The sequence below is a fragment of the Arachis hypogaea genome, chromosome 2 (genome assembly GCF_003086295.3).
Source record: "Arachis hypogaea cultivar Tifrunner chromosome 2, arahy.Tifrunner.gnm2.J5K5, whole genome shotgun sequence".
NCBI classification, from domain to species: domain Eukaryota; kingdom Viridiplantae; phylum Streptophyta; class Magnoliopsida; order Fabales; family Fabaceae; genus Arachis; species Arachis hypogaea.
Window position 1 is genome coordinate 74,961,032 of NC_092037.1, and position 72,089 is coordinate 75,033,120.

The 72,089-nt window shown below is 36.0% G+C and overlaps 2 protein-coding genes and 2 pseudogenes across 2 annotated transcripts; 2 read left to right on the forward strand and 2 right to left on the reverse strand.

Annotated features, from left to right (window-relative positions):
- Positions 1–11,020: 11,020 nt before the first annotated feature.
- On the reverse strand, positions 11,021–13,753 carry LOC112723755 (probable NOT transcription complex subunit VIP2; annotated as a pseudogene).
- A 1,463-nt stretch (positions 13,754–15,216) lies between these two features.
- Positions 15,217–16,434, reverse strand: LOC112723766 (probable L-type lectin-domain containing receptor kinase VII.2; the record flags this gene model as incomplete). The annotated part of the gene is made up of 1 exon (XM_029290046.1): positions 15,217–16,434. A coding segment is annotated over one exon (1,218 nt), but the record flags the coding sequence as incomplete, so codon positions are not given.
- A 24,662-nt stretch (positions 16,435–41,096) lies between these two features.
- LOC112723788 (probable L-type lectin-domain containing receptor kinase VII.2) lies at positions 41,097–42,314 on the forward strand (the record flags this gene model as incomplete). The annotated part of the gene is made up of 1 exon (XM_025775213.1): positions 41,097–42,314. A coding segment is annotated over one exon (1,218 nt), but the record flags the coding sequence as incomplete, so codon positions are not given.
- Positions 42,315–42,510: 196 nt separating this feature from the next.
- On the forward strand, positions 42,511–46,402 carry LOC140177128 (probable NOT transcription complex subunit VIP2; annotated as a pseudogene).
- Positions 46,403–72,089: the final 25,687 nt, after the last annotated feature.

Below are 72,089 nucleotides of genomic sequence, written 5' to 3' on the forward strand. Positions count from 1 at the left end.
GGGAAGAAATCCACTTGTGAACCGGGCCATGTAACTTTCACGTTTGAGCCAACGTTTGAGGTCAAACGTTGACTCAAACGTTGCCGTGTGAACAATTATGCAGAGGCCCAAAATGCTGTCATCTACATTTGGCTCAACGTTTGAGGTCAAACGTGAGCTCAAACGTGGATCTCCCCATGCCTTCTTTTTGGCCAACGTTTGGCCCAACGTTTGAGGTCAAACTTTGGCGCAAACGTGGCTCAATTAGCTCATCAATCAGGGGTGTTCTTCCATGCTCCTTTTTGCCAAAATGTAGCCAACATTTGACCTCACGTTTGAGGTCAAACGTTGGCTCAAACGTCGCTGCCCAGAAGCTCTATCTTTCTTCTTTTAGGCGCCAACGTTTCCCTCAACGTTTGAGGTCAAACATTGGCGCAAACGTTGCCTTCAAAGAGTTTCTTCTTCAACCAACGTTTGCCTCAACGTTTGAGGTCAAACATTGGCTCAAACGTTGGTTCTTCTTCCAGGGCATTCTTCATCTTCTTGCAACCTCCTTCCAAGCCTTGTTTCACCTATCATCAATCAATCAAAAACATCAAAGCTATGCTTCAAATCATGAGATTGTTTCTCTTCCATAATATATGACAAATATAGCACAAAATCTCATGAAAATGCATCATTTTATACATGATTGATTGAGTCAAAGATAACATGAATTTTAACCCAATTGGCTTACTTATGGCTTAAGAAAGTGCATAAAACTAAATGAAAACAAAGAAAAAGACTAGTAAAACTAAGCTAAGATGACTTGTCATCACAACACCAAACTTAAAACTTGCTTGTCCCCAAGCAAGAAAAGAATCATGCAATAGAGATTGACAATCCAATGTAAGAAGAATAGCAACTCAATTTTCATGGTAAGCTAGTTTTCAATGCATGCTACAATTACAGAAGAGATGTAAATGATTGATGCTTCCATCTAACTCAATTTATGAAATCTTTTTCTTATAATTCTTCCTTGAAACAAGCTTTTGAAAAAAAAAATTTTTTTGGCTTCTCCTTTTGGGTGCTTTGCCCCATGAGTTGATAACAAAGCTATGATTCTAAATGCTTTGTTTTCAAGTATTACCACTTGATACATAAGCACCACAAGCATTGAATTAGAGGACTTCATTAAGCTCATTTGTTTCTTTTCTTGACTCTCTAATCATTGATGCTCAGAACCTTGAGCTTTGAGGGAGTGCTTTTGCACTTGAGCCTAGCCTTGACTTCTAAGTGTTTTGTTTTCAAGCATTTGGCTTGATACATAAACACCACAAGCACTTAGCAAATAAATTGCCATTGGTACTCAGAGCCTTCAGCTTTCTCATTCCTTCCCTTTTTCTTTTCTTGCTTTAATTGTATTTGCTTCTTCAAGGTTTTCATGATTTCAAAAGATTTCACAAAATGTCCTAGATGAAAACTTCAATTAAATAAAATCCAATGCAATTGAGCAACAATCAATCATACTAGCTTTCCAATACTTGTATGCACATGCTAAACTCTTCTTAAATTCCTTGTTTGTTTATGATCATGATACTTTATTGCTTTTGAACTCACAGAATTTAAGTTGGTAGTTATAATGCCACAGCAACATATTGTAAATTAAATTCAAGCTATGCTTAGTCATACCACACATGCATAAAGAGAATATAAAGACAATCATGCAAATTAAAGTGCTGGAAATAAATGAGAGGAAAAGGAACTTTACAACCTTGCAATTAATCTTCTCTATTGTTGTCATTTTCCTCCCATTCTTTTCCTTCCCATACCAACTCAGAATGCTTGCTCATCCTCAAGCAACAATTAGAACAATGGCTATGGGGCTAAGATGGATCATGAATGTCTTACACAATGATATGTTAGTAGCACATGTGTTTTAAGCAAGCAAAATTAAAGATAACAATCAAGGCACAAGAGACAAATACATTTTGATTGCAAACATAAGAGGGTGTGCATGATACATTGCATAAAAAAATAAGTGGCACACCAAACTTAGTGTGACACTTTCACTTGGAATCAATGCAAGTATCCAGTAAAGATTTGAAGCAAATTGTGTTGCATAGCAACACCAAACTTAGAATGCAATCCTATGTCCACTTATTTGAATTAAAACCAAGCAAATGAAACTGTTATTTATTAAGTACAATCACCAAGCTAAGAATCTGTCATTAATAAAGCTCTCTTGGTAATGTATTAACAAACACAGTAAATAAGCAAACTAAAATGAAAGCATTAAAAACAAAGAATTAACTAAAGTAAACATAATAACAAAATATCAAACCAAAAGAAAATTAACACTGCAAAGACATTATGGTTATGCAGACAAGTGGTGTTGCTGAATGATTTGCATAGAAAAATAGGTGGCACACCAAACTTAGAATCTTGGTGTGTCACTTTCATTTTTTTGATTTGATGCAATCATCCAAAAAGATTGAAAACAATGTGTTGCATGGCAACACCAAACTTAGAATGTAACCATATGCCAATTTATTGAATTTAAACAAAGTAAAGAAAGAAAACAAAGCAGAGAAGAGAAACTATACCTACGGTTGGGTTACCTCCCAACAAGTGCTCTTTTAGTGTCATTAGCTTGACATGTTGTTCTTCACTTTCTTCCTCTTCTTCCAGTTTGTTAAAAGGAATGACCTCAAAGGAGGGAAAGATTCAGCTAGTGTCCCTTGTCTTGGCCTTTCCTCAGCAAGCTTCCTTTTGCAAATGGCTTGATTGATCTTGCTTGCTGGATTAGGGACAGAATTGGTGTTCTTGCTAGTTGCCTTCACTTCTTTAGATTCAAGACTTGGTTGCTGTGTGATTATTGGAGTGATTTCTTCATTAAGAGCCTCTTGCATTGGTGGTTCCATGAGCTTTTCCTCTTTGCACTTCTCCACTTCAATTGAATGTGACTTTTCTGGAATGACTTCCTCACTTTCTTGCTCCTCCACTCCTTTCTTTGCACTCAAAATTTGACTTAATAGTTCTTTTATGGAGGAGGTTTGTTGTTCTTTCCAAGATTTCTTCATCTCCTCTTCATATTTTTCAATCACAGATTCAAGGGAAGTTTGTGAGGGTTGTGAGTGTTCATGTTTCTTTGTCACCTCAAGTGGATTTTGTGAATATAAAATCCTTGTCTCATATTCCTCATCTTTCATTGCAATTTCACTTGACATAAGGACCTTTTGTTCTTGTTTTTCCACTTCCTCTTTCACAAATTGATTTTTACTGTTTGATGGTTCTAAGTGTTTCCTTATGTTCTCCAGGTGCTCATTTGTCCTCTGACGGAGGATTTCTTTCCTTTTCCAAGCTTGTTCTTGTCTTTCAAAAAATCCTCTGGACTTTTGAAGCAGATCCTCTGAATCACAATTTGAAGAATTATTGAACTCATCAAAGTATGGATTACTAAGATTTCTTTGATTTTGACTTTCCCAGCCACAATATGAGTAGTTGTTAGACTCATCAAAATCTGGATCATATTGTGTCTCTGGAAGGTCTCCCATTTTAACTGATTGTTCACATTCTTCTTGATATGTCCAGACACCATGAGGATAATGATATAAGTCATTCTGTGGTTCTGGACAGTATCTCATGTGCTAATGACAAGTCATCTTAGCTTAGTTTTACTAGTCTTTTTCTTTGTTTTCATTTAGTTTTATGCACTTTCTTAAGCCATAAGTAAACCAATTGGGTTGAAATTCATGTTATCTTTGACTCAATCAATCATGTATAAAATGATGCATTTTCATAAGATTTTGTGCTATATTTGTCATATATTATGGAAAAGAAACAATCTCATGATTTGAAGCATAGCTTTGATGTTTTTGATTGATTGATGATAGGTGAAACAAGGCTTGGAAGGAGGTTGCAAGAAGATGAAGAATGCCCTGGAAGAAGAACCAACGTTTGAGCCAACGTTTGACCTCAAACGTTGAGGCAAACGTTGGCTGAAGAAGAAACTCTTGGAAGGCAACGTTTGCGCCAACGTTTGACCTCAAACGTTGAGGCAAACGTTGGCGCCTAAAAGAAGAAAGATAGAGCTTCTGGGCAGCGACGTTTAAGCCAACGTTTGACCTCAAACGTGAGGTCAAACGTTGGCTACATTTTGGCAAAAAGGAGCATGGAAGAACACCCCTGACTGATGAGCTAATTGAGCCACGTTTGCGCCAACGTTTGACCTCAAACGTTGGGCCAAACGTTGGCCAAAAAGAAGGCATGGGGAGATCCACGTTTGAGCTCACGTTTGAGCTCACGTTTGACCTCAAACGTTGAGCCAAACATGGATGACAGCATTTTGGGCCTCTGCATAATTGTTCACACAGCAACGTTTGAGTCAACGTTTGACCTCAAACGTTGGCTCAAACGTGAAAGTTACATGGCCCGGTTCACAAGTGGATTTCTTCCCAACACCAAGAGCAATCAACGGAGGCCACTATCAACCCAATTTCATCAAGGCCAAGGCCCAATTCAAGGCTTGAAGATCATTAGAAGAAAGTGTATAAATAGATTAGAATTTAAGTTTGGAAGGGGAGCTTTTTGAATTGTGATGGTTGCTGAGGAGTTTTTGAGAGCTTACTTGACATTTTAGAGAGTTTCTGGGAGGAGAATTGAATTATCTTCCTCTGGGTTTTCTTGTTTACTTTCCTGCAAAGCTTTATTTGAGTCTTGGGTGTTGAGAATTGAGGAAATTCTGTCTCAATCTCACCTTGAGATCTCTCTCTGTTTTGAGCTACTGCATAATTGAGAAATTGATTTTTGAATCCCTTTATTACACTGCTTGATATTTACATTTCTTGCAATTGAATTTTGAATTTTGATCTAGGAAGACATTGAGATCTAGACTTGGTTATCTAGTCTCTTGGGTCCTGAGATCTGGAGTTTTCATTTTAATTTCTCTTCTACTCTTCTGTTTATTGCAATTTACTTTTCCTTGTCTAATTTCTGCAAATCCAATTCCCGATTCCCTTTATAATTCAAGCAATTTACATTTCTTGTCATTTAAGATTCTTGTCAATTTAAATTTCTTGCTCTTTATGTTTTTGTCATTTACTTTCTGCACTTTAATTTTCCTTGCACTTTACATTCTGCTGGTCACATTTCATCTGATTCACCAATGTTAGCTTAACTAAACTAATCACCCACTAAAGTTGCTTGATCCATCAATCCCTGTGGGATCGACCTCACTCTTGTGAGTTATTACTACTTGATGCGACCCGGTACACTTGCCGGTTGGATTTGTGTGTTGGAAATTCATTTTCCGCAAAAACACCATCAAGGTTTTGGCGCCGTTGCCGGGGATTGATTAGATCAACAATGATTAAGTGGGTGAGAAGTCTAGATCAAGCATTTTCTTTGTTTTTGCTCTCTGTTCTAAGTTGAAACCAAGGTGTTTGAGTTATTGCCTCACTAAGAAATTCTGTCTCTGTGACATGAATTTCAATTTCCATTGATGTTGCATTTTACAAAATACAAATGGAGTTCAACTCATCTTATGGTCAAACAAAATTTTACGGGATATTGCCCACCATCACCACCCTCTAATGGTGGCTGGGAATATCACCAAGAATTAACAGAGTCTGAGCACTCCAATTCATGGAGATTTGCTTCAGAGACACAAGATGAGCAAGAGAATCATATGGGATACTTCCCACCACCACAAAATGATTCAAGTCATTATTCTAATGGTGGCAGGGAGTATCACCAAGGAATGAAAAAGCATTCACCCTCACGTCCCAGTTTCTCATTTGAAAGTTCTTCATCACTAGATTATGCCTCAACACAAAGTTTTCTCCAAAATCCATACAAGTCATCCCATCAATCACACAACTCATTCCACACCCCTCAACACAGCTTCACCACAACATATCCACGTCACTAAAATTACTCTCAACCTTCATCTCTTGAACCACCAGATGAGGATTACCTTCAAGCCATTGAAATACATAGAAAACTCGTGGAAAGATACACACAACCCCAATCCTGGAAAGAAATCATCCTCAAGAAGATGAATGAGCCCTTAGAGCAAACAAGGAGGAACTTAGAACCATCAAACAGAGAGGATGAAGACCAATTTGTGGGTGAAGAAGTGGAAAAGCAAGATGAGAAAGCCTCTGTGTCAAGTGAAATTTCAGTGAAAAAGGAAGAGGTAGTGGAAGTATTTGGACATGAGCCAAGGATTTTACATTCACAAGAGCCACTTGAGGTGACAATGAAACACAAAGATTCCCTCCCAGAGGCATTAATGGAAAATCATGAAGAAGAAAGGGAGGAAGACACGCAAGAGAAGTCACACTCAACTGAAGCAGAGAAGTACATGAAGGAAAAGCTCATGGAACCACCAATGCAAGAGGCTCTTGATAAAGAAATCACTCCAACAATCACACAGCAACCAAAACTTGGATTCAAAGAAGTGAAGGCAATTAACAAAAACACCAAGAAGAGGATTGTGACCAAGATATCAAGGACAACATGCAAGAAAAGGTCAACTGCAAACAATCCTCCCCCTGTTCCAGCAAGCAAGATCAATCAAGAAAATTTCACAAGAAAGCTTGCTGAGAGGAGATCAAGACAGGAGAAAATAGTTGAAACTTCTCCCCCCTTGAGGTCATTCCTCTTAACCAACTGGAAGAAGAGGAAGAAAGTGAGGAACAACATGCCAAGCTAATGACACTAAAAGAGCGCTTGTTGGGAGGCAACCCAACCTTGGGTAACATTTTATTTCTTTGTCTAGTTCATTTTTCTTTGTCTGTTTAGTTTAAATTTCAAATAAATTGACACATGGTTGCATTCTAAGTTTGGTATTGCTATGTGACAAACCCCATTTGTAGGGTTTATCTTGTATTGAATTTAGGGGATTTTATCACCTTTTACCTACATTTATTCAATGAAATAGCATGGTTTTGTATATTCTCCTTTCTTAAGAGTGAAAACATGCTTTTTAGGACTTAAAATAGCTAAATCTAATTCTCCTTGATTCCATTAGATGCCTTGATATGTTTGTTAAGTGATTTCAGATTTAGGAGGCAAAGATTGGATCAAGGGAATGAAGAAAAAGCATGTAAAGTTGGAGAAGTCATGAAGAAATGATGGAACCAAAAAGCTGTCAAGCCTGACCTCTTCGCACTTAATTGACCATAACTTGAGCTACAGAGGTCCAAATGATGCGGTTCCAGTTGGGTTGGAAAGCTAACATCCAGGGCTTCAAAATGATCAAAATTTTGCCACATGTTGCTTCGCGTTCAGGGGCGCGCACGCGCACTTTGCGCGCGCGCCGATTCTATCCTTGCCCACTTTAATGAAATCGTCCCCAGCGGTTTTAGGAGCCTTGTGGGCCCAATCCAACTCATTTTTGATGCTATTTAAGTCATGTATTGAAGGGGAATCAAGAGACTTTAGATACTTTTGATCATTAGCTTAGTTTTAGGAGTTAGAGTTAGTTTTAGAGAGAGAAGCTCTCACTTCTCTCTAGGATTAGGAATTAGGGTTAGATTAGGATCTCATAATTCTAGGTTTAATTCAAGTCTCCTTCTACTTCTACCTTCAAGTGGTGATTGCTACACTTTGGTTCTTCTTTCTATCCCTATCCTCTTGTTGTAATTTCTCTTATTTTGTTTCTAGGTTTTGTAATTGAGATATTCTTGTTCTTTTGTTTTCTTTTAATAATGCAATTTGAGATAATTCATGTGATTGTGATGTTGTTGATTGTTGTTTTGTTAATTCTTTGTAATTATTGGTTGTTGATTCCTTTTATTCTTACAAATAAAAATGCTTTCTTTCATTACCCTCCAAGTGTTTGATGAAATGCTTGAGAGGATGTTAGAGTAGAATTCTATGTTCTTGGCTTGAGAAGGTAACTTAGGATTTCTTGAGTCACTAGTGTCCAATTGATTGCTAGTTGATAGCCATTAACTCTAGCCTTCATTAATCCAATTAGTGGAAAGCTAGGACTTATGGACTAGGATTGATATAACTCACTTGACTTTCCTTTGTTAATTGATTTAAGGATGACTAAGTGGGATTAATCCTTGCAACTACCATACTTGTGGCTAGTGATAATGATGAAGACCCTTGACAACCAAATCTTGCCAAGACCATTTTGTTAATAAAGTTTTTTTTACCATTTACTATTCATTTTTCTCATCTAAAACCCCAAAATAAATAAATCCATAACCAATAACAAGAACACTACCCTGCAAGTCCTTTGAGAGACGACCCGAGGTTTAAATACTTCGGTTTATAGATTTTAGGGGTTTGTACTTGTGACAAACAAATTTTTGTATGAGAGGATTATTGTTGGTTTAGAGACTATACTTCGACGAGATTTCATTTATGAAATTCTAAACCGTCAAAAATCCATTCGTCAAAATGGCGCCGTTGCCGGGGATTTGCAATGGTGTTATGTTATTGGTTATTGTACATATGTGAATATTGTAAATAGCTTGTCTTTTGCTAGTTTACTAGATTTTGTTAGTTTTCTTTTCTCTTTTCATAATGAATTCTCACTATGGCTATGAGTTTGGTTCTAATTGTGTTGTAGGAAATGTGGACTTTAATGGGACCATGTACCATGGATGGAACCATCAAAGATGGGAGGAGCCTCAAGGAATTGATCACTCCTATTGGCAACAACCTCCGGACACGTATAGGTATAATTTCCATCCTAATGCATGTCAATTTAACGGCTATGATGACTCTTCTTGTGACACTCAACAACCACCATCATATGCCTATGAATCTCATCCTCAACATGGACCTCAACCATACTCACAAGCCTTTCCATACCAAGCACCTTCCTATAATCCATATCCATCATATGACCAATCATCCATACCATATTTTTATGACCATTTTGAGCAAGAACCTATAGAACCACCACAACCTTATCATTATTCTAACCAAGAACCACCTCAATACTCACCATCTACATACCCTTACCAAGAAGAACCACCTTCCTACCATGAATCCTCTCTCCAAAATAATGAACCCCCCTATCCACCCCAAGCCCCAATAGACGATTCTCTCACTTTGTTACTTCAAGGACAAGAAGCCATGGAGCGGGATACACTTGAGTTTGTGACCAATTTGACCAAGGTGGTGCACACTTTAGCCCACCAATGTTTGAACACTCAAGGTACTTCCATGACCACATGTGAAAGGTCAAAAGAAGAGCAAAGTATGAAGGAGAAATCGGAAAATTCGGTGGAAAAGGAAGAGTCAAATTTTGTGCTAGAACAATTGGAGGAGCCTATGATCATTGAAGAAAAAGGAGAAGTGGTTGAAGATTTAGGAGATATTGAAAGTCCATGGGAATATAGCATCATGGAGAACTCCTCCAAGAAGCTTAATATTGATGTTGAAGAGGGTGCGCAACCTCCAAGACATGTCATAGTTGAAGACTTGGAAAAGGCCTATCAAAAGATGGATTCCATCATTGATGAATTTCTATCTACAATCGAATCCTCTCCCATTGGACATGAAGTTGAAGTTATAGAAGAGTGTGTACAACCTCCCAAGGAAAACGAAAATGGCATGGTGTATATCGAAATTGAAGAATATGAAGAGGTTGATCAAGAGATGGATTCATTCATCAATGAATTCCTATCCAAAATTGAATCACCTCCCATTGGGCAAAATGAAGTTCTTGAAGACAACACCAAGCCATGTGGAAACAGGGAAAAGGTTGAATTTGAAGAAGCTTGTGAAGAGGTGGAAGCAACCCAAGAAGAGCCTAAAGAAGTAGACCTTGCATTGTCTAAGTGTGGGGAAATCCCCCTTCCCAAGCCACCATCACCTAACATAACATTCAAGTGGGTAAAATTTCTATCCCTAAGATTCGCTTTCTCACTTGAATATGGTTTGATTGAAAATGATGGGCAACTTAGAGCTCTTTGTGGAGTTAAGAGTAAGAGGGAGTGGTGTAATGGTTGGAAAAAGAATGTTAGGCTCATTAAGGTTAAATCCTCAAGGCATAAATACTATGGTTGGAGGAATGCTAAATTGTATGGGTCTAGAAGGAGAATTTAGTGCATAAAGGAGAATTCTATATGCCTACCACCCAAGTTGAATCATGATGATCAACTAGAAGATGGGTGTGAAAATAAGATATTGGATCCCGGATCACAACATGAAGACCAATTTTGGGAGCTCATATCTTGGGGAGAACCTCACCCAAGTTTGGTGAAGATGGTTGGAAATTCTGTCAACCAATTGAGAAGCAAAGATCCTTGGAGATTCAAGGATGAGTACAAACATAAGCCACCATGAAAATAAGCTCCTCAAAATGTCCAACTTAAGGACTTAAACTAAAAGTGCTAGGTGGGAGACACCCCACCATGGTAAACTCTTTCCATACTCTTTTAGTTTTGTTAATAAGTGAATTGAGTTGCCATTGTAGGTAGATTCTCATTTTCATTTTTATCTTTTGTAAAAATATTCTGAGCTAGAGCCTCAATGATACTACCGAAAAATTTGGAACCTAAAAGACAATTTTTCATAACCATTTGTTAAAATACCAAGATAATTATGGATTAGATCACTTAAATAATCAAGCAACATTCTAATTGTTTTAATATGAAAGCTAAAAGAACTATATAATCTAAAATGAAATAAATATACTTTTACCAGTCCGATGAGTATGATGTAAACCCAACTACAATAGAATAGGGGAAAGGGAAAAATGATGCCATGCAATGGGAGTGTAAATTTGCAAAATTAAATAATCCTATAATCAACTCCTACCTTGTGCATACAAGTCATTGGCCAAAATCAAACTCTTAAATGAAACCCTGATTTGTAACAGATTAGTCTTTAGTCTGTCAAATTGAGATAATATCCTAACAAGTTAAGATTAATTAAATCATTATTTAGTTGGGTGTTAACTCTGACGCATAATTCCTAGGACCCATATCAAATATTGGCAAATGTGCTTTTCTTTTCTGTGCATTGGAGCTAGGGGGCAGAGAAAATATGTCAGATAACTAGGTTATCGAATACCTACGTATCATAATTCTTTTGTTCAAATTAGGATAGTTAAAGAAGAAATGCTTGGATCACTCAAGCGACATATAGTACGAGAAAGCCCAAACTAAAGGAATACTTATGCTAATGACATTCTGAGGAATTAAAATCCAGAATGAAAATTTACAGTTGAAACTCTACAATAAGGTTCTGATTCCTACTCGATGCTGTGGTAGAGGCGGTCTCTTTTCCAACATTTCATAATGTAGAACAAAGTTATCCTACAAGGATGTTTTTTTTTCATTAGAGGCCTAAAAATAGGATCAGGGATAAAAGGAAAACAATAAACATTGGACCACGAGAAATCATTTTAAGAACACTACGAATACTATTATGTATAAAGCTAACCTTGTGAACAGTTTCAAATGTGTTTGGATCGAAACAGTGATAAGATCCTCTCTCGTATGTGTTCGTTTTAACAAGCGGCTCCATGTTGGGAACTCTTATAAACCAGAAACGATTCTCTTTGTGATAATAACATCCTCTATTGTGCCTGAAACCAACAACCACCTACCTTGTTAGAAATTATTAATCAGAGAAAAACAATTTAGATTTTAATTCAGGATTTCCTGCCAATATAAGTTTTGCTATATGAATACTTAAAATCCGTGACTGATAAACAAAGAAAGGTTACCAAGTATTGGCTAATTTAACCATTAATTTCTCCTAAATTGTAACAATCCCAGTAGAATTTGGAAATAAGCCCTAACCACAGAAAAATAAAATATAAATAACAAAAAAAAAAGGATAAATTAGAGGGTATGTGCATACAGCTCATTTAATTTGCAGCATATAATTGTGCTTCGTCTTTGGGCATGTTGCAACCAAGGAAAAAAAAGTGGTTAATTATAACACTAAGCAAGCCAATTAGAAATCAAGTAAGATGTAATTGCAAACCTATAGAATATGTAAAACAATGTTTCCACCAAAAACTTTGAAAAGTAACCTTGCTGCATCATGCAATAAGCAGTAAGCCTAATGAAGGATTTGCAAATAAAGAAATTGATTCTATAGCATAATTAAAAAACCACACATGTAAGCAGGGGGCTGCTTTGCGTAATAAAATTGTGGCACATTAAACTCTAGATCACCCTTTGCAGGTTCATCGGACCATAGAGACCCAAATGTCTTGTGTAGATTTTCAGATGAATTCAAATTTAATCCAAGTGTAGTAAGATCAATTCCAAGTGCAAGAGATGTCAAGTCTGGATCACTCATCCTGATCACACTTAACAAGCCAAGCAAACCAAATGGATATGGTGTGGATTGTGTAGTTTGCATAGCTTTCATGCCCTGATCCCAAAACGACTGATTTACGGTTGACATTTGAAGGTAGAACTGCGACTGCTTCTAGTTCTATTGATACTGCTGGAGGATTTGGTCATACTGACCCATACTAGAGACTGTATTTGGAGAATTTAATGGCCTTAATCCGACCCAGGAGGTCCACTTGCCTAAAACAAATCCAAAAGTGGTTAGGATGTCTGAAATCTTACTTCATAATGAATATTAAACTCAAGCAAACTAGAGAAAGAACAAAGCTTATTCATTACAACAGTAATTAAGAGAGTTTGCAGACCTACAAATGATAAGTTGAATGCGTAGATGGAAAAATATCTGATCCATGTAGATGGAGAAGAACCTGGTTATTTATAGATGAAAATGAGACTCCACCACTACTCACCGAAGGAGCATGTTGTTGTACGATGTGATGAATATGTTCCCCCAAGCTAAAACCAGCAGGCCTCCCCATCTACATATTACAAGGATAGAATAATAAGTGAGGAATACATACATACATATATATAAAGATTTCTTAGTCTTTTAAACATACAACTCACCGAGAAATGTTAAGATTGCATCGTTGGTACAGCATTGTCATGAAGCTATTCTTTCTGGTGCATATCCATAGCATAATCAGCATTGCCACCTGTAAAAATAAATAATATAATATGGTTACTAAATTAAAGATCTGCGAACAAAGGTGACCAAAAATAAGGAGAATCACTAAGTTGTCATTTAATCAAACCTCCAACAGTGCGGCATCATGAATTCCTCTTAAGGAGAATCACTAAGTTGTCATTTACGAGACATCTTAGCATCCTCACTAGATCTATAACTGATCATTCAATCACTTGATGAGATACAAACCAGGAAACCATATGCTTATTTAACACCTTAGACGACTTACAATATCAGAATATAATAAACAAAGCAATAAAACCAAGCACCAAAGGAACTAAGGTAGATATGCACGTAAATCCATAAAACTTTCCACAAGAGAAAGTGTATAATTCAGTCTACAACTCAACTCTATAAGAAGAGACTCTTTATACAACAAATCACAAGGCAACTATACAAAAAAACTATTTGATAACATAAAACAGCCAAAATTGCTAGAAAGAAATGTATAACAGCCAATCAGATCACATATCTTTTCCAGTTACTACACCTTTAAATCCTGGCAAAGCTGGGAAATCTTCGTTTGCACCCAATTGTCCTTGAGGCCCTCCAGCAGACCTAGGTCGACTAGTCAGTTGAGGGAAGTCATTCATGTCAAAAGGAGAATTATCACTCGAGTTTACATCATTCAACATACCCATAACATGGCTTTGTAAAAGTGGACCACCAGCATTGGGATAAGAGTTCCCTAGCATTGAAATCACTTACGGAGATCCTGAATCAAGAAGCTCTTGTTACCACAAAGAAATACTTCAAAACCCATCGTAAGCTCAAATCAAGAAGCTCTTGTGACGACAGTGGCGGCGATGTTTTGGAGGACGGAGACGGCACAACAGACGGAGAGAATGGGGAACTCAATGAGGCAGTTATGCTCGGGTGGCGACGACGGCGACGACGGCGACGACGGAAACGGAACGGGGGAGGAGATACAGAAAATTAGGGTTCATTGTTTGGGAGCATGATTTGGGGAAGAAGCCAAGATTGGATTTTTAATATTTTATTAAATTATAAAATTATATATCTACTTTGGGCTATAATTTAATTACCAATAGTTTAACCATAATTAACATAGCAACCAATTAAAGAATGACATGTCACAAAAAATAATATACATGTTATTATAAGAAGGATAGAATAGAAATTCTACCTTATAATAAAAATAATACAAGCGACGTGGCCTTTTTTAATTCATTTTTTTAATAGCTTAAGCCAAAGAAAAGAAAATAAGTAATAATAATAATGATAACAATAATAATGATAATAGTATAATAATAGTAATAATAATAATATTAATAATAACAATAAAAATAAATTAATTTTTGTCTATTATAATATTTTTTGATAAATAATTTAAACTTAATAGAATAAGTCATAATTAAATTAAACTTTAATAATTATAAAATTTTATTTGATTAATTTTGTTAAAAATAATTTTCTTAAAAACAAAATTTTAATATAATATAATAACTCATAAATAATTAATTATTTAATTTTTAAAAATTTGAAGTGTTACAAATCCTACTTATTAAATTCTCAATATCTAATATTAATGTCTCATTATATTTTTAGTTACTTCCGTAATTGATTTTTTTAATAAATAAAATATCTAATACGTTATATTTTTAACTTATATCATGTGATTGATTTTTTTCTTAGTAGAATTTACTTAATATACTAAAATTGGGTTTTTTTCCAACTAATAAGGGTGACGTGTCGATCTCTTGTGAGTCCGTTTTCCCTCCAAAACGAATGAAATTTTTCATCTATTCTAAATTATTTTATAAAAAATACCTTTATTATAATTATATTATTATATTATAATTAATATTTAATGAATAATATATAATTATACTAATTTAGGAACATATCTTCATTATAATTATATCAAATCAATATTTAATGCACTATTAAACTACTTATCAATTATAATGCGTAATTACTGTACATAATAAAAAAATGAGTAAAAGACAAATAGGTCCCTGACCTTTTAAAACGGGGACATTTTCGTCCCTCAAGATTGAAAAATACATTTCGATCCCCCACGTTTTAAAACGGCGGACAATTATACCCTTCCGTCCGTTTTGGGCCAAAAACGAGAACGGAGCCAGCTGACATGGAGGGGCAGTGAATGACCTGGCCGTTACACTTGATGAGGTGGATTGGTATGAATTCTTAATAGACAAATTCGTCCCTTAAGGCCAAAACGACGCCGCAGTAAGCCCTATTTTATGAAAATGCAAGGTGGAAGCCATGGCCGCTGCTCGAGGCTCTCCCGGTTCTTAGTAGTTCCGGTGCCATGTAGCCAACCGTTCTGATCACTCGAGAGGTGTTAGGTATCTGCTCATGATGATGCATCCGGGCGAGTCTAAAATCCCCCAACCTTGCATTCATATCCTTCTCAAGTGATACATTGCTTGCTTTTATGTCCCTATGCAACACCTTAACTTCCCAACTCTCATGCAAATACAATACCCCCATAGCCACATCCTTCAGCATACCTCCAAACTCAATTATATTCTGTTCTGAAAATGCTTTAGTTGCAGCATAAATGTCTTCATAACTAATACGGTGTGGCCAATACTCTAATTCCCAATCTTCAATATCTCCCTCTTCCTCCATTCTTTTGCTTCTTTTTCTTTTGAGCAAAACAACAAACACCATGGCTGCACTACCAATAACAAAGATAAAAATTCCAAAACTGATCCCTAAAACAAAACCAAATGAAGGCAAATTCGTAGTCACCAAACCATCGCCGATCGAAAAATTTGAGTTGCTAAAGCTCCATGCCAAAATCTTGTGACTCTCAATAAGTTGCTCTGTTGCCCCACAGAATCCCACAAACATTTCATCCAAAAAGACATCAGAAAGATTCACAAGTTCACTAATCAAAGGCCTATTAGGCCTTCTTTTCCCTGCAATAGCCATTGCTACATTAACTCTAGAATCTGAATACTCAATCCACACTTGATAGTTCTCACCATTGTTAAGCTTCAATTCCTTAAACTTTTCATCATGTTTTCCACTGACCCAAATATCATCCTGTGAGGTCAAAGAAGTAAGAGAATTCACATCCAAACCCACATGGTTATCATTGATGTCATTGAATTCTTGGTTCTTGAACACATCAAACTCAATCCCAAAAACATAGTTTTTGGGGTTACCATTGTTGGTCAAGTTGAAGAGGCCAAGGTGCTGAGCTGAGCTAACCCCGTTTGCTCCTTCAAAAGGTGAGAACAAGAACACAAAACCATGGCCAGGGAGAAGGTGTTTGAATGGTGCAATGGAGAAGATGAAGGAGGTTGAGAACGGTAAAGGGTTGGAAGAAAAGGAAGATTTTGTTGGGATCTTGGAAGGGTAGAAAGCACGGCCAATAGAAAAAGAGGTATGGTTGGTAAGGGTGAGAATTGAAGAGTGAGAGTGATCATCAATAGTGGCATTTGCATAGAGTTAAGGGACTAATTTGAGTTAAGGGACTAATTTGTCCACTAAAAAATCGTCCCAATCCACCTCATCAAGTGTAACGGCCAGGTCATTTACTGCCCTTTCATGTCAGCTGGTTCCGTTGTCGTTTTTGGCCCAAAACGGACGGAAGGGTATAATTGTCCGCTGTTTTAAAACGTGGGGGATCGAAATGTATTTTCCAATCTTGAGGGACGAAAATGTCCCCGTTTTAAAAGGTCAGGGACCTATTTGTCTTTTACTCTAAAAAAATTGCCTTAATAATAAGTAATTTACATATTTATTTTTGTTTTACTAAGGTCTATAAATAGTATTTTCCTGTGGTACATGAATCTAAATTTGAAAGTCAGCTCATAATTTTATATTTAGTATTTTTTTACTACTTCATAGAATAAGAATGTATTCTTCATTTTTTATTAAAGTTGATTCTTTTAAGGTATAATTTATAATTTTTTATAATATTTTTTATATACTCATTCTATTATATTATTCTTTTAATAATTTATTAATTGTTGTTACTCTAAGTTATTCTTATCGTCTAATGTTCCAGTTCGATTGTCTTTTACCACAATCATTTACAATGCATCACATCCATAAAATACCTCATCGAGTTGTCTTTCACTTATTCAGGTTCCAACTACATGGATGTAAGCATTCAAAAAAGGGACAATAATCTCTACTTTATCGAAGGATGGTTGGATCTACTCACATATTATGACCAACCTAATGGAATGTGGTTAAAGCTAGCTTTCTTAAGAGGAGCTCGATTTTTTATTGAAGAATTGCATCCACAAAATTTTATAGGGCAAGTTCAAGTTTCATCCCTTCCATGCTTTTTACGTCTGCCCGAAAATCTTCAAAGTGGAGCACATAATGAGATTGAATTCTCTCAGTTTAAATTCAGTTTTGCTAAATTCATGACAAACTCGGATATGCAATTTCAATGATTGGTAATATATTTAAATTTTCTTATTTTAAGTTGTTCATTATTAGAATAATTTTATAACATATTGTGATTTTTTTCTGAAATTACCGGCTTTCTTTTGCATGCATGCAATGCCATTGAGAGGAATAAGGGTTAGTTTGGTTTCTCGGTATGGCAATTCTATACCTTGCCACATTGTATGGATAGCAGATGATGAAGCTTATTTAACAAGAGGATGGTTTGAATTTTCACGAATTCTAAATGTTGATATTTACGATGTTATTTCAGTTGGTTATCGTTACGAGAATGACTCTATATTATACGTGACTAAGAACTAGAATAGATTCAATATTGTTTAAGTAATTTAGTTTTAATATTAATATTTGATTAAATTATAATTAGAAAATTTTAAATTATTGCTTCAATTTATATATTATGAGTATTTTTCGTAGATGTACTATTTTTAAATAATTTAATAATTAATAAAATGAAGTGGTGCCAGATATATTATTTAAGTTTATTTTTATCCTTTATTTCTTTATTTGTATTTTCATTATATTTGACAAAAAATCTCTACCTAAACATATAGTTTTCGTTGACCTAAACACAATTTAGTTGCCAATAAAAACCGATTTTATCTATAAAAAATAATGAAACATGTATCTTTTAATATTATATTAATATAGTAAGTAGACATTATGATATAATAATATCTTTAATTGTATTATAATTAGCTCATAAATAATGTATGATTATATTATTTTAAGAAACTTTTTTTTATTATAATTATATCAAATCAATATTTAATTATGATAAAATATGTTAATTATAATTATATCATAAAATTATAATAATTACGATAGTTATGTTATATATTTTAATCATTTATGTAAGTAAATAAACTAGAAAACAATCAAATCAAATCAGGACGGTAAATAAATAATATAGAATAATATTATACATTTAATTGTATTATAATTAGCTCATGAATAATGTATGATTATATTATTTTAGAAAAATATTTTTATTATAATTATATCAAATTAATATTTAATATATTATTTAAATCTAATTTTTATATAACAATAATATTATATATATATATCACTTTTTTTAACTAATTCTTATAAATATTGGCATATAATTAATATAGATAACATATATACTTAATAAATATCTTTATTAAATTAATTATAACGATTAATACAAGATAATCTCATAAGTATAACCTAATTATAGCAAGAATTTTCATAAAAATAACTGACTACTAATTTGAATATAATTGATATAGTTAAATTGATACAACCAATAAGATTGAGAATATGTAGCAATTATAGCAATTATTATATCAATTATAATAATAATTCACGTGACTTCATATACAGTAATTTTTGAATTATAATTTTCACATAATTATACTTAAATATTATTTAATTTTAGATGTTTTATAGGTAATATTCATTATCACATGAATTATCATCATTACTTAATAATAATAATAATAATAATAATAATAATAATAATAATAATTTTAAATTTATATAATTAATATAATTGATATAGTTCTAATTTTCATTTATATGTAATAATTTTATTAGTATGTATTCACAGTTTTAATCAATATATAATAATAATAATATTATATGGACATAAAATTAATTAGTTAACAAATTGAATTTAGCTTATGGATTTTTATTTTCTACTCAAATTTTTAATCATTAGCGATTTTATTTTTTATATTTACAGTAAATTTTGACTATAAAAAAATTAGTTTTGATTATTTCCTATTTTATTTATTTACAGTCATAATTAAATTTGATATAATTATAGTAATATAAAGCTACTTCATATATAGCAAAATATTATAAAAAATATTATTACACGATTGTAGAATAAAAAATAATCATATATATAAAACGAAATAATTATAACAAAAAAACTAATACATGTGATTTAAATATTTTTAATTGCTGATAACATAGAGTTTAACAAAATATAATTCATATATTTTTTATTTATGTATATGTATATAATTATATATATATATAATTATTTAACAAAATTAATATATACGTATATATAAATAAAAAATTATTATAATTTCTGAAAATTATATATGAATTTTTTTCTCAAATAAATTAATTTTAATTATATTACAATTAGCTCATGAATAATGCATGATTATATTAATTTAAGAAAATATCGTCATTATAATTATATCAAATTAATATTTAATGCGTTATTAAACTACTTATAAATCATCGATATTTTTAATCATTCTAATTATATTAATTGATATAGTTCTAATTCTCATTCAAGTGCAATAATTTTATTAGGAGATAATTGATACACACATTAATAGTGACCCATTTAATTTGATATCAATTAGTGGATAACAATAATAATAATAATAAAGTCTACATGGTACATGCATTATATTTTAAAAAGGTAAAATATATTTTAAAAAATTAGTGTGTGTGTTTTATTCTAATTATACAATAATTAAACCGGTTAAACTAATAAATTAATAAATAATAATAAGAACGGTTTAATGACTGGTCTAATTTTTAAAAACTTGTTCTACAAGACGCAGTGTTGCCGGGATCTGGTGAATTAGGCTTAGAATCGGTCCGGTTGAAATTAAACCGGAAAAAAGCCGAAAAGGAAAATAATCAAAATATTCAACCTGTTGTCGAGTGGCAATTGACCTCCCTCGATTCTCTCTCCCGCCTCCTCCCCCCCTCTTCGGCCCTCTCTCTCATAAACCGACATGGCGGCCACTTCTGACTCCGTCGTCGCTGTCCCCGTAGTCATGCAGGTAGCGTATTGTTGTCTTCAATCAAATTCCTTGCCTCTCTCTTTTCTCGGATTATTGAATATTGATGACTTTGATGTGCTAACATATTAGTGTAACGAGTTCACTTTGTTTAATTTCTTTTTTCATTGATCTATTTTATCATATCACTTCTGCACTGCAGATGTAAATTTTCCAGTGTACACGAATCCGTGTTTGTCGCTTTTGTGGATGAAATCTTGGTCTCTCAATTCTTGTATTGCAAATGGGAAGCTTATTATGATAAAATGATGCCCCTTTTTGGGTGCTGGTGAATTATGGTTGCGAGGTTATCAACTAAGGTATTGAACATTTGCATAGCATCAATGTGCAAAGCCAAGCAAGTAGTGAAAGCTGAAGCTGTGGTAATCGACGGCGTAAGATTGGGCGTGCTCCCTGATGTGGTCACATACAACACTCTAATAGATGCGTATTGTCGTTTGGATTGCGTCGACACAGGCTATTCGTATTGTTGTTTGGGGTCATATGCTAACCCCATTACAGCTGCATATGGGAGTAGCATCTGTATACCTCCCATCAAAGCAAGCAGCTTTGAGCTAAACCCTCAACTCATTATCATGGTGTAGCAAAATTGCCAGTATTCCGGTCTTCCACAGGAAGAACCTACTGAGTTTCTGGCACAATTCTTACAACTTGCTGACATGGTACGTGATAAAGAGGTGGATCAGAATGTCTACAGATTATTACTGTTTCCATTTGCTGTAAAAGATCAAGCTAAGAGGTGGTTAAACAACCAACCTACAGCAAGCATAAAGACATGGAAACAGTTATCAGACAAATTCCTGAATCAATTTTACCCTCCAAAAAGGATGACACAGCTAAGGCTGGACATCCAAGGATTTAAACAAGAGGATAATGAATCCCTTTACAATGCCTGGGAGAGGTATAGAGGTATGCTAAGAAAATGCCCTCTGAAATATTTTCAGAGTGGGTACAGTTAGACATCTTCTACTATGGGCTTACATAAAAAGCTCAGATGTCTTTAGATCACTCAGCTGGTGGATCTATACATATGAGGAAGACGATTGAAGAGGCTCAAGAGCTTATAGATACTGTTGCTAGAAATCAATATCTATACTCTAGCAATGAGTTCTCTACAAAAGAAGAAGTTATGGCAGTAGCCACTGATCCTAATCCTCAAGAACAGATGGTTGAGCTTAATCAGTAATTACAACTGATGACAAAACAGTTAGCAGAATTTAAAGAGATGCTCCAAGAAACTAAAATTGCTAACAAGAACATAGAACTGCAGTTGAATCAGGCAAAACAGCAGATATCTAAACAGATAACAGAAGAATGTCAAGCAGTTCAACTGAGAAGTGGGAAGACATTGAATAACACTGCTCAAAGTAACAAAAAGCCAAATAAGGAACAATTGACAGAGGATAACCAAGCCATTGTTCAAAATCCCTCTGAGGACAGTAAGAGCCCAGAGAGGAGCACTTTTGGCGTTCAAACGCCAGAAAAGGGGGGAAAGCTGGCGTTAAACGCCCATTCCCTGCCCAGTTCTGGCATTCAAACGCCAGAGAAGGGAGAGAAGTTGGCGTTAAACGCCCAATCTTCACCCAATCCTAGCGTTCAGACGCCAAGGGAGGATCAGACACTTGAGAGTGCTGACAGTAATCCCTCTAAAAAGGCTTCTTCAACCACTTCTGTAAGGAATAAACCTGCAGCAACTAAGGTTGAAGAATATAAGGTTGACAAACCCCATTTTTAGGGTTTATCTTGTATTGATTTTAGGGGATTTTATCACCTTTCACCCACATTTATTCAATAAAATAGCATGGTTTTGTATATTCTCCTTTAATTGTGCTTAAGAGTGAAAACATGCTTTTTAGGCCTTAAAATAGCTAAATCTAATTCACCTTGATTCCATTAGATGCCTTGATATGTTTGTTAAGTGATTTAAGGTTTAGGAGGCAAAGATTGGATCAAGGGAATGAAGAAAGAAGCATGAAAAGTTGGAGACTCATGAAGAAATGAAAGAACCGGAAAGCTGTCAAGCCGACCTCTTCGCACTTAAACGACCATAACTTGAGCTACAGAGGTCTAAATGATGCGGTTCCAGTTGGGTTAGAAAGCTAACATCCAGGGCTTCAAAACGATATAGATTTGCCATAGTTGCTACAAGTATGGTGGCGCGCACGCGCATAGTACGCGCACGCGCCGTTGCTGCCACCTAGTCCACTTGAAGCAAAACGTGGCCAGCGATTTTGGAAGCCTTGTGGGCCCAATCCAACTCATTTCTGATGCTATTTAACCCAAGGAGTGAAGAGGGAAACACAAGTTAGTTACCATTAGTCATAGTTTAGTTTTAGAAGTAGTTAGAACTAGTTTCTAGAGAGAGAAGCTCTCACTTCTCTCTAGAATTAGGATTAGGATTAGGTTTAGTTCTTAGATCTAGATTTAGATTCATCTTCTTCTACTTCTATCTTCTCAATTCCTTGTAGTTACATTCATTCTTCTCCTATTCTTTTGGTGTAACCTCTTTTATGTTGTTCTTATATTTTGTTGTAGATCTAGTATTGTTCCTTCTACTTTCTTTCAATTCAATTCAAGGTAATTCATAATAATTGTGTTTCTTTTGATTGTTGTTGTTAACTTCTTTCAATAATTGTTGTTAGATTCTCTTCTTGTTGTCAAATTGCTTTGCTTTTCTTTTGTACCTTCCAAGTGTTTGATGAAATGCTTGGTTGGATTTTAGTGTAGGTTTTGTTCCTCTTGGCTTTGGTTGAGTAATTAGTGACTCTTGAGTTATCTAATCCTTTTGTTGATTGATAATTAGAAGTTGCTAATTGATTTGAATACCTCTAAAGCTAGTCTTTCCTTTAGGAGTTGATTAGGACTTGAGGAATCAAATTGATTCATCCACTTGACTTTCCTCCATGGTTAGAGGTTGACTAAGTGGGAGCAATGGACAATTTGCCATCACAATTGAGGAGGATAACTAGGATAGGACTTCTAGTTCTCATATCTTGCCAAGAGCTTTGCTAGTTGTTAGTTTATTTTCTTTGCCATTTATATTTCTTGTCTAAAATCTTAAAAACCCCAAATATAACTCACAACCAATAACAAGACACTTTATTGTAAATCCTAGGGAGAACGACCCGAGGTTTAAATACTTCGGTTTACAGATTTTAGGGGTTTGTACTTGTGATAAACAAATTTTTGTATGAAAGGATTATTGTTTGGTTTAGAAACTATACTTTACAACGAGATTTCATTAGTGAAATTCTAAACCGTCAAAAATCCGATCGTCAAAGGCCAAGATGCCTTATTCTTAGAAACTCTGCCAAGCGGAACAGGATAAGCAATTTGCCCGCTTTGCAGACTATCTAAGGACTCTTGAAATAAAGATTCCGTTTGTAGAGGCACTTGAGCAAATACCTTCTTATGCTAAGTTCATGAAAGATATCTTAAGTCATAAGAAAGATTGGAGAGAAACTGAAAAAGTATTTCTCACTGAAGAATGCAGTGCAGTCATTCTAAAAAGCTTACCAGAAAAGCTTCAAGATCCAGGAAGCTTTATGATACCATGCACATTAGAAGGTGCTTGCACCAAGACAGCCCTGTGTGATCTTGGAGCAAGCATCAATTAATACCTGCATCCACTATCAGAAAGCTTGGGTTAACTGAAGAAGTCAAACCAACCCGGATATGCCTCCAACTTGCTGATGGCTCCATTAAATATCCATCAGGCATAATAGAGGATATGATTGTCAAGGTTGGGCCATTCGCCTTTCCAATTGACTTTGTGGTGCTGGAAATGGAGGAGCACAAGAGTGCAACTCTCATTCTAGGAAGACCTTTCCTAGCAACTGGACGAACCCTCATTGATGTACAAAAAGGGGAAGTAACCCTGAGAGTCAATGAGGATGAGTTCAAGTTGAATGCTGTAAAAGCTATGCAGCATCCAGACACACCAAATGACTGCATGGGCGCTGACATTATTGACTCTTTGGTGGAAGAGATCAATATGACTGAAATTCTAGAATCAGAGCTTGAGGACATCTTCAAAGATGCTCAGCCTGATCAAGAAGAACCAGAGGAAACAAAGGAATTTTTGAAAATTCCTCAGAAGGAGGATAAGCCTCCCAAACCTGAACTCAAACCACTACCACCATCCCTAAAGTATGTATTTCTGGGAGAGGGTGAAACTTTTCCAGTGATTATAAGCTCTGCTTTAACTCCACAGGAAGAGGAAGCACTGATTCAAGTGCTAAGGACACACAAGACAGCTCTTGGGTGGTCCATAAGTGATCTTAAGGGCATTAGCCCAGCTAGATGCATGCACAAGATCCTATTGGAGGATAATGCCAAACCAGTGGTCCAACCACAAAGGAGGCTAAATCCAGCCATGAAGGAGGTGGTGCAGAAAGAGGTCACTAAATTACTAGAGGCTGTGATTATTTATCCTATTTCTGATAGCCCCTGGGTGAGCCCTGTCCAAGTTGTCCCCAAAAAGGGAGGCATGACAGTGGTTCATAATGAAAAAAATGAACTGGTTCCTACAAGAACAGTCACAGGGTGGCGTATGTGTATTGACTACAGAAGGCTCAATACGGCCACCAGAAAGGATCATTTTCCTTTACCATTCATAGACCAAATGCTAGAAAGACTAGCTGGTCAAGATTATTACTACTTCTTGGATGGCTATTCAGGTTACAATCAAATTGCAGTAGATCCTCAGGACCAAGAGAAAACAACATTTACTTGCCCTTCTGGCGTGTTTGCCTACAGGAGGATGCCTTTTGGTCTGTGTAATGCTCCTGCAACCTTTCAGAGATGCATGCTATCCATCTTCTCTGATATGGTGGAGAAATTCCTAGAAGTCTTCATGGATGACTTCTCAGTATATGTAGACTCATTCAGCTCCTGTCTTGACCACCTAGCACTTGTCCTGAAAAGGTGCCAAGAGACTAACCTGGTTTTAAACTGGGAGAAATGTCACTTTATGGTGACTGAGGAAATTGTCCTTGGGCACAAAATTTCAAGCAGGGAAATAGAGGTGGATAAGGCAAAGGTAGAGGTAATTGAAAAATTACCACCACCTGCCAATGTTAAGGCAATCAGAAGCTTTCTGGGGCATGCAGGATTCTACAGAAGGTTTATAAAGGATTTTTCGAAAATTGCAAAACCTTTGAGCAACCTGCTAGCTACTGACACACCATTTGTGTTTGACACACAGTGTCTGCAGGCATTTGAGACCCTGAAAGCCAAGCTGGTCACAGCACCAGTCATCTCTGCACCAGACTGGACATTGCCATTTGAACTAATGTGTGATGCCAGTGACCATGCCATTGGTGCAGTGTTGGGACAGAGGCATAACAAGCTTCTGCACGTCATTTATTATGCCAGCCGTGTTCTAAATGATGCACAGAAGAATTACACAACTACAGAAAAAGAGTTACTTGCAGTGGTCTATGCCATTGACAAGTTTAGATCCTATCTAGTGGGATCCAAAGTGATCGTGGACACTGACCATGCTGCTCTTAAATACTTACTCACAAAGCAGGATTCAAAACCCAGGCTTATAAGATGGGTGTTGCTTCTGCAAGAGTTTGATATAGAAATAAGAGACAGAAAAGAGACAGAGAACCAGGTAGCTGATCATCTGTCCCGAATAGAACCAGTAGCTGGGGCGTCCCTCCCTTCTACTGAGATTTCTGAGACTTTCCCAGATGAGCAACTCTTTGCTATCCAGGAAGCTCCATGGTTTGCAGATATTGCAAATTATAAAGCTGTGAGGTTCATACCACAGGAGTACAGCAGAGTGCAAAGAAAGAAATTAATTTCAGATACCAAGTACTACCTATGGGATAAGCCATATCTCTTTAAGAGATGTGCAGACGGAATGATCCGCAGATGTGTACCCAGAGAAGAAGCACAGAGGATCCTGTGGCATTGCCATGGATCACAGTATGGGGGACATTTTGGAAGTGAGCGAACAGCCACTAAAGTCCTCCAATTTGGCTTCTACTGGCCTACTCTCTATAGAGATGCCCGAGAGTTTGTGCGTAACTGTGACAGTTGCCAAAGAGCTGGTAACTTGCCTCACGGATATGCCATGCCTCAACAAGGGATATTAGAGATTGAATTGTTTGATGTATGGGGGATTGACTTCATGGGTCCATTCCCGCCATCATACTCAAATACTTACATTCTGGTGGCAGTGGACTATGTATCTAAGTGGGTAGAAGCAATTGCTACACCCACTAATGATACCAAGACCATGCTGAAATTCCTCCAGAAACACATCTTCAGCAGGTTTGGTGTTCCCAGAGTACTAATCAGTGACGGGGCACTCATTTCTGCAATAAATAGCTATACTCTGCTATGGTCCGATATGGAATTAGCCACAAAGTGGCAACTCCGTATCATCCACAGACAAATGGGCAAGCTGAAGTCTCTAACAGAGAGCTAAAAAGAATCCTAGAACGGACTGTGATAGCCCGAAGAAAGGATTGGGCAAGGAGTTTGGATGATGCTCTGTGGGCATACAGAACAGCATTCAAGACTCCTATAGGAACCTCTCCATACCAACTGGTGTATGGGAAGGCCTGTCATCTGCCTGTGGAACTAGAACATAAAGCCTACTGGGCAACCAGGTTCCTAAACATGGATGCTCAATTAGCTGGTGAAAAAAGATTGCTCCAGCTAAATGAGCTAGAGGAGTTCAGACTCAATGCCTTTGAAAATGCAAAAATTTATAAGGAAAAGGCAAAGAAGTGGCATGACAAGAAGTTGTCATCCAGAGTCTTTGAGCCAGGACAAAAAGTTCTGCTCTTCAACTCTAGGCTCAGATTGTTCCCAGGAAAGCTTAAATCCCGGTGGAGGGGTCCGTATGTGATTACAGGAGTGTCACCATATGGATATGTTGAGCTCCAGGATACTGACTCTGACAAGAAGTTCATTGTTAATGGACAGAGGATCAAACATTATCTTGAAAGTAATTTTGAGCAAGAATGCTCAAAACTGAGACTTGAGTGATTCTCAGTGAAGGTCCAGCCAAAGACAGTAAAGAAGCGCTTGCTGGGAGGCAACCCAGTCATTAGCAGGTTATATGTTTTGTTTCTACAAGGGCAATTATCAAAATTGAAGGAATTCACAGAGTTACAGAAGGATTCAGTGCAAGAAGCAGAGAAAAAGAGCTTACTGGCGAAAAAACGCCAGTAAGGGATACTTTGGGCATTAAACGCCAGAATGGGCACCATTCTGGGCGTTTAATGCCAGGTGTGAAGCATCCTGGGCGTTTAACAAAACACCCAGTGACAAAGGGGATTCTGGCATTTAACGCCAGCCAGGGTACCTGGCTGGGCGTTAAACGCCCACAATGGCCAACAAATGGGCGTTAAACGCCAGAATGGATACCATTCTGGGCGTTTAACGCCAGAAAGGTGGGGACCAGAGATTTTGCTTTCTGATTAAAATTTTTTCAAACTTTCCTTTTCTGATCCATAATTTTCTACATAAACACATTTCAAACTTTCATCATTCACCTTCAAATTTTCAAAAATTGAAATCAATCTTCAAATCTCTCTCAAATCCATCCCAAATCTTCTTCAAAAACTCAAATTTCTCTCAAATTCTCTCCATATCTTCTCAAATCTCCTTCAAAATTTTCGAAATCTCTTCCCCCCTTATAAATACACGTTCGGCCTCCCTATTTCCCCACACCATTCGAATTTGCTCTTCTCCTCTCTCCCCTCTTTCCTCTCTTTTGCTTGAGGACAAGCAAACCTCTAAGTTTGGTGTGCTTTTCCGTAATCACTAAGCCAAGATTTATCAAGATCATGGCTCCTAAAGGAAAACAAACCAATTTAAGAGGAAAGAAAGAGAATAATCCAAAGAATCTTTGGAATCAAGAGAAGTTCTTAACCAAAGAACATGAAGACCATTATCACAAAATAATGGGTCTGAGGTCAGTGATCCCGGAAGTCAAATTCGATCTGAAAGAAGATGAATATCCGGGGATCCAAGAGCAAATTCGAAACAAAGGATGGGAAGTTCTAACCAATCCTGAAATAAAGGTTGGAAGAAATATGGTTCAGGAATTCTACTCAAATCTGTGGCTGACAGATAAGCAGAGAATGACTGGAACTGCTTTCCATACTTACAGAACCATGGTCAGAGGGAAAGTTATTTACTTCCATCTGGACAAAATAAGAGAGATCTTCAAATTGCCTCAACTGCAAGATGTTCCTGAATCCTTTAATAGGAGAATGGTGAGAGCAGATAAAGGGTTGGATCAAGTTCTAGAGGACATATGCCTCCCTGGACCTAAGTGGATAACCAATTCAAAAGGTGTCCTAAACCAACTCAAGAGGGGAGACCTCAAACCAATTGCAAGAAGTTGGCTAGACTTTATTGGGCGTTCCATATTGCCCACTAGCAACCGTTCTGAGGTCACTATCAAGAGAGCAGTGATGATTCATTGCATTATGCTTGAAAAAGAAGTGGAGGTTCATCATCTGATTGCTTGTGAGATCTACACAATTGCAAATAAGAATTCCACTGAAGCCAAACTGGCTTACCCAAGCTTGATCTCCTTGCTCTGTAAAGAGGCTGGGGTAAAGATGGGAGTAGATGAATTCATACCCATTGAACATCCAATCACCAAGAAGTCAATGGAAGGACAAATGCAAGACAACTCTATCAAAAAGAGGGCGCAGGAGTTCCTCCCTGAATTTCCTGAAATTGGCTACTGGGCCAGCCTAGAAGCATCTATCACCAAGTTGCAAGAAACTATGGAGCAACTTAAGGAAGAACAGCAGAACCAGAACTGCATGCTTTGCAAATTGCTGAAGGAACAAGAGAAGCAAGGGCGTGAACTTCAAGAATTGAAACGCCAAAAATTCTCCCCTCAATTTGAGGGAGCATCTACTTCTCAAAATCAAGGTTGTTGAGTCCTAACTCTGTGAAAACCTCTATCATTAGGAGCCTATTTAAATTTTTGTTTTCTACTTTTTACTAGTCTCATTTTATATCTATTTTTGAGTCTTGTTCTTAATTCATAATTAATAAAATTTAAAATTCATGTCTTAAAGCTATGAATGTCCTATGAATCCATCACCTCTCTTAAATGAAAAGTGCTCTAATCACAAAAGAACAAGAAGTACAAGATTTCGAATTCATCTTTGAAACTAGTTGAATTAGTTTGATGTGGTGACGATACTTTTTGTTTTCTGAATGAATGCTTGAACAGTGCATATGTCTTTTGAATTTGTTGTTTTAAGAATGTTAAAATTGTTGGCTCTTGAAAGAATGAGGAAAAAGAGAACTGTTATTGAGGATCTGAAAAATCATCAAATTGATTCTTGAAGCAAGAAAAAGCAGTGATTCAAAAAAAAAACGAAAAAAAAAGAGAAAAGAAATAGAAGAAAAAGAAAGAAATAAAGTTGTGATCCAAGGCAAAAAGAGTGTGCTTAAGAACCCTGGATACCTCTAATTGGGGACTCTAGCAAAGCTGGGTCACAATCTGAAAAGGTTCACCCAAGTATGTGTCTGTGGCATGTATGTATCCGGTGGTAATACTGGAAGACAGAGTGCTTTGGGCCACAGCCAAGACTCATACAATAGCTATGTTCAAGAATCATCATACTTAACTAGGAGAATCAATAACACTATCTGAGTTCTGAGTTCCTATAGATGCCAATCATTCTGAACTTCAAAGGATAAAGTGAGATGCCAAAACTGTTCGGAAGCAAAAAGCTACTAGTCCCGCTCATCTAATTGGAGCTAAGTTTCCTTGATATTTTGGAGTCTATAGTATAATTTCTTCTTTTTATCCTATTTTGATTTTCAGTTGCTTGGGGACAAGCAACAATTTAAGTTTGGTGTTGTGATGAGCGGATAATTTATACGCTTTTTGGCATTGTTTTTAGTATGTTTTTAGTATATTTTGGTTAGTTTTTAGTATACTTTTGTAGTTTTTAGGTAAAATTCACTTTTCTGGACTTTACTATGAGTTTGTGTGTTTTTCTGTGATTTCAGGTATTTTCTGGTTGAAATTGAGGGTCCTGAGCAAAAATCTGATTTAGAGGCTGAAAAGGACTGCAGATGCTGTTGGATTCTGACCTCCCTGCACTCGAAGTGGATTTTCTGGAGCTACAGAAGCCCAATTGGCGCGCTCTCAACGGCGTTGGAAAGTAGATATCCTGGGCTTTCCAGCAATATATAATAGTCCATACTTTGCCCGAGATTTGATGGCCTAAACCGGCGTTGCAAATCAGCTTCAGAATTCCCAGCGTTTAACGCTGGAACTGGCATAAAAATTGGAGTTAAACGCCCAAACTGGCATAAAAGCTGGCGTTTAACTCCAGAAAAAGTCTCTACACATGAAAGCTTCAATGCTCAGCCCAAGCACACACTAAGTGGACCCAGAAGTGGATTTTTACGTCATTTACTCATTTCTGTATACCCTAGGTTACTAGTTCACTATTAATAGGATCTTTTGACATTGTATCTGTACCTCATGACACTTTACACGTTTCTCATTGTATCTTCTACAGCATGAGTCTCTAAACCCCATGGTTGGGGGTGAGGACCTCTGGTGTGTCTTGATAGATTAATGCAATTACTACTATTTTTCATTCAATCATGCTTGCGTCCATTCTAAGATATCACTTGTTCTTAAACCTGATGAATGTGGTGATCCGTGACACTCATCATCATTCTCAACTATGAACGTGTGCCTGACAACCACCTCCGTTCTACCTTAGATTGAGTAGATATCTCTTGGATTCCTTAATCAGAATCTTCGTGGTATAAGCTAGAATTGATGGCGGTATTCAAGAGAATCCGGAAGGTCTCAACCTTGTCTGTGGTATTCTGAGTAGGATTCAATGATTGAATGACTGTGATGAGCTTCAAACTCCTGAAGGCTGGGCGTTAGTGACAGACGCAAAAGAATCACTGGATTCTATTCCGACCTGATTGAGAACCGACAGATGGATAGCCGTGCCGTGACAGGGTGCGTTGAACATTTCCACTGAGAGGATGGGAGGTAGCCACTGACAACGGTGAAACCCTTGCATATAGCTTGCCATGGAAGGAGCCTTGCATGCTTGAAGAAGAAGACAGTAGGAAAGCAGAGATTCAGAAGATAGAGCATCTCCAAAACCTCAACCTGTTCTCCATTACTGCAAAACAAGTACTTATTTCATGTTCTTCTACTTTTTACGATCAATCCTGATAATTATTGATATCCTGACTAAGAGTTACAAGATAACCGTAGCTTGCTTCAAGCCAACAATCTCCGTGGGATCGACCCTTACTCACGTAAGGTATTACTTGGACGACCCAGTGCACTTGCTGGTTAGTTGTGCGGAATTGCAAAAGTGTGATTGCAATTTCGTGCACCAATCACTCTGAAGCTTACTACTCATTTCACAAACAAACGCATAGAATCAATACTCAAATAATCAATTAATTTAACAAACACAAATACCAAAAAGTTAGTCAAACATTTCATCATTCCATCTCGAAATACACAAGTAAAGGTGGAAGCTGAATTTACCTCATGGTTGAAGCTAGGGTTTTGTGGGATCAAGAGCTAAAACTGCGAACAAAAGGAAATGGAAAACAGAACAGTCAGTATTACAAAGAATAAGTAATCCAAATTAAAATCCAGATCCAAAAATGAATATTTCTGAAGCGGGTGAATTCTCTGGTGCTGAAGGAAGTTAATTTCCGAGGGTGCTGAAATCAATGTGGAGTTATGTAAAATTATTCTTTTGTCCTTATTTTAATTTCGTTCGTAAAAGCTTCGTCATACTCCTTCCAACGGCACCAGAGAATTCACCATTGTAGCATTTGTGTGGAGAAAGAAAGACAGAACAAACCTGGCAGAGGCAGAATCGCAGAGGAAGACTAGGGTTTCTGAATATATATGGACTTTTTTGGGTTTTGTTTGGGCCGGTTACACTTTTTTTTTTGTCGTCGCCCGTTAAGACACGCTTTGTTTTTCGCCTTTTTTATTTTTCATCAACTTTTAAGCTCTACTGGGTAAAAAAAATCAAAACAAAACAAAAACCTATTTTATTTTTTTTCAAATATTAAAAAAATAGTTAAATTACCAAAAAATTTGTATAAAAAAAAGAATTGCCAAAAAAACAAAGTTATATCTAATTCCAAAAAAAATTAAATCAATTATTTACATAGAGAAAGCAATATATATACTAATTCTGGAATTTAGATTTAGATCTGAATTTTCATTTGAGATACTCTTTGTTAAGTAGTCAGTCTTTTAGTTAATAATGAATAAGGAGTATCCTTGCCTTACTTAATTTGTATATTTAAGCTTCTCTTTATATATTGTGTGTATATATTATATATTATTTTTGAGATTTTTATATTATATGTATCTCTACTTAATACTTAAATCTGTAAAAAAAAGTATTCATTGAGATGCAGTCCTTATAAATTTGAAGTAATTTTTGCGTAATCATCCATTTGTTTTAATAAATTTTTATTAAGTAAGAAAGTGAAAAGAAGAGAAAAAAATAAATGGTAGATAGAGTTAGTAGAAAATGAAATTAATTTACACCATAAATACATTATATGAACCAATTTACACATAAGGCTTGTAGTTTGGGCTTTTGGAATTTGTAGTTTATTATTTATGATTTAAGTTTAGAATTATGGTTAAGGTTTGAGAGATGTTGTAAACCCCGCTAAAATCGGTAAATAATTAGTTAATAAATTGAATTTTAAATAGAAATATTAGAAATGCAAAACTAATATCAAAATAGGATAGAGCTCGTCGAAAGGAGAATTTTGATATAAATTTCGAAAAATTTGGCCCAAAGTTGGACTGAATGGGTCGAACCGGTTGAAACGGACCCAAACTGGACCCGTGGATCCAACCGGACCCATAATATAAAAGAAGCATCAGCTTCTTCTTCCTCATTTCATTCACCACACAGCAAAACAAATTAGGAAAGAAGGAAGACTCCTAAACCCTTACCAACCCTTTGATCCACCATAACTTCCTCGTTTGATCTCCGATCGCCACACCGTTTGCGGCCACGCGTCCAGCGCGTCGAGCTCTACCTTTCTATTGGATCAATTTCATTGGTAAGCTTCACTTTTGATTCAGAATCTCTATTCCCCTTTCTTTAGATATTTTTTCACTACATGAAAATTAAATTAGTTTTTATGAAGTTTTATTTAATTGATACATAATTAAACAATTTGAAGCAACAATGAGGAGACACTGCAGTTAGCCTACTCAATCAAATAAATTAGTAAATTACAATTACCAAAAAAAAACCCAGAAAAAATGATAATTGTATCCCTCAGAGGCTCAGAATAACATATATGGATCAAGAATGGGGCTCATGATTCAGAGCTTTATTCTTTTGTTTGGTCAACAAAGTATTGTAATATCTGAAGACTCAAACATCAACTGCGATTTAATCATGTAATAGTCAAATCACTCGTAGTTTAAGCTTGAGTTTCCTGACTTCATTTGTATATCCTATACTACAAAGACCATCAATAACAGCTCTCTGAGTAGCCCTTAAGATCCGAAACCCAGAATTTAGACACAAAACCATGATCTTGGAGGCACAAAGGAACCTTCTAGCCCTACAAAGATTGCGCACTATGATGGTATACGTGAAAGAGTCTTTAACTTCCATTGATTCGAACCATTTCATTGCATGATCAATATGACCTGCTTTACCCAATCCATGAAGAATATAGTTATGCGCAACCAAATTGTAACCAAACCCCAGTGAGTTCATATAAATCAAATGCTATTTTGCACCTAAAAAGTTGCCTGCCTTGCACAATCTATTAATTATAATCGTGTGTGTATATTGATCGCATTCCAGACCTTCTTTCTCTATCTCGCCAAGTAACTTCATGGCATCATCTAATCTTCCTTGTCTGCAGTAAAGATTTATCAATGTATTATAAGACACTAAATCTAGTTGAATACCACTATGCTGCATCAGCCTGACGATTTCATCTGCTTCTTCAATCCGCCCGATCTTTATCAGCGCAGCAATCACTGTGCAGTATGCATAGCCATCGAAAGTGTACCCTTTACTCCTCATCTCATGCAAGATCTCTAATGCTTCGTCAAACTGCCTACTTTGGAAGCAACACTTCATAACTGTTGTGTAGGTAATACAGTTAGGTTCATAACCTGCTTCCTTAAACTCCCTAAGAATCCTCCTAGCTGTCCCCGTTCGTCGAGCCTTGCTTAGTCCATTAATAAGTGTGTTGTATGTCAACACCTCAGGAATGAATCTGTGCCGTTGCAAGTTCCTGAACAACATAATAGCATTGTTAACATATCCATTCTTACACAGCCCATTAATCATGATGTTATATGTAGCCGAACAAGGATGCAGCTCACTAAGCACCATCTCCATAAAAATACGATTTGCCTCATCTGGTTTCCCAAGCTTGAACAAACAATTAATCAAAATGTTATAGCTCCAAGCATCAGGGTGTATACCTGCTCGAAGCATTTCGTCGAACAGGTCCAAGCCACTTGACAACAAGCATTTCTTGGCAGCCCCAGAAATTAAAGAATTGTAAGAAATAACATCAGGGGGTTGATGTGCGGAAAACGATCCGACACAAAACTCACCGACAAGTGTACCGGGTCGCATCAAGTAATAATAACTCAAATGAGTGAGATCGATCCCACAGGGATTGAAGGATTGAGCAATTTTACTTTAGTGGTTGATTTAGTCAAGCGAATCAAGTATTGGTTGAGTGTTTATAATTGACAGAAGCTAAATTTCATGAAATGTAAAGGAAAAAGGGAGAATTGCTGTAAACTAAAGAGCAAAGAAAGTAAAGAGACTGAATCTTAAAGTGCAAGTAATATAAAGTGCAGGAACTTAGATTGCAAGAAATTTAAATGGCTGAAGCTTAAAGTGCAAGAAATGTAAATTGCTTGAATTGTAAAAGGGATTGGGAATTAGGATTGCAGAATTTAAACAAGAACAAGTAGATTGCATTAAACATAAAAGAGAAAATTGGCTTGCAGTGAAGTAAATCTTGATAGAAAAGTAAAATGCCTTGAAGAATTTAAAAACAGGAAAGCAGTGCTTAATTTGCAGCAAATTAAAAGTGGTTGAAGATCTCAGGAGTGGAAGAGACTAGATAACAAGTCTAGATCTCAAATCCTTCCTTGATCCAACAAGAACAGTTGCAAATGAAATAAAGAAAAGTAAATTGCAGAAAGAGTAGAAGAAGAAGCAATGAACAGAAAGTAAAATTCAATTATGCAGAAGAAAAATAAACAAGAGATCTCAAGGTGAGATTGAAACAGAAGTTCTTCAATTCTTCACCCAAGATCCAAGGCAATGAAAGTAAAGAGTGCTCAGGCAAGAACAAGGAAGAAGAGAGATCAATTCTCCTTCCCAATTCTCTAAGATCTAAGTTCAAAAGTGGAAGCTCAAAAATAAAAATGAAAGCTAAAAGGAAAAATTCAAAGTAAAGTCTAGAGGTTCCAAAATTAAAAGAAAAAAAAGAGGGGTCCCTCATTACATCAAACTAGCTCCTATTTATACACTTTCTATTCTTGGATTTTGGGATTTGGATGGGCTTTTGATTTGGTGAAGAAATGAATTAAGTTGGATTTTTAATTGAATTTCAGCCCAAGTTGAGATGTGCTCCCAGGAGGATGCTCAGCTCACAAGTTGAGCTGAGCATTGAGGCCTTGTGTGTATTTGCCTTGTACCGTGCCAAGCATCAGGGGAATGCTCAGCTCACTAGTTGAGCTGAGCATTGGTGCCTTGGTGCCAATTTGGTGCGCGTCTTGTGCTGTTGGCCCGTGTCTTGGTGCGTGCTCCACTCCCCTTGCCGTGCCGAGATGTTCTTGTGTGATGCACCAAGTATAATGCTCTGCTCACTAAGTGAGCTGAGCATTGGCTCTTCCAAGGGAAGGTCCTTGGTTCGAAACCCATGGGAAGCATGCGCCGAAGCTTTTCCTTGGTTTTCTTGTGGTGCCTTGCTCCTTGCTTCTTCAAGGTGTTGAGTTCGAACCTTGGGGAATGCATTTGGCCATTTTTGGCTTATTTTTCCTTGTGAATAGCGCCTCCCTCCTCCCCCTTGGTCATGGGTTCAAGTCTTGGGGCATGCACTTGCAACTTATTTTCTTTGAATTATTCCTTCAATGCTTTCGACAATGCTCACTTGGTGAGCTGAGCATTATTTTTCTTTTCCTTGTTTCTTGGCTTCCTATTGTGCTCAGCTCACAAAGTGAGCAGAGCATTGTGCCTTGGTCCCATGGGAGTGAGTGTAGCGCTCACTTAGTGAGCATTGTACTCTTGGAGTGAGCTTCAAGGTTTCATGCGCCACACTTCCTCCTTTCTTTGCCACACTTTTTCTTCCTTGAGCCACACTTTTTAGGCCACGCTTTCTTCTTTTCTTCTTTTCTTCACCTACAATTAATCAAAACAACCAATCAAAGTATCACCAAATTCACAAGGTTTATAAATCATTAAAACTCAATTAAATTTAGCCTAAACCTCATGATTTAGCATCAATTATATGGTGGTTGTTTGATTCAAAGAAGTTATGCATTTCCATTCCAAATCACTTACTTAGAATGCAAGAAAGTGCATAAAACCTAATGACAACAAAGAAAATGACTAGTGAAACTAGGTTAAGATGACTTGTCATCAGGGGTATCCCTGCCTCCTTCATTCGATTGAGAACAGAATAGCCTGTGTCGACGCAATCCAAACGACAATACGCATCTATTAGAGTGTTGTATGTGACCACATCAGGGAGCACGCCCAATCTTACGCCGTCGATTACCACAGCTTCAGCTTTCACTACTTGCTTGGCTTTGCACATTGATGCTATGCAAATGTTCAATACCTTAGTTGATAACCTCGCAACCATAATTCACCAGCACCCAAAAAGGGGCATCATTTTATCATAATAAGCTTCCCATTTGCAATACAAGAATTGAGAGACCAAGATTTCATCCACAAAAGCGACAAACACGGATTCGTGTACACTGGAAAATTTACATCTGCAGTGCAGAAGTGATATGATAAAATAGATCAATGAAAAAAGAAATTAAACAAAGTGAACTCGTTACACTAATATGTTAGCACATCAAAGTCATCAATATTCAATAATCCGAGAAAAGAGAGAGGCAAGGAATTTGATTGAAGACAACAATACGCTACCTGCATGACTACGGGGACAGCGACGACGGAGTCAGAAGTGGCTTTTCAATTGCCACTCGACAACAGGTTGAATATTTTGATTATTTTCCTTTTCGGCTTTTTTCCGGTTTAATTTCAACCGGACCGATTCTAAGCCTAATTCACCAGATCCCGGCTACACTGCGTCTTGTAGAACAAGGTTTTAAAAATTAGACCAGTCATTAAGCCGTTCTTATTATTATTTATTAATTTATTAGTTTAACCGGTTTAATTATTGTATAATTAGAATAAAACACACACACTAATTTTTTAAAATATATTTTACCTTTTTAAAATATAATGCATGTACCGTGTAGACTTTATTATTATTATTATTGTTATCCACTAATTGATATCAAATTAAATGGGTCACTATTAATGTGTGTATCAATTATCTCCTAATAAAATTATTGCACTTGAATGAGAATTAGAACTATATCAATTAATATAATTAGAATGATTAAAAATATCGATGATTTATAAGTAGTTTAATAACGCATTAAATATTAATTTGATATAATTATAATGACGATATTTTCTTAAATTAATATAATCATGCATTATTCATGAGCTAATTGTAATATAATTAAAATTAATTTATTTGAGAAAAAAATTCATATATAATTTTCAGAAATTATAATAATTTTTTATTTATATATACGTATATATTAATTTTGTTAAATAATTATATATATATATATATAATTATATACATATACATAAATAAAAAATATATGAATTATATTTTGTTAAACTCTATGTTATCAGCAATTAAAAATATTTAAATCACATGTATTAGTTTTTTTGTTATAATTATTTCGTTTTATATATATGATTATTTTTTATTCTACAATCGTGTAATAATATTTTTTATAATATTTTGCTATATATGAAGTAGCTTTATATTACTATAATTATATCAAATTTAATTATGACTGTAAATAAATAAAATAGGAAATAATCAAAACTAATTTTTTTATAGTCAAAATTTACTGTAAATATAAAAAATAAAATCGCTAATGATTAAAAATTTGAGTAGAAAATAAAAATCCATAAGCTAAATTCAATTTGTTAACTAATTAATTTTATGTCCATATAATATTATTATTATTATATATTGATTAAAACTGTGAATACATACTAATAAAATTATTACATACAAATGAAAATTAGAACTATATCAATTATATTAATTATATAAATTTAAAATTATTATTATTATTATTATTATTATTATTATTATTATTATTATTATTAAGTAATGATGATAATTAATGTGATAATGAATATTACCTATAAAACATCTAAAATTAAATAATATTTAAGTATAATTATGTGAAAATTATAATTCAAAAATTACTGTATATGAAGTCACGTGAATTATTATTATAATTGATATAATAATTGCTATAATTGCTACATATTCTCAATCTTATTGGTTGTATCAATTTAACTATATCAATTATATTCAAATTAGTAGTCAGTTATTTTTATGAAAATTCTTGCTATAATTAGGTTATACTTATGAGATTATCTTGTATTAATCGTTATAATTAATTTAATAAAGATATTTATTAAGTATATATGTTATCTATATTAATTATATGCCAATATTTATAAGAATTAGTTAAAAAAAGTGATATATATATATAATATTATTGTTATATAAAAATTAGATTTAAATAATATATTAAATATTAATTTGATATAATTATAATAAAAATATTTTTCTAAAATAATATAATCATACATTATTCATGAGCTAATTATAATACAATTAAATGTATAATATTATTCTATATTATTTATTTACCGTCCTGATTTGATTTGATTGTTTTCTAGTTTATTTACTTACATAAATGATTAAAATATATAACATAACTATCGTAATTATTATAATTTTATGATATAATTATAATTAACATATTTTATCATAATTAAATATTGATTTGATATAATTATAATAAAAAAAGTTTCTTAAAATAATATAATCATACATTATTTATGAGCTAATTATAATACAATAAAGATATTATTATATCATAATGTCTACTTACTATATTAATATAATATTAAAAGATACATGTTTCATTATTTTTTATAGATAAAATTGGTTTTTATTGGCAACTAAATTGTGTTTAGGTCAACGAAAACTATATGTTTAGGTAGAGATTTTTTGTCAAATATAATGAAAATACAAATAAAGAAATAAAGGATAAAAATAAACTTAAATAATATATCTGGTACCACTTCATTTTATTAATTATTAAATTATTTAAAAATAGTACATCTACGAAAAATACTCATAATATATAAATTGAAGCAATAATTTAAAATTTTCTAATTATAATTTAATCAAATATTAATATTAAAACTAAATTACTTAAACAATATTGAATCTATTCTAGTTCTTAGTCACGTATAATATAGAGTCATTCTCGTAACGATAACCAACTGAAATAACATCGTAAATATCAACATTTAGAATTCGTGAAAATTCAAACCATCCTCTTGTTAAATAAGCTTCATCATCTGCTATCCATACAATGTGGCAAGGTATAGAATTGCCATACCGAGAAACCAAACTAACCCTTATTCCTCTCAATGGCATTGCATGCATGCAAAAGAAAGCCAGTAATTTCTGAAAAAAATCACAATATGTTATAAAATTATTCTAATAATGAACAACTTAAAATAAGAAAATTTAAATATATTACCAATCATTGAAATTGCATATCCGAGTTTGTCACGAATTTAGCAAAACTGAATTTAAACTGAGAGAATTCAATCTCATTATGTGCTCCACTTTGAAGATTTTCGGGCAGACGTAAAAAGCATGGAAGGGATGAAACTTGAACTTGCCCTATAAAATTCTGTGGATGCAATTCTTCAATAAAAAATCGAGCTCCTCCTAAGAAAGCTAGCTTTAACCACATTCCATTAGGTTGGTCATAATAGGTGAGTAGATCCAACCATCCTTCGATAAAGTAGAGATTATTGTCCCTTTTTTGAATGCTTACATCCATGTAGTTGGAACCTGAATAAGTGAAAGACAACTCGATGAGATATTTTATGGATGTGATGCATTGTAAATGATTGTGGTAAAAGACAATCGAACTGGAACATTAGACGATAAGAATAACTTAGAGTAACAACAATTAATAAATTATTAAAAGAATAATATAATAGAATGAGTATATAAAAAATATTATAAAAAATTATAAATTATACCTTAAAAGAATCAACTTCAATAAAAAATGAAGAATACATTCTTATTCTATGAAGTAGTAAAAAAATACTAAATATAAAATTATGAGCTGACTTTCAAATTTAGATTCATGTACCACAGGAAAATACTATTTATAGACCTTAGTAAAACAAAAATAAATATGTAAATTACTTATTATTAAGGCAATTTTTTTAGAGTAAAAGACAAATAGGTCCCTGACCTTTTAAAACGGGGACATTTTCGTCCCTCAAGATTGGAAAATACATTTCGATCCCCCACGTTTTAAAACGGCGGACAATTATACCCTTCCGTCCGTTTTGGGCCAAAAATGACAACGGAACCAGCTGACATGAAAGGGCAGTAAATGACCTGGCCGTTACACTTGATGAGGTGGATTGGGACGATTTTTTAGTGGACAAATTAGTCCCTTAACTCAAATTAGTCCCTTAACTCTATGCAAACGCCACTATTGATGATCACTCTCACTCTTCAATTCTCACCCTTACCAACCATACCTCTTTTTCTATTGGCCGTGCTTTCTACCCTTCCAAGATCCCAACAAAATCTTCCTTTTCTTCCAACCCTTTACCGTTCTCAACCTCCTTCATCTTCTCCATTGCACTATTCAAACACCTTCTCTCTGGCCATGGTTTTGTGTTCTTGTTCTCACCTTTTGAAGGAGCAAATGGGGTTAGCTCAGCTCAGCACCTTGGCCTCTTCAACTTGACCAACAATGGTAACCCCAAAAACTATGTTTTTGGGATTGAGTTTGATGTGTTCAAGAACCAAGAATTCAATGACATCAATGATAACCATGTGGGTTTGGATGTGAATTCTCTTACTTCTTTGACCTCACAGGATGATATTTGGGTCAGTGGAAAACATGATGAAAAGTTTAAGGAATTGAAGCTTAACAATGGTGAGAACTATCAAGTGTGGATTGAGTATTCAGATTCTAGAGTTAATGTAGCAATGGCTATTGCAGGGAAAAGAAGGCCTAATAGGCCTTTGATTAGTGAACTTGTGAATCTTTCTGATGTCTTTTTGGATGAAATGTTTGTGGGATTTTGTGGGGCAACAGAGCAACTTATTGAGAGTCACAAGATTTTGGCATGGAGCTTTAGCAACTCAAATTTTTCGATCGGCGATGGTTTGGTGACTACGAATTTGCCTTCATTTGGTTTTGTTTTAGGGATCAGTTTTGGAATTTTTATCTTTGTTATTGGTAGTGCAGCCATGGTGTTTGTTGTTTTGCTCAAAAGAAAAAGAAGCAAAAGAATGGAGGAAGAGGGAGATATTGAAGACTGGGAATTAGAGTATTGGCCACACCGTATTAGTTATGAAGACATTTATGCTGCAACTAAAGCATTTTCAGAACAGAATATAATTGAGTTTGGAGGTATGCTGAAGGATGTGGCTATGGGGGTATTGTATTTGCATGAGAGTTGGGAAGTTAAGGTGTTGCATAGGGACATAAAAGCAAGCAATGTATTACTTGAGAAGGATATGAATGCAAGGTTGGGGGATTTTAGACTCGCCCGGATGCATCATCATGAGCAGATACCTAACACCTCTCGAGTGATCAGAACGGTTGGCTACATGGCACCGGAACTACTAAGAACCGGGAGAGCCTCGAGCAGCGGCCATGGCTTCCACCTTGCATTTTCATAAAATAGGGCTTACTGCGGCGTCGTTTTGGCCTTAAGGGACGAATTTGTCCATTAAGAATTCATACCAATCCACCTCATCAAGTGTAACGGCCAGGTCATTCACTGCCCCTCCATGTCAGCTGGCTCCGTTGTCGTTTTTGGCCCAAAACGGACGGAAGGGTATAATTGTCCGCCGTTTTAAAACGTGGGGGATCGAAATGTATTTTTCAATCTTGAGGGACAAAAATGTCCCCGTTTTAAAAGGTCAGGGACCTATTTGTCTTTTACTCATTTTTTTATTATGTACAGTAATTACGCATTATAATTGATAAGTAGTTTAATAGTGCATTAAATATTGATTTGATATAATTATAATGAAGATATGTTCCTAAATTAGTATAATTATATATTATTCATTAAATATTAATTATAATATAATAATATAATTATAATAAAGGTATTTTTTATAAAATAATTTAGAATAGATGAAAAATTTCATTCGTTTTGGAGGGAAAACGGACTCACAAGAGATCGACACGTCACCCTTATTAGTTGGGGAAAAACCCAATTTTAGTATATTAAGTAAATTCTACTAAGAAAAAAATCAATCACATGATATAAGTTAAAAATATAACGTATTAGATATTTTATTTATTAAAAAAAATCAATTACGGAAGTAACTAAAAATATAATGAGACATTAATATTAGATATTGAGAATTTAATAAGTAGGATTTGTAACACTTCAAATTTTTAAAAATTAAATAATTAATTATTTATGAGTTATTATATTATATTAAAATTTTGTTTTTAAGAAAATTATTTTTAACAAAATTAATCAAATAAAATTTTATAATTATTAAAGTTTAATTTAATTATGACTTATTCTATTAAGTTTAAATTATTTATCAAAAAATATTATAATAGACAAAAATTAATTTATTTTTATTGTTATTATTAATATTATTATTATTACTATTATTATACTATTATCATTATTATTGTTATCATTATTATTATTACTATATTATTATTATTACTTATTTTCTTTTCTTTGGCTTAAGCTATTAAAAAAATGAATTAAAAAAGGCCACGTCGCTTGTATTATTTTTATTATAAGGTAGAATTTCTATTCTATCCTTCTTATAATAACATGTATATTATTTTTTGTGACATGTCATTCTTTAATTGGTTGCTATGTTAATTATGGTTAAACTATTGGTAATTAAATTATAGCCCAAAGTAGATATATAATTTTATAATTTAATAAAATATTAAAAATCCAATCTTGGCTTCTTCCCCAAATCATGCTCCCAAACAATGAACCCTATTTTTCTGTATCTCCTCCCCCGTTCCGTTGCCGTCGTCGCCGTCGTCGCCGTCGTCGCCACCCGAGCATAACTGCCTCATTGAGTTCCCCATTCTCTCCGTCTGTCGTGCCGTCTCTGTCCTCCAAAACATCGCCGCCACTGTTGTCACAAGAGCTTCTTGATTTGAGCTTACGATAGGTTTTGAAGTATTTCTTTGTGGTAACAAGAGCTTCTTGATTCAGGATCTCCGTAAGTGATTTCAATGCTAGGGAACTCTTATCCCAATGCTGGTGGTCCACTTTTACAAAGCCATGTTATGGGTATGTTGAATGATGTAAACTCGAGTGATAATTCTCCTTTTGACATGAATGACTTCCCTCAACTGACTAGTCGACCTAGGTCTGCTGGAGGGCCTCAAGGACAATTGGGTGCAAACGAAGATTTCCCAGCTTTGCCAGGATTTAAAGGTGTAGTAACTGGAAAAGATATGTGATCTGATTGGCTGTTATACATTTCTTTCTAGCAATTTTGGCTGTTTTATGTTATCAAATAGTATTTTTGTATAGTTGCCTTGTGATTTGTTGTATAAAGAGTCTCTTCTTATAGAGTTGAGTTGTAGACTGAATTATACACTTTCTCTTGTGGAAAGTTTTATGGATTTACGTGCATATCTACCTTAGTTCCTTTGGTGCTTGGTTTTATTGCTTTGTTTATTATATTCTGATATTGTAAGTCGTCTAAGGTGTTAAATAAGCATATGGTTTCCTGGTTTGTATCTCATCAAGTGATTGAATGATCAGTTATAGATCTAGAGAGGATGCTAAGATGTCTCGTAAATGACAACTTAGTGATTCTCCTTAAGAGGAATTCATGATGCCGCACTGTTGGAGGTTTGATTAAATGACAACTTAGTGATTCTCCTTATTTTTGGTTACCTTTGTTCGCAGATCTTTAATTTAGTAACCATATTATATTGTTTATTTTTACAGGTGGCAATGCTGATTATGCTATGGATATGCACCAGAAAGAATAGCTTCATGACAATGCTGTACCAATGATGCAATCTTAACATTTCTCGGTGAGTTGTATGTTTAAAAGACTAAGAAATCTTTATATATATGTATGTATGTATTCCTCACTTATTATTCTATCCTTGTAATATGTAGATGGGGAGGCCTGCTGGTTTTAGCTTGGGGGAACATATTCATCACATCGTACAACAACATGCTCCTTCGGTGAGTAGTGGTGGAGTCTCATTTTCATCTATAAATAACCAGGTTCTTCTCCATCTACATGGATCAGATATTTTTCCATCTACGCATTCAACTTATCATTTGTAGGTCTGCAAACTCTCTTAATTGCTGTTGTAATGAATAAGCTTTGTTCTTTCTCTAGTTTGCTTGAGTTTAATATTCATTATGAAGTAAGATTTCAGACATCCTAACCACTTTTGGATTTGTTTTAGGCAAGTGGACCTCCTGGGTCGGATTAAGGCCATTAAATTCTCCAAATACAGTCTCTAGTATGGGTCAGTATGACCAAATCCTCCAGCAGTATCAATAGAACTAGAAGCAGTCGCAGTTCTACCTTCAAATGTCAACCGTAAATCAGTCGTTTTGGGATCAGGGCATGAAAGCTATGCAAACTACACAATCCACACCATATCCATTTGGTTTGCTTGGCTTGTTAAGTGTGATTAGGATGAGTGATCCAGACTTGACATCTCTTGCACTTGGAATTGATCTTACTACACTTGGATTAAATTTGAATTCATCTGAAAATCTACACAAGACATTTGGGTCTCCATGGTCCGATGAACCTACAAAGGGTGATCTAGAGTTTAATGTGCCACAATTTTATTACGCAAAGCAGCCCCCTGCTTACATGTGTGGTTTTTTAATTATGCTATAGAATCAATTTCTTTATTTGCAAATCCTTCATTAGGCTTACTGCTTATTGCATGATGCAGCAAGGTTACTTTTCAAAGTTTTTGGTGGAAACATTGTTTTACATATTCTATAGGTTTGCAATTACATCTTACTTGATTTCTAATTGGCTTGCTTAGTGTTATAATTAACCACTTTGTTTTCCTTGGTTGCAACATGCCCAAAGATGAAGCACAATTATATGCTGCAAATTAAATGAGCTGTATGCACATACCCTCTAATTTATCCTTTTTTTGTTATTTATATTTTATTTTTCTGTGGTTAGGGCTTATTTCCAAATTCTACTGGGATTGTTACAATTTAGGAGAAATTAATGGTTAAATCAGCCAATACTTGGTAACCTTTCTTTGTTTATCAGTCACGGATTTTAAGTATTCATATAGCAAAACTTATATTGGCAGGAAATCCTGAATTAAAATCTAAATTGTTTTTCTCTGATTAATAATTTCTAACAAGGTAGGTGGTTGTTAGTTTCAGGCACAATAGAGGATGTTATTATCACAAAGAGAATCGTTTCTGGTTTATAAGAGTTCCCAACATGGAGCCGCTTGTTAAAACGAACACATACGAGAGAGGATCTTATCACTGTTTCGATCCAAACACATTTGAAACTGTTCACAAGGTTAGCTTTATACATAATAGTATTCGTAGTGTTCTTAAAATGATTTCTCGTGGTCCAATGTTTATTGTTTTCCTTTTATCCCTGATCCTATTTTTAGGCCTCTAATGAAAAAAAAACATCCTTGTAGGATAACTTTGTTCTACATTATGAAATGTTGGAAAAGAGACCGCCTCTACCACAGCATCGAGTAGGAATCAGAACCTTATTGTAGAGTTTCAACTGTAAATTTTCATTCTGGATTTTAATTCCTCAGAATGTCATTAGCATAAGTATTCCTTTAGTTTGGGCTTTCTCGTACTATATGTCGCTTGAGTGATCCAAGCATTTCTTCTTTAACTATCCTAATTTGAACAAAAGAATTATGATACGTAGGTATTCGATAACCTAGTTATCTGACAGATTTTCTCTGCCCCCTAGCTCCAATGCACAGAAAAGAAAAGCACATTTGCCAATATTTGATATGGGTCCTAGGAATTATGCGTCAGAGTTAACACCCAACTGAATAATGATTTAATTAATCTTAACTTGTTAGGATATTATCTCAATCTGACAGACTAAAGACTAATCTGTTACAAATCAGGGTTTCATTTAAGAGTTTGATTTTGGCCAATGACTTGTATGCACAAGGTAGGAGTTGATTATAGGATTATTTAATTTTGTAAATTTACACTCCCATTGCATGGCATCATTTTTCCCTTTCCCCTATTCTATTGTAGTTGGGTTTACATCATACTCATCGGACTGGTAAAAGTATATTTATTTCATTTTAGATTATATAGTTCTTTTAGCTTTCATATTAAAACAATTAGAATGTTGCTTGATTATTTAAGTGATCTAATCCATAATTATCTTGGTATTTTAACAAATGGTTATGAAAAATTGTCTTTTAGGTTCCAAATTTTTCGGTAGTATCATTGAGGCTCTGGCTCAGAATATTTTAAGTTTGTTAAGCAGAAATTTAAGAATGGAAAACACCCGAGTATCGAACTTTGCGCCAGATGAATTAGTAAAAATGATATTTGTATTGTCTAAAACAAAATTGTAAAAATTTTCTCTAGTCTACACAATTTTCATAAGCTTTCACTTAAGAAACTAGACGTCACCGAATAATTGTTTTGTGAAATGCATCCCTGCTCGATTGAAGTGTGAAATGTTACTTATGAAGATTGTTGTGTGTTGGTCAAAACCAAGCTTTTGAGATCCTACAATCCTCTTCCTATAAAACATGGGGGTGAAAACATGGTAATTTATAATGTATACATTTTGCAATTATTCAGTGATATTGAAATAAGGTGAACATAATATTAAAAGAAAAACGAATATTTTGCTTTTTCATGATTGCCAACATGGTCAGCTTTTCAGAGTAAAGTTAACTGAGTAAGTGGTTTCTGGGATTATGTGGTGTTGAAAAATTGAGTATGGTGAAAGAACTAAAAAAGAAGCAAAAAGTGAATATGTTAGGGTTGGTTGAAACTAAGATGCAAGTTGTAATTAAATTTGATGTAGTGCGTATTTGAGGGAGCGATGCTGTAGGATGGGAGTTTGTAGAGTCGGCAGGCACATTCAGGGGTCTGTTATTAATGTGGGGTGACATGTAATTTAAAATAAATAATTGTTATAATGGGGAAAGATGGTGATCATACTAATTGGAGAAACTGGCTGTGTGGGTGGAACTGAGTTTTGTGGCTGGATTAGGTCGAGGTCTGATATGTTATATGGGAGACTTTAATGAGGTTATACAGATTGAAGAGAGGAAAGGTCAGGACATGTTATAGCATCGGTAGAAGAGTTCAAGGATTGGGTTTAAGATATGTAGTTAGTGGACCTACCGTTGAATGATTGAAAATTTACTTGGTTCAGAGGCCGCTCCTGCAGTTGTATTGATAGAGTTCTATTGAGTGTAGAATGGCTTAAGGAATTTTCAGAAATTCGATTAGAAGGTGGACTAAGAGTTATTTGGAATGTATGGCTAGAGAGGAACGGGCGGATCTTTAGTAACAAGGAAACCAGAATGGAAGAGGTGTTTTTCAGATCTTTGATCAGCTACAGAGAATGGTGTAGTTTGGATCCTTTTGGTTGTTAATGGCATTGCCGGAGTTAACACTAGGGATTGTTTTCAGGTTTTGATTGGTTGTTTTTTATGTTTGAAACTTTGTTTGTGACTTTGTTGCTCCACTTTATTGTGTTGAGCTCATTTATTCAAAAAAAAAGGATAAAAGATTCTATTAAAAACGTTTGTGCAAATGGTTCATTAAAAGGATGAACACTAGAATTCTTATCTAGCTTTTTTCGAAATTTTGATGAAAATTTAAGTTTTTTCATAACAAGCAGGACATTTGTTAAGAAACCAAGAGTGGAAAGGTTTTTACTTATTACAGATAAAAATTTATATACATATATTATTATACGAAATTTAAAATCTTACCTTTCAGTAAATAAAATTTCCTCCCTTAGTTTACTAATTTGAACTAACTTAATTTTGTGAGTACAACTATTTTGAATGAACTCAGCCAATAGATGTACAAAATGCAACAAGCAAGCAAGCATGATAAGTAATGCTCACATCACCAGCTAATAATAGCGCTAAGAGTCGCTGTAGCAGCTTGATAATCTGTCAATACCTTGTGTGCTAACTCATCAAGCTTATCCTGAAAGGTTTTAAAGCGTGAAAAAATAAATCTTTGAGGGCTTTTGAGATATGTTAATGTAAAATATTATATGATTGCATGAAATACAGTCCTGTCAAAGGTGCCAAAATTTGTCTATATTACCATCATAGATACAATCTAAATAAGCCTAAAATATTCATATTCAATGTGATGTTAACCCACAGAGAGAGAACATACCTTCAATTGGGAAATAGCAACAGAGATCGCCCTTCCAGGGGCTTGAACAGCTTTATGGTAAAACTATACAAAAGTAGAAGAAAAAAGTAAGGAGATAGTAGGCTTCAGAAAGAGAGAGGGGGTGTGGAAGCAACCAAAGTTACCTGGATATAAAGTAATGACACAACTTTTGGTAGAAGGGATACAACGTCAGTCTCAGTAGAAACTTGGGATGTTAATTCCTTATATTCAATAACAAAAGTTAATGGTAGACCAACTCTGATAAATATTTTCCCTTGATTGGAAATTTGTTCTTCAGGACTTAAATTAGGATTTTCCTTCCAGATGAAAAGAATATGTTCATTAATATTTTCGATAATTTTCAGTTGATCTAGCAATCTGATATTTAATACATTACCAGTTTTATTGACAGTATATTTATGAATCTATTAGCTTCAAACAAATCCTGATAAAGCTTTATGCGGGTGAAAGCATAAATACCTTACATGCCAATTTGCACATTTCAATTTACATGTAAAATTACCTTAGTAAATGCCTATGTAAAACAACATGCCATCATTTGCATGTCAATTTGCACATTTCAACAGTGAAAACAGAAAATTAAAATTCTAAGAAACATAACAGAACTTACAGAAGTTGATTGATCATGTTCAAACAATTCCAAGGCTTTTTCATAGAGCTGCATGTTTAAGAAAGATTGCCACCAGGGAAACACAGAAAAAACAATTAAGATAGTAAAATGTATGTATAAAATACCACAAAAGTTGTGTTTGTGTCATTTTAGGAAACCTCATTAAGTTTCTTCTGCAAATTATCAAGTAATCATTTCATTATATCTGCATTTTCTGTTAGTAATGCCTTCCTTTTCTCCATCTGATAACTGATTACTGTAGGCCTTAATTTGTTAGCCAAAGACCCAAGAATTGTTTCAGGATCATCTAGACCTATCAAATTTATATCACTGCATTTGAGAATACAGAACAACTTGTATCAGAAGAAAGGAAAGATTTGAAGTCAGAATGAACAGACCTTGTTCTTCAAACTCGGGAACTAGGGTAGTAATTTTCTGCATGATCCATTTTTCTGAGGGACTACTAATGATTTAGTGGGCAGAGCAACTGTTACCTTCTCGTGACAAGCACGGCAGACGATGACCACGATGAGGGACAGCGGGAAAAGACTGACTAAGCAAGATGAGTGGTTATAGGCTGCGACGACTCGAAAACTACCGCGACAAAGCTCACGACTGGAGATTGAGGTGCGGGCCTGGAGCAGGATGAACAGATGAATATCTCTGACAAGACTGACGGCGACCATCAGAAGCCCAGCAGCGGTGATCGCGGTGGAGGAAACTAGGGTTTCCCTCCAAGGAGATGCTTGTTCTTCTCTGAGCAACTGAAGGGCTTACTTGGCTCGCTCCAGCGTCAGTTCATCTTCAAACCTTTCTTACATGTTTTTACCCGTGAATTAGAGAATCACTTACAACAACATTTTAAGCCGCAACTTGTTGGTATTTGTGTGAAACCTAAACAGCAAAACAAAACCAACAAAAAAGAATAATACTTGAAGCAATAAGCAAAAGAAAAGAACTCTATCGTTGAAAACTGAAGCCCATTAGTGTTAACTCCACTTTAGAATTCATTACTCATAATAGAAACAGCAAGCATATGGAGGAAGAACAAGAAGAAATAAGTTGACTTTTCCTAGTACCAAGCGCTTGACGTGTAGCAAATTCCATGCCGATCCACTTCCTCGAGAGCCACTTCTCCAATCTCCGTTTCTTCCTGTGGCGGCATGTTCTTGAAGATATTTGTTCTTCCCTATCGTGCTTCCTCCATATATGGCTCGCCCCTGCTTCTCTGGATTTCCAAAATCTTCCTCCATACTAGAGTTCCTGCACAAAAAGATTAGGATAGAAAGTCAATAATGTAGGAGTTGTAATTAGGACAAACTAATTTGTAATTGAAAGGTCATTACATATACTAGCCAAAACATATTAGAAACTTATTTAACAAAAACTAAGTTGTAATTAGCAATAGAATTGGAATACATACCCAATATCATCCTATGATGTGAAGGAACATATACAATTCATTCTAGATTTTGCCATGGATAAAACCGAAAAAGAATCCAACTGAAAGAATGCTCCATCCAAAGTTCTTTTCCTATTTTATCATAAACTTGTCAAATAAAGAATAAAATAACATTATACTGCAATTTATATGTATTTACATGTAGACTTCCCAAATTAAAAAATTAAAACAATAAACTGCTAGTTTGAACCCTGGAGGCCAAGTACGGTGAGTATGAAAATTGACAAGAACATTTTCAAGAATTCACAATATGGCTTCAAAAGGCTAAGTATGCAAATTAATTAGAAAAATACCAGCATTAATTCATGTATATATGTTTTCATCCACAATTTATTTATTCTTTTTTATTTCGGTGTAAGAGTCTACTCGATTTCAACTAATTTGATTTCAGGTACAACTTGCTACAAAATAAATCTCTTTGAAAATTGCTTTTCAACTTTTTATTTTTTCCATCAATAAGACTCAAGAATTATTTATACAAAAAAAATGACAAAGCAATTTCCTTATTCATATGCATTAGTATACTTGTTTTTTCATGTCAAAATTGAACAAATGGTACCTTCCAATATACAGAGTATCACCAACGAACACAACTCCCATGGCAGTAGTAACAAATGAGTGGCCTGAATGTTGCTACATACACTATTAAAGGCATTAAAATTAAAAATAAAAAAAATTAGAACAAATGTCTTCACTAATTACGTTGCTTAAAAGATATCAAGTTTCGAATCATAGCTAAATAAGACATGCAAATTATCGATCGAGAAAAAAATGCATAGCATTAGATCAAACCCTTTACCATTAGCCAAAAACTATATATATAACCTGATTATTAGGATGAACGACTCTTCTCTGATTCATGAAGAACACAACACTGCTCTAGTTCAATATTCCAAACCACAATATTTTATTCTTTGAATGGTAAAAATACACATCAAAACATGGTTAAAGAACTATAACAATCTAATTAAGATAGCATATAGCCATATACCAAAGAAAACAACGATTATTTTCATTGATTGATAAAGGGAAAGCCGTGAACAACAACAGCGAATAGCGAACAACGAAGTAATGAACATCAAGTGAAAGCAAACAATAGCAGTGGTACAAATGGAGAAGTGAATAGCAACAATAGTTGAAGGAAGAGACAATGAAATCCACTAACCTGAAGAAGAGTTGGAGAACAGATCCACTGTGAAAGTGCTATAGAGGCATATCAATTTAGAATCCAAAACAACAATAATACACAAGCAAACATGCCTTTTAGAATCTAAAGTATTATAGAGTCATATCACTGAACTATTGGAGTGCATGAATTTATTAAACAATAATTATCACAATCCAAGCAAATCAAATGCACGAATTATTTAATTTTAACCACAACAAACCAAAATCAATCAAGAATAATTAGCCAAATCATCAATAATACCAAACTCAAGAACTAAAAAATATCTTCAAAGTTCACTAACTATTTACAAAGCGTGCCTATTAACGGAAAGGATAAGACAAATCCTGAAAAAACAATCCACAAGCTATGAGGCCAAAGTAACTCATTAAGTCCTTAACTTATACAATATTAACGGCATTAATATTAAAAAAAATTAGAGCAAAAGCTAATAAGAAAAATTTAAAAAACCCAATATGAATAACTGAGAGAGAATTAGGGAATATTCAAATAAAGTTTATCCAGTTAATTCTTTGGTTGACATGTATGCTAAATGTGATAGATTCAGGGAAGCAAATAGGATTTTTGCAAATTTGGCTCTTCAAAGTTCAGTTCCTTGGACAGCCCTGATCTCGGGTAATGTTCAGAAGGGACACCCTGAAGAAGGTATAAAGTTATTCATTGAGATGCAAAGAGCTGAAAAGACTGCAGATGCAGCTACCTATGCCAGCATCCTAAAAGCATGTGCAAATTTACCCTCACAGGATCTGGGAAAGCAGTTACACTCGCACATAATCATATCAAGGCACATATTGTGTTTTTAATCAGATCAGGGCACATATTGTGAATTAGGAAGTATACAAATCAAATGTACAAATTCTTCAATTTTGAGTACAGCAGTCCAAAATCAATCAAGAATTATCATCCAAATCATCAACAATACCAAACTCAAGAACTAAAATAACATGTTCAAAGTTCAGTAACTAAAGCTAATTCTAATTTGAAAATCCTAATTCAAACTAAGCTAAACCTAAAAATTCAGATTCAATTAAATGCAAACTAAATCCAAACAATAAAATCAAAATTAACCTAGAAACTTCATCAACTACAATATCAGAAAAAAGAAAATGAAACCTGGTGCGAATTGACAAAATGAGTTATAGGGAGAGGGGGGATGCTAGTTGAACTCAGAATTGGAGCAGATAGCAGTTGTAATGAGCAGAGGGGATGAATACGGTGGTGCAAGAGAGATTGCTAGAATGACGCTGATAGTGGCTGTGCAAGGAGGGTTGACGCAGAGAAAGCAGTGGCAGTTAACGAGGGGTACGGTGGATCGTGGCTCAGTGGTCAAGGATAAATAAAGAGAAAGGAAGAAGGACGGAAGTGTGGCAACAGGTGAACAGCAAGCAAGAGCGTCGGCAACGCAACCAGTAGCAGCAGCAGCCATCGAACAGAGTTTCTGACGAGAAGATGGGTGAAAGAGCGAAACTCTCGCGCGATCTAGAACTTTCACAAATAAATTCCCGTTGTAAGTATAGCTTCTAGACCGACAAGAATTCCTTTCTTACAAAAGTTTTGTTTGTCACTTAAGCAAACCCAATAAAATTGATAACCAAAGTATTCAAACCTCGGGTCATCTTCTCAAGGAATTGCAGGGAAATATGATTTATTATTGGTTATGAAAAACAGTATTTTGTGTTTTTGAAAAGGTTTGAACAGGAGAAAAAATTGCAGGTATTAATAAATCAAGAGTAAAGAAAACTCTTGGCAAGGTATGAAAACTGAAATTCCTATCCTAGTTATCCTTATCAGATGTTATGAGAATTGGATTTTAATCCCACTTAGCTATCCCTTATTAAATAAAGGAAAGTCAAGTGAACTAATTGAATTGATCCTCAAGTCCTAGTCAACTTTTAGAGCGATCCAAATCAATTAGCAATTTGCCAATTTCAACCACTGCTGAGTTTGATAACTCAAGTGTTACCAATTAATTAACCAAAGCCAAAAGGGAAGAAAATCTACTCAAATGAAAATAATTTGGATAGAGCCTAAGCATCAATAACATAAATTAAAGAAAGCAATCATAAGTCTGAAGTACCTCAAATTATATTAAATAGAATATTTAAATCTAACAAAGAAACGTTCATAATTTAAATTGGAAAAATAAATAAAAAGAACATTGAACCTGTGATTGAAGAAGATGAAATCCTAATTCCTTTAAGAGGAATCCTAATCCTAAATCCTAAGAGAGAGGAGAGAACCTCTCTCTGTAAAAACTACATCTAAATTATGAAAAGTGAATTATGAATGGATGATGATGAATGGATGCATTCTCCCACTTTATAGCCTCTAATTTGTGTTTTCTGGGCTGAGAACTGGGTCAAAAATAGCCCAGAAATCGCTGCTGGTTCGTAAAGGTTGCGGCAAAGCGACGCGGAGGCGTCATCCACGCATTTGCGTGGATTGAAATTCGCAGATGCGACGCGTGCGCGTCATTCACGCGTCCGCATCGCCTAACTTCGAGGCAGCCATGGCAAATTATATATCGTTGCAAAGCCCCGGATGTTAGCTTTCCAACGCAACTAAAACTGCATCATTTGGACCATTTGTACCTCATGTTATGGTCGATTTAGTACCAAGAGATCAGGCTGGACAGCTTTAGCAGTTCCTTCAGTTTCTTGTATTCCTTCCAGTTTTGCATACTTCCTTTCCATCCTCTAAGCCATTTCTGTCCTGTAATCTCTGAAATCACTTAACACACATATCAAGGTATCGAATAGTAATAAGAGAGGATTAAACATAGTAATTTTAAGGTCCAAAGAAGCATGTTTTCAATCATAGCACAAAATCAGGAAGGGAAACGTAAACTCATACAATTAGTATGAATAAGTGTATGAAAGATTGATAAAATCCACTCAATTAAGCACAAGATAAATGACGTTAAGATTTTAGCTAGTAAAGAATTTTATAAAGTTGCGTTGTAGATACAGTTTCTAAACCAACAAAAATCCCTTCGTGCAAACGTTTTGGTTGTCATAAGTAACAAACCCCTTTAAAATTGATAACCGAGTATTTAAACCTCAGGTCGTCTTCTCAAGGAATTGCAGGGAAGTATGTTCTTATTATTGGTTATGGATATTGTAAATTTGGGGTTTCAAGAATGAAGAATGAATGTGGCAAATAATTTAAATGGAAATTAAAATAAATAAATAACTGTAAAGCAAACTTTTGGCAAGGTATGAGAAATTGGAAGTCCAGACTTAGTTATTCTTATCAATAATAATGAAAGTTGAATCTTAATTCCACTTAGTTAACCTTTGCTAGAGCAAAGGAAAGTCAAGGGACTAATTAGTTGACCTTCGAATCCTATTTATTTCCTAAGAAAAGGTTGGGATTATTGAAGTTCAGTTCAATTAGCAAAGATAACAGTTATCAATTATATTGAGCTAAGATAACTCCTGAGTTACTGATTTCTTAACCAAGACCAAAAGGAAAAGAAATTAAATCTGCTAAAATAAAAATTGTCTTCAGATTGGGAATAATCAATAACATAAACAAAAGAAAGCAATATTAGATTGAAATACCTCAAATATCATTAAATAAGAAAATCATCATGAATGTCGCATAAGCCAAATAGGCAACATAACTAATACAAGCAAGCATTAATGGTATCTTAAAATAAGAGATAATTATAAAGTAAAAGAACATTGAACCTGGGATCGAGAGTCACTCCTAAAACTAAGAGAAGTCCTAAATCCTAATCCTAAAGAGAGAGAGGAGAGAACCTCTCTCCAACTAAACCTAAATCATGGAAAGTGATCTATGAAACGCCTGACTATGAATGGATGCATTCCCTCACTTTATAGCCTCTAATCTGTGTGTTCTGGACTGAAAACTGGGTCAAAAACAGCCCAAAAATCACTCCCAGCGCTTTCTGGTCCGTATAGGTCGCGGAAGAGTGACGCGGAGGCGTCGTCCACGCGTTAGCGTGGGTTGTGTTCCTGCCAGGTCACGTGGCCGCATGATCCATGCGTTCATGTCGTCTGGCGTCAGGGCAGCTATGGCAAATTATATATCATTGCGAAGCCCCGGACGTTAGCTTTCCAACACAACTAGAACTGCGTCGTTTGGACCTCTGTAGCTCAAGTTATGGTCATTTGAGAGCAAAAAGGTCAGGCTAGACAGCTTAGCAATTTCTTCAACTTCTTGTATTCCTTCCACTTTTGCATGCTTCCTTTCCATCCTCTGAGCCATTCATGCCTTGTAATCCCTAAAATCGCTTAACACACATATCACGGCATCTAATGGTAATAAAAGAGGATTAATATTAACAAATATAAGACCAAAGAAGAATGTTTTCAATCATAGCACAAAATCCGGAAGGAAAACATAAACTCATGCAAATAGTATGAATAAGTGGGTAAAGAGTTGGTAAAAACCACTCAATTGAGCATAAGATAAACCATAAAATAGTGGTTTATCAATAAACCATAAAATAGTGGTTTATCAACCTCCCCATACTTAAATATTAGCATGTCCTCATGCTAAGCTCAAGAGAAGCTATAAAGGAGTGAAGATGATTGATAGAGTATGCAATGCAACCTATCTATGTGAATGCAACTACATGCAAAATGATTCTACCTACTTGGTGAAAAAGTAAATAAATCTTTCAAGAACAAATATGAACTGGGTTTCACTAATTTAAATCACAAAATAAAGTACAAATGACTTGCAAGAAGAAAATAGCTCATGAAAGCAGGGAACAAGGAATCGAGCATCAAACCCTCACTGGAGGTGTATTGGTGGACGAAATTGTGATCACATCAATGTAGTATTCTTTGTTGTTGTATGGAATCATTATTATGGCACCTATGTGTGGACACAACTCCGTTCAACTAACCAGCAAGTGTACTGGGTCGTCCAAGTAATACCTTACGTGAGTAAGGGTCGATCCCACAGAGATTGTTGGTATGAAGCAAGCTATGGTCACCTTGTAAATCTCAGTTAAGTGGATTCATAGGGTCAAATGTAATTGGATTAGATAATTTAAAAGATAAATAAAATAAAAAGGGATAGAAATACTTATGTACATCAATAGTGGGAATTTCAGATAGGCGTGTGGAGATGCTAGAATCCTTTCGAATCTCTACTTTCTTATTGCTATCATCCAATCCTTCTTACTCCTTTCCATGGCAAGCTGTATGTAGGGCATCACCATCATCAATGGCTACTTTTAATCCTCTCGGAAAAATGGTCCTATGCGCTGTCACTGCACGGCTAATCGTCTGGAGGCATCACCCTTGTTGATAGCTACATCACATCCTCTCAGTGAAAATGGTCCAAATGCTCTGTCACAGCACGGCTAATCATCTGTCGATTCTCAATCAGGTTGGAGTAGAATCCATTGATTCTTTTGCGTTTGTCATCACGCCCACCCTTCAGGAGTTTGAAGCTCGTCACAGTCATTCAATACCGGAATCCTACTCGGAATACCACAGACAAGGTTAGACTTTCCGGATTCCCGGGATCCTACTCGGAATACCACAGACAAGGTTAGACTTTCCGGATCCCCATGAATGCCGCCATCTATCTAGCTTATACCACGAAGATTCTGTTGGGGAATCTAAGAGATATGCGCCCGGCCTAAGGTAGAACGGAAGTGGTTGTCAGTCACGTGCGTTTATAGGTGAGAATAATGATGAGTGTCATGGATCATCACATTCATCAAGTTGAAGTGCAACGTATATCTTGGAATAAGAATAAAAGAGACTTGAGTAGAAAATAATAGTAATTGTATTGAAACTTGAGGTACAGCAGAGCTCCACACCCTTAATCTATGGTTTGTAGAAACTCCACCGTTGAAAATACATAAGTGAAAGGTTCAGGCATGGCCGAGAGGCCAGCCCCCTGAATGATCAAAAGACCGAATGGCCAAAAGATTAAACAGTCAAAAGATTAAACTGTCAAAAGATGTCTAATACAATAGTAAATTATCCTATTTATATTAGACTAGCTACTAGGGTTTACATAAGTAAGTAATTGATGCATAAATCCACTTCCGGGGCCCAGTTGGTGTATGCTTGGGCTGAGCTTGTTCTATCCACAAGCTGAGGCTTCTCTTGGAGTTGAACTCCAAGTTATAACGTGTTTTGGGCGTTCAACTCCGGATCATGACGTGTTTCTGGCGTTTAACTCCAGACAGCAGCATGTACTTGGCGTTCAACGCCAATTCACGTCATCAATTTCCGAATAAAGTATACACTATTATATATTGCTGGAAAGCTCTGGATGTCTACTTTCCAACGCCGTTGAGAGCGCGCCATTTGGAGTTTTGTAGCTCCAGAAAATCCATTTCGAGTGCAGGGAGGTCAGATTCCAACAGCATCAGCAGTCCTTTGTCAGCCTCCTTCTCAGAGTTTTGCTCAAGTCCCTCAATTTCAGCCAGAAATTACCTGAAATTACAGAAAAACACACAAACTCATAGTAAATTCCAGAAATGTGAATTTAACATAAAAACTAATGAAAACATCCCTAAAAGTAGCTTGAACTTACTAAAAACTACCTAAAAACAATGGCAAAAAGCGTATAAATTATCCGCTCATCACAACACCAAACTTAAATTGTTGCTTGTCCCCAAGCAACTTGAAAATCAATTAGGATAAAAAGAAGAGAATATACTATAAATTTCAAAATATCAATGAATATTAATTCTAATTAGATGAGCGGGACTTGTAGCTTTTTGCCTCTGAACAGTTTTGGCATCTCACTTTTTCCTTTGAAGTTTAGAATGATTGGCTTCTCTAGGAACTTAGAATTTTGGATAGTGTTATTGACTTTCCTAGTTAAGTATGTTGATTCTTGAACACAGCTACTTGTGAGTCTTGGTCGTGGCCCTAAGCATTTTGTTTTCCAGTATTACCACCAGATACATAAATGCCACAGACACATGACTGGGTGAACCTTTTCAGATTGTGACTCAGCTTTGCTAGAGTCCCCAGTTAGAGGTGTCAAGAGCTCTTAAGCACACTCTTTTTGTTTTGGATCACGACTTTAACCACTCAGTCTCAAGCTTTTCACTTGGACCTTTGATGAGCGGATAATTTGTACGCTTTTTGGCATTGTTTTTAGTATGTTTTTAGTATGATCTAGTTAGTTTTTAGTATATTTTTATTAGTTTTTAGTTAAAATTCACTTTTCTGGACTTTACTATGAGTTTGTGTGTTTTTCTGTGATTTCAGGTATTTTCTGGCTGAAATTGAGGGACCTGAGCAAAAATCTGATTCAGAGACTAAAAAGGACTGCAGATGCTGTTGGATTCTGACCTCCTTGCACTCGAAGTGGAATTTCTGGAGCTACAGAAGCCCAATTGGCGCGCTCTCAACGGCGTTGGAAAGTAGACATCCTGGGCTTTCCAGCAATATATGATAGTCCATACTTTGCCCAAGATTTGATGGCCCAAACCGGCGTTCAAAGTCACCCTCAGGATTTCCAGCGTTAAACGCCGGAACTGGCACAAGGATGGGAGTTAAACGCCCAAACTGGCACCAAAGCTGGCGTTTAACTCCAAGAAGAGTCTCTACACGAAAATACTTCAATGCTCAGCCCAAGCACACACCAAGTGGGCCCGGAAGTGGATTTTTATGTCATTTACTCATCTCTGTAAACCCTAGGCTACTAGTTTTCTATAAATAGGACCTTTTACTATTGTATTTTCATCTTGGTTCTTCTGGTTCCCTCTTTGGGGCCGAAACCAATGATCACACTATCACTTATGTATTTTCAACGGTGGAGTTTCTACACACCATAGATTAAGGTGTGGAGCTCTGCTGTACCTCGAGTATTAATGCAATTACTATTGTTCTTCCATTCAATTCCGCTTGTTCTTGTTCTAAGATATCACTTGTTCTTCAACTTGATGAATGTGATGATCCGTGACACTCATCATCATTCTCACCTATGAACGTGTGACTGACAACCACCTCCGTTCTACCTTAGACTGGGTGAATATCTCTTGGATTCTTTAACCGGAATCTTCGTGGTATAGGCTAGAACTGATGGCGGCATTCAAGAGAATCTGGAAGGTCTAACCTTGTCTGTGGTATTCTGAGTAGGATTCAATGATTGAATGACTGTGACATGCTTCAAACTCCTGAGGGCGGGGCGTTAGTGACAGACGCAAAAGAATCACTGGATTCTATTCCGGCCTGATCGAGAACCGACAGATGGATAGCCGTGCCGTGACAGGGTGCGTTGAACATTTCCACTGAGAGGATGGGAGGTAGCCACTGACAACGGTGAAACCCTTGCTTAAGCTTGCCATGGAAAGGAGTAGGAAGAATTGGATGAAGACAGTAGGAAAGCAGAGAGACGGAAGGGACAAGCATCTTCATACGCTTATCTGAAATTCCTACCAATGAATTACATAAGTATCTCTATCTTTATCTTTATATTTTATTCGCATATCACCATACCCATTTGAGTTTGCCTGACTAAGATTTACAAGGTGACCATAGCTTGCTTCATACCAACAATCTCTGTGGGATCGACCCTTACTCGCGTAAGGTTTATTACTTGGACGACCCAGTACACTTGCTGGTTAGTTGTGCGAAGTTGTGTTTATGCCATGATATTGAACACCAAGTTTTTGGATTCATTACCGGGGATTATTTGATTTGTGAAAAGTATTGATCACAATTTCGCGCTACCAAGTTTTTGGCGCCGTTGCCGGGGATTGTTCGAGTATAGACAACTGACGGTTCATCTTGTTGCTTAGATTCGGTATTTTTTCTTCAGAATTCTTGAAGATGAATTCTAGAGTTTCATGATGATCTGTTGAAGTCTGGCTGGCTGTGAAGCCATGTCTAATTTCATTGGACCGAGGTTTCAACTTATCATCACAAGAGCTTGTTGATTTCTATCAATCTTGTTGTTGGAGCAGTGATCTGCTAAGGCTTGGCTGGCCATTGGCCATGTCTAGTGTTTTGGACCGAAGCTTTCTTTGAAAGCTTGGCTGGCTGTGAAGCCATGTCTAATTCCTGGACCGGAGTCTTAGACTAAACATTGCATGATTCCTGGAATTCTAATTAAGAATTTTGATATCTTTATTTTCTTTTTCCACTTAATTTTCAAAAAAAAGCACAAAAAAATTACAAAATCATAAAATCCAAAAATTTCTTGTTTGAGTCTAGTGTCTCATATTAAGTTTGGTGTCAATTGCATGTTTCTGTTCTTCTTGCATTCATGCATGTGTCTTCATTCATCTTCAAGTTGTTCTTGATGATTTCATTGCTTTGATCTTTGAATTCTCTTGACTTGAGTATTTATGTGTCTCATATAGTGTCAGTAGTATACAAACTACTAAGTTCGGTGTCTTGCATGCATTGTTATTTGATTTTAGTTGCATTTTGATTATTCCTTATTATTAAAAATCCAAAAATATTTTTAATTTGTGTCTTTTCAAGTCAATAATACAGAGAATTGAAGATTCAGAACATATAGCAGAGGAATTATACAGAAAAAGCTGGGCGTTCAAAACGCCCAGTGAAGAAGGACAGACTGGCGTTTAAACGCCAGCCAGGGTATCTGGTTGGGCGTTTAACGCCCAAAAGGGTAGCATTTTGGGCGTTAAACGCCAGAATGTGCACCATTCTGGGCGTTTAACGCCAGGATGGCACAAGAGGGAAGATTTTGTTTTCAATGCAAATTTTTTTCAAGTTTTCAAAATCTTTTCAAAATCAAATCTTTTTCAAATCATATCTTTTCAATCAAATCTTTTTCAAATTCAATTTCTTTCTATTTTCAAAGATACTTGCTATCAATTAATGATTTGATTCAACATTTCAAGTATGTTGCCTTTTCTGTTGAGAAAGGTTTAATGTTTGAATCATATCTTTTCTTGATAGCCAAGTCATTAATTTTCAAAATCATTTTTTTTTAAAAAAATGTTTTTCAAATCATATCTTCTCAATCACATCTTTTTAAAACCAATCATATCTTCTTAACCACATCTTTTTCAAAATAACTTTCAATCAAATCTTTTTGATTTCTAATTTCAAATTCTTTTTCAAAAATCACTTGATTTCTTTTCCACTTTTATTTTCGAAAATCAATTAGTTTTTTTAAAATGTTTTCAAAATCTTTTACTCAATTTTCGAAAATTACTTCCCTTCTTCTCACATCCTTCTATCTATGGACTAACACTATTCCTTAATGCAAAATTCGAACTCCATCTTCTTTGATAAGTTTGAATTTTCTACTTCTGCCTTCTATTTTTCTTTTCCTCTGACACCTTAAGGAATCTCTATACTGTGACATAGAGGATTCCACATTTTCTTGTTCTCTTCTCTTTCTTATGAGCAGGAGCAAGGACAAAAGCATTCTTGTTGAGGCTGATCCTGAACCTGAAAGGACCTTGAAGCAAAAGCTAAGAGAAGCCAAGGCACAACTCTCTGTAGAGGACCTAACAGAAATCTTCAAAGAAGAAGAACCCATGGCAGCCGAAAACAACAACAATGCCAACAATGCAAGGAAGGTGCTGGGTGACTATACTGCACCTACTCCCGACTTCTATGGGAGAAGCATCTCTATCGCTGCCATTGGAGCAAACAACTTTGAGCTTAAGCCTCAATTAGTTTCTCTAATGCAACAGAATTGCAAGTTCCATGGACTTCCATTGGAAGATCCTTGATGACAAGTCATCATATACCCATTTTTCAAGCTAATTTCACTTGTTTAGCTAGCATTTATGCACTTTCTTGCATTCTAAGTAAGTGATTTAGAGTGAAAATGCATAACTTCTTTAAATCAAGCAACCACCATGAATTTAATGTTAATCATGAGGTTTAAGCTAATTTTAATTGCATTTTAATTGATTTATAAGCCTCTTGAATTTAGTGATACTTTGAGTGGTTGTTTGGTTTATTTTAGGTGAAGAAAAGAAAAGAAAATGAAAAGCGTGGCCTAAGAAGCGTGACACAAGAAAAGGAAAGCGTGGCCAAAGAGGAGAGAAGCGTGCCGCAACTAATGAGGGAAGCAACCTTGCCCTCCACAAGGGCAGACTGCCCTCTAGGAGGGCAGCATTAAGTGACCAAGCCAAGAAAGGCAACTCTGCCCTGCCCACTCCAAGGGCAGAGCACAAAATGATGCCTTGGAACCAAGAGAAGCAAACTCTGCCCTGCCCTTGTGGAGAGCAGAATCGGGCTCCATGAGGAAGAAAATCAAGAAGAAAATATCAACTATGCATGTTACAAGGCTCGAGCAAGGGACCATGAGGAAGCCAAAGACTAAGGGTGACTAGCGTGCCAAAAAGCCAAGAGAAAAAGAAGCGTGTTTGCATCGGCCCAGGTTCGAACACGGGCGTGCAATATGGCAACCTTGCCCTGCCCTTGGCGCGGGCAGGGCAGCATTTGAATTGGCACGGTCTTGGCGCACCATTTCTCACTCTGGCGCACCAATTTCCTCGTCCTGGCAGCATCTGGCGCGCGCGTTTCCTCCCTGGCGCACCAAACCGATCCTGCCCTGCCCTTGGCGCGGGCAGGGCAGCATTTTTCATTCCTGGCAGCACCATCCGCATGCACTAACGCCCCCTGGCAGCACCATCCGCACGCACAACGCTCCCTGGCGCACTAAACTTTCCCGCCCTGCCCTTGGCGCGGGCAGGGCAGCCTCTGGCGCACCAACCTCGTGCCAGACTCGCACCAGGACGCGCCAGAATCACAACACGCCGCACCAACTCGCACATGGCCGCACCAAATCCATGCACCAAGCTTCATTTTTCTGCCCTGCCCTCCACAAGGGCAGGGCAGCCTCCTGGGAGTGGTTTTTGGGCCAAAATTCAAATTAAAAATTCATTTGAATTCATTTCTTCACCAATCCAAAAGCCCATCCAAATCCCATTATCCAAGAATAGAAAGTGTATAAATAGGACTTAGTTTGATGTAATTAGGACCTTTAGCTACCTTTACTTTGAGCTTTGAAATTTTGCTTTCATTTTTGAGCTTTTAACTTTTGTCTTTGAGCTTTCTTGAGAGATTTGTCCGAGCACCAAGAGGATCAAAGGAGAATTGATTGATCTCCTTCCTCACTTCTCTTGGGCAATTCTACTCTTCTGTTTTCTGAGCATTGGGTGTGTGAAATTGGGGAAATTCTGTCCCAATTCCCATTCAAGCTCTTTGCATTTTATTTTCTGCATAATTGAATCTCAATTCTGTTCTTCTACTGCTTTATCTTTAATTTTTTGTCAATTGCTTAGTTAATTCAGATCTGGGAAGGAAATTGGGTTTTAGGCTCTGCTACCTAAGCCCTTGGGATCCTGAGATCATAATTCACTCTTGGTTCTTCTGTGAACCTCTGCTGCATTTTATTTCAATTCTGTTTGAATGCTACTTGCTCCTGATTTAAATTCTGCTCAATCTCTTGCTACAATTTACTTCAGCTTTGTTTAGATCTTGCAATCCCATTCCTCAATTCCCTTTTATATTCAAGTCATTTATCTTTCTTGCCCTTTAAGTTACTGCAATTTAAGTTTCTTGCACTTTAAGTTTCAGTCATTTACTTCCTTGCTCTTTAAGATTCTGCACATTTACAATTCTGTTCTTCAATTTACTGCATTTTTCCCTTCCCCCTTTACATTTAATGTCATTTACTTTCTGTTAAACACAAATCACTCAACTAAAACTTGATTCGCTTGACTAATTCACCCACTAAACTAAAATTGCTCAATCCTTCAATCCCTGTGGGATCGACCTCACTCATGTGAGTTATTATTACTTGATGCGACCCGGTACACTTGCCGGTGAGTTTTGTGTTGGATCGTCTTCCACACATCAAGTTTTTGGCGCCGTTGCCGGGATTGAAATAGATTGACAATGATTAAGTGAAGTGGAGGTCTAGATTAAGCATTTTTCTTTTCTGTTGTTCTAACTCTCACTAACACACTAACTGTTTGAATTTTTGCTTAAACTAACTGAACCTTCATTCTAGCTATAGATTGAAGTTTCATTGGCTTTCTGGGTTTGTGTGTTTATTGTTGTGTGTTTGTATGTCAAGTATAGGGAGATCCTCTCCTATCATCACTGAAATTGATCCAAGGACTCTTCGGAGAATAAGAAGAGCTGAAAGAGGGAAGTACATTGTTGGAGAAGAAGAAGAATCTGAGGAGGAATTCCAAGATATGGAAGGAGATACCAATCAACCAGGAGACGGAGCCAACAATAATCAACAACAGAGAAGAGTTTTGGCTTCATACACATTTGCAAATGCCAAGCATTGTGGGAGTAGCATTCTTCCTCCCAATGTCAATGCAAACAACTTTGAACTCAAGCCATAACTCATCACTCTGGTTCAAAACAATTGTTCTTTTGGAGGAGGGCCTTTGGAAGATCCAAACCAACATTTGTCCACTTTCTTGAGAATATGTGACACAGTGAAGACAAATGGTGTACCTCCTGATAGCTACAAGTTACTACTCTTCCCATTCTCTCTCAGGGATAAAGCAACTCAATGGCTAGAGACTTTTCCAAAAGAAAGCATCAATACTTGGGATGACTTAGTGAGCAAGTTTCTTGCCAAATTCTACCCCCCTCAAAGAGTCCTAAGGTTGAAGACAGAGGTTCAAACATTCACTCAAATGGAGGCCGAGAACTTATATGAAGCATGGGAGAGATATAAGGCTCTATTGAGGAAGTGTCCACCAGAGATGTTCACTGAGTGGGACAAGCTACAAAACTTCTATGAAGGCCTCACCCTTAAAGCTCAAGAAGCTCTTGATCACTCTGCCGGAGGCTCTTTACAACTCATGAAGACCACAGAGGAAGCTCAAAACCTTATTGAGATGGTGGCCAACAACCAATATTTCTTTGCTCATCAAAGACAACGCCAACCATCACAGAGAAAGAGGAGTCATGGAGTTGGAAGGAGTTGATTCAATCTTAGCTCAAAACAAGATGATGCAGCAACAGATTCAACAACAATTTGAGCAAATGGCTAAGAGAATTGATGGCTTGCAAGTGGCAGCAGTGAACACCACAAGCCAACCTCCAACCACTTGGGTGCAAAATGAAGAAACTCAAGAGGAGCAACAACAAGAGCAAGTCCAATACATGCACAACCAAAATCCTGGAACAAATGAAGTCTATGGTGATACCTACAACCCATCTTGGAAGAACCATCCCAACCTTAGATGGGGAGACAACCATACCCAAAACCAACAACCATGGCAAAGAAACAAAGGCCAAAACAATTGGAAAAACACAAACCATAACTCCCAGCCAAACACTAACCAAAACTCATACAGAAAACCACAAAACAACTACCCAAATTCTAACCAATACCCACCCAATAACCACCCAACTAACCAAAACACTTATATTCATCCATCAACACCCCAAAATCAAACCATCTCCCAAGACTCACAGAGAATCACCAATCTAGAGCTACTCTTGGAGAAACTAATGAAGAGCCAAGAATTGACAAACAAAAATCAAGAAGCTTCCATGAAGAACCTAGAGAGGCAGATTGGACAAATCTCTAAGAAGATCTCTGTTGAGAAGCCATCAAGTTCACTACCTAGTGACACCATTCCCAACCCAAAGGAAGAATGCAAGGTTGTGCAACTAAGAAGTGGAAGGGTGTTGACAGATGGTAACCAAGGAGCAACAAAGAAGCTTATGGAGAATGACACTGAGCCAACAAAGAAGGATGAAACCATCAACCAAGACAAGATAAGCAAGAGTGCTTCAAAAAAGCTCACAGAGGAAGACAACAAGCCACAGAATTTAAAGAAAGGCAAGCAAATCATGGAGGAACCAATTCCAAAACAGCATCAAGTGGTGAAGAGCTCAACACCACCACTGCCTTACCCACAAAGATTTTACAAGGAAACAAAGGACCAGCACTTCCACAAATTTCTTGAGACTTTCAAGAAATTGGAAATTAACATACCTTTGGCAGAGGCTTTGGAGCAAATGCCCCTGTATGCTAAGTTTCTAAAGGAGCTTATCAACAAGAAAAGGGATTGGAATGAGAAGGAAACGGTGATGCTAAGCGAAGAATGTAGTGCACTCATTAAAAAGGGACTCCCTCCCAAGCTTGAAGACCCTGGAGGTTTCTTCTTACCATGCACCATTGGAAACCTGTTTATTAACAAAGGGATGTGCGATCTAGGAGCAAGCATAAATCTAATCCCATATTCTCTAGTGAAAAAGCTTGGCATAGAGGAGATGAAACCAACAGAAATGACTTTGGAATTGGTGGATCAATCAATAGTCTATCCTAAGGGGCTGATTGAGAACCTTTTAGTTAAGGTTGGCAAGTTCATCTATCCGGCAGACTTTGTGATCCTGGATTCTCCAGAAAATGGAAATGACTCCATAATACTTGGTCGACCATTTTTGGCCACTGCTAGAGCCATTGTGGACATAGAGCAAGGAGAGTTAACCCTTAGGATGCATGAGGAGAGCATCATCCTGAAAGTCTTCCCAGAATTGCAAAGGGATGAAGAAACAAACAAAATGAGTGATGATCTCCTTCCAAAGCAATCAACTGAAAAGGAAGTGGAACAGAAAAACAAACAGATGCGAGAAGAAAAGGAATCCACAAGGAAGCAGGGGTGATCAGCAAGAAGGAAGGCATCACAACTCAAGTAACTACCAAGAAAGGAAGATCAACAAGCAAGAAAAAGGTGAAGAATAAGAAAAAGGCTCACAAAGGGTGGAAGAACAAGAAAATCCCAACTGAAGGATTCTCTAAGGGTGATAAGATGCAATTAATATACCAACAGCAGGGAGCAGAAGATTATTACACTGTCAACCAAATTCTCTCTCTTGAGCATATGGAAATTGAGCATCAAAGCACTCAGAGAAAGCTGACAGTGAGAGGTGACAAGCTGAGACATCATCAATATCAACCACCTTAAAGGGAGGTTAATGTCAAGCTAATGACAATAAAAGAGCGCTTCATGGGAGGCAACCCATGGTTTAAGAATTCTGTCTTCTCTTTTATTTAATAAGCTATGATTCCTCTAAATATGGTTTTGAATTTCATACCTGGTAAATGCATATGTCATTTTGAAGCACATGGCAAATTTCTAAGTTTGGTGTACCTTAAGGCATACCCAAGTTCAGTGTTTAAAGAAGAGGATTGCCTTTTAAAGCATATGCATAAGTCTTTTGATAAAGCATGTGACCAAACACTAAGTTTGGTGTCTGCATAATCAGAGGATCATTTTCCAATCATGAACTCAAAACCATACAGACAAGGGATCATACATCAATTTTTTTTTACATCAATTGTGAGATTGGTTTGCAATTGCTAAGCCATTCCCTAAATAAAAGATAAGTTTGGTGTTCACCAACCTTTAACATCGTTAATTAAGGGACATAATTGACCACAAAAATATTTTTCATAATAATAAACAATTAATATTCTTTTAATGCAAATTAATTGCCAACGGCCATATTAATGATCTAAGGCTAGCTATCTTGATCCTTGCAGGAGAAAAAAAATTAAGACAAAACTCAAGGAAGGGCCACGGCTAGGAGGAGTCATGTGAGGAAGGTCACATGTGCCTAGGAGAACGCGTTCATTGGGAGCAGAATTTGCATGCATGCAACATTGGACACCGAAGTACATGCAACCAATAGGAGGAGGATCCTCGTCAAGCCTCAACCATGCATGCAAGCCGTCCATCTCATGCATTCTTCGAATGAGCAAACCAATCTCAGCCCTTCATGAACACTCACGGTCCCCTCCTCATTCATTTATTGTGGTTTTGTTGAAAAGCTTGGAAACATGGCCTATAAATAGCCGTTGCACCAACACGGCATACACTTTCCTTTATTCAAGCCATTTTCACATTAAGACCATATTCTCTTCCACTTCCAAAACCAACTTAATTTCCTTACCTCACACATCAAAACCGAACCAAAGTTCACCCCAAACACAACACATATTTCTTCTTCTACTCTCACTTCTTCCTTCTTTTCACTTTAATTCTAATGGCCTCCTCAAGCTCACAAAGAAGGCCGGGAAAAGAGCCTATGATAACCGAACCCCCTACCTTTGATGCAACCAAATTTAGATCCCAATTCCATGAAGGGAGATATCATAGGTTCATGGTGGCAAAGAATGTCATTTATGAGAAAGGCCTTGATTTGAGGGAAGGAGAATACCCCATCATGAAGCAAATTACAAGAGAAAGAAGGTGGGAACTCTTGTGTGCTCCCCTGACTGACATCAGTGCAGTAATGATTAAGGAGTTCTATGCAAATGCTGCCAAAGAAAACAAAAATAGTGCTCCCTACACAGTTATGTCAGAGGGGTTGAAGTGAGTTTTAGCCCTGCTGCTATCACAAGAGCTCTCAAGTTGAGAACCATAACCTATCCAGAGCTTAGTTATGAGGATAGATTGCAACGACAAAATAATCCTGATGAGATCCTGCAAGGGATATGCATGGAAAATACAGATTGGGAGAGAGATTCAAAGGGGATTCCAAGTCACATAAGGAGGGTAAATCTTACCCCAGTGGCTAAAGGATGGTTTGAGATAGTGAGGAGGTCTATTCTTCCTACTGGAAATACCTCTTGGGTCACAATCAAACGAGCTCTCTTGACACACTGCATCTTGCATGGGGGTGAAATCAATGTTGCACAACTCATAGCCGACAGCATTCAAGAAATGGCCGATAGCACAAGCAAGTCAAAAGGTCTTGGACATCCAAGTACCATCCTCAGGCTATGTAACAGAGCTAATGTAATTTTTGAAGATGAGGACATAACAAAAGTGAAGGTAGGAAAATGGATTACCAAGAAGAGCATGGAGGGAATTAATGAAGAAGAAAATCAAGAAGGGGTAGTAGCTCCTAGACAAAGGAGATCACAAAGAGAGGAAGGACGAAATCAAGCTTATGAGGCCATTGATATGAGCCAATTGCAAAGATCAATTGATGAATTATCTCAGCAGCTCATGCAGGCTCAACAAGGTCACAACCAACTTATGCAGGCCGAACAAGGCCAAAATCAAGAGGGCCAAGAGAAATATCTAGAGCCCCATCCTGAATTCATGGAGCAATTCTTGAAAGAAAAAGAAGCACGAGAAGCTTGGCAGCATCAAATGGAGGAGAAACAAGAGAGATGGCAACAACAAATGATGACTCAGCAGCAAGAATTTCAAGCACAGATCCTTGAAGGGCAGAAAGAGCAATACAAAGAATTCAAGGAATCATATGATAAGCTGTATTTCAGTCAAGCTAAAGCATCGGAATATAGTCACAACCTGTATCAATGGAAGAATGTTCATCATACCTTGGGAGAAGTTAGACACGTACAAAGAATGGAGTATGATGAAAACATGCAAGCAAGGTTGGAGTACTTGACCCACAATTTGCCAACACTCAATCCTGAGATCAAGCCATTTGAGCAATGCCCTGAATTCTTAGCCAAGCAACAAGCAAAATCTCGTCAATACACTGAGTCAACCTTTAACACATTGGAAACTTTTGGGCTCAAAGGACTCATAGATTCTGTTTGGGCTAGAAGATGTCCTGGAGAAGAGATCCAAGATTACTCCAAGACAGGGAAGAGAAAGAAGAAGAAGGGAGAATCAAGCAGCAACCATGACCATTAGAAGGTGGCAAAGTTCTTTCATTCCCCCTCTTTCATTTCTCTAATAAGGAGATGCATGTCTGAAACATGATATGCCTCCATCATTTATTTCTTTTACTTTATGCATTTTCTGTTCTTTGCTTTTCATTTTAGTTAGTTAATAAATAGCTAGAAAATGACAAATCTGCTTAATGCTTGTATCCATCACTTAGCTTTAAATATTGCTTTGCTTCCCAATTGCTTAAATAAAGAGTTTGGTTTGAATTGAAAAGTAAAATGTCCAATGTTGCATGAGTATGAATGGAAGTTGGTGGTGGCACATGTGTTTGATTAAAAGCATAACTCATGAAATAAGTGTTGCATAATATCATTCTCATTCAATTGTGAGTTAGCTTGCTGTCATAAAAACTCATATCAAGAATGAAACAACCCTTGGTAACAAAAACAGAAAGAAAAAGGAAGGAAAAAAGCCAAAGTGGCAAGAAAAACAAAGAGTAAAGGTTGGACACCAATGGCTTAAACCTTAGGACAAATGTCTGTGGTGTTCTTGTACTGAGATCTGCTTGGATGAGTAAATTCTAAGGGGTATTTTGAAACCCGGTCACTTAGATCAACTGATTTGGGATGGCCAATTGAAAATCCACAATAAAGAGCAACTTAGATACAAAGCACTTAGTAATCCAAAGAGATGCTGGGCATCAATGATCCTAGGAAGAACTAATGAGCTAAGTGTCTGTGGTGGAAGGATGTTGAGCAAAAGAAAAGAAAATAAAGCCAAAGGCTATGCTGCAGCATTTGACACCCAACCTATAAAGAGTAATAAGCCTGTTTAAGCTTTGTAAGCTAAGAAAAGTTATCAAGGGAGTGAGTAAAAAGTGAGTCTTATAACAGCAAGTTTAGCAAACCTTTGATGCAAAATGTGTATTATGCAGCAGCAACAATAAATGAGTGTCATTGTCTACATAAATGCCCCATAGATCAAGTTCTGCTATCTGCATAATAAGGATATATACACTTGTCTTATTCATTCCATTTTCTCTTAGTTTTGATGCTTGCTTGGGGACAAGCAATGTTTAAGTTTGGTGTTGTGATGACAAGTCATCATATACCCATTTTTCAAGCTAATTTCACTTGTTTAGCTAGCATTTATGCACTTTCTTGCATTCTAAGTAAGTGATTTGGAGTGAAAATGCATAACTTCTTTAAATCAAGCAAC